At 39.6% G+C, this 72,089-nt stretch overlaps 3 protein-coding genes across 3 annotated transcripts; all 3 read right to left on the minus strand.

Annotated features, from left to right (window-relative positions):
- Nucleotides 1-412: 412 nt before the first annotated feature.
- On the minus strand, nt 413-28,246 carry ptgir (prostaglandin I2 receptor). The gene is made up of 3 exons (XM_008299507.1): nt 28,012-28,246; nt 26,824-27,844; nt 413-3,061 (listed from the first exon to the last, which is right to left on the minus strand). The coding sequence occupies exons 2-3, from the start codon at nt 27,655-27,657 to the stop codon at nt 2,768-2,770; spliced, it is 1,128 nt and encodes a 375-aa protein (XP_008297729.1). The 5' UTR covers nt 27,658-27,844; nt 28,012-28,246; the 3' UTR covers nt 413-2,767.
- Nucleotides 28,247-39,794: 11,548 nt separating this feature from the next.
- calm3a (calmodulin 3a (phosphorylase kinase, delta)) lies at nt 39,795-46,967 on the minus strand. The gene is made up of 6 exons (XM_008299508.1): nt 46,765-46,967; nt 43,578-43,608; nt 42,910-43,053; nt 42,371-42,477; nt 41,781-41,916; nt 39,795-41,559 (listed from the first exon to the last, which is right to left on the minus strand). The coding sequence occupies exons 1-6, from the start codon at nt 46,765-46,767 to the stop codon at nt 41,531-41,533; spliced, it is 450 nt and encodes a 149-aa protein (XP_008297730.1). The 5' UTR covers nt 46,768-46,967; the 3' UTR covers nt 39,795-41,530.
- Nucleotides 46,968-61,852: 14,885 nt separating this feature from the next.
- LOC103370450 (potassium channel subfamily K member 13-like) lies at nt 61,853-71,455 on the minus strand. The gene is made up of 2 exons (XM_008299509.1): nt 71,170-71,455; nt 61,853-62,823 (listed from the first exon to the last, which is right to left on the minus strand). The coding sequence occupies exons 1-2, from the start codon at nt 71,453-71,455 to the stop codon at nt 61,976-61,978; spliced, it is 1,134 nt and encodes a 377-aa protein (XP_008297731.1). The 3' UTR covers nt 61,853-61,975.
- Nucleotides 71,456-72,089: the final 634 nt, after the last annotated feature.

The following is a 72,089-nucleotide window of genomic DNA, read 5'->3' on the forward strand; positions in this document are numbered from 1 at the left end:
ACAGTAAAGTCTCATGCTGTGTTTTCTCCATATTGGCAAACCTATTAATAAAAGCTCAGTGTTGCTGTTGTGTTAAACTTTTCTTTCTGACAACCTTCCACCTGAAATTAATAAAATATATAATCTAGTTGCTATATATCATAACTACACATAAATCTCTCCTAACTGTTTCAGAAAATAGATGCTCAAAGTAAACGGAACATCTAATGTTAAATCAGTCATCAAGGGTTGTAACAACAGAAAAACTACTGATCAGCTAAACTTTAACATTTGTTTTTTCCCCATTTATCTTGACACTTTCCACTTCATCTCCTGTAACCAGACAGTGAATGTGCTCAGATCTCCCAGGAGATGAAGAAAATCTGCAAAATACCTTTTTTCCTTTCATGCACAGATGCAAGTTGCGAGACAGTTTCTTTTGTTAATATTTTATTTCACATGAACAAAATGTGTACCATAGAATGAATACTTTTTTAAAAATCTAAAAATGTATTCTTTCATTCATTTTAATGGACGTACAGCTCATCCTCACAAAGAACAAAATGTGCAGGTGGTAACGTGTTCGACTTACGTCGAGTCATGCATGACCGAGCATAAGCAAGTGGTGAATGTGCATCACAGCCAATAAGATGAACTCATCATCACCACATCTTTTACCCCTAAATTTTGCAATCTGTTGCACAAACCATACCAACACAAGAATTCACAACATTACAGCACAGTGAAATGGCATACATATAGGCTACATTTAAATGCATTTACAATCACAACAACAAAAGAGTAAGTCTCACAGTGCATGTAGCAGCAAAAGAGATTTTTCAAAGCAAGAGGCTCTTAAAAGAACATTCACAATCATAGTAGGTAGTCCTAGAAATCTGTGAGAACAAAGAGATGAGGTGGAAAACCAACGTTCATGCAATGCAATGACTGTACAGGCTGCACTGCTACAGCAAAAAAGCCTAATTTAAAAACAAAGTCGCCTTTTAATGCAAATATCAGACCAAACTGATCTGGTTTCTTCATAGAAGATTAGAAATCAGGTTTAACTTCCTATTACTCCTTTAACATTCACCTAAATTACTACTTCTTTTTTTACTTTGCTTTGATCATTTTTCAACAGGTTGTTCCTGTTTTTATTTTTTGTTTTTTTTTTAACTGAGCACAAAAAAACATATAGACAACATTCTAATCTACCAATGCATATATTCCATTTTCACATTCATGTAGCTCTGCTTTGTGCTGTCAGTGGGGAGTAAAAGGGTTATGAAGTCTGTCAGGGAGCACACACGCCTTATTTGGCCTGATTTTTATAAAAGACTAACCAGCACTGTGTGTCACACAATCTGCAACCCTGAGAGAAAACTAGTCTAAGTTCAAGGTTTGTGTTTTAGAAAACTACTTTTTGAGTCATAGTGGTTTCACTCTAGATGGCAATGAAATTCTCTACAAACATTCATGCTCTCCAGAACATGAACCCAACTGGCTCTTGCAGATTTCCTGACCTTGTCCTTGGTGGTTGACATTTTTGGTCTGAAATCTGCAGTGAGGAACTTTTGTCTCCCACTTCTGGCAGTATGTCTCTGCATCACCATCAAAGGATTTCTTACATCGAGCATCAGAAACTGTTTTAGATGGTTATTGGTTGTTTTTTTTCCCCCCCACTGTACGCTGCACCGTACTCCTAGCTGCCGTAGCCTACTCCACCTCTGTCGCTACAGTTGCAGCCCTCTTCAGTTCTGACCAATCATTGCTGGTTGACATAAAACGCATCCATACCGGTGCACCAATGTGGGATTGTTGCTCAGACACCAGATTTAAAACTGTAGTACACTGCAAAATACAGAAATACTTCCCTTATATTGTTAATGAGGATTATGTGAACTCCTTTGAAAGCAGCTAGCCTTAATTTACATGCTAAAGTCCTGCACTCTAACGCCAACTGAAATGCTTTGACAGCTATCAGATGGATCGGATTGCCGTGAAATGTGGCCGTGATCTATGGTGCCATTTGGTTAAACACTAACAACTTTGCTGACCCCTTGACTTTTCACTTAACACCATCGTAATGTTTCATCCAACCTCGGTTCATGACCACATGTTCGTTAAAGTAAGTACATTCCCGTCCACCTCTGCTGTACTTTGTGTTTAGTGCTAAGTAGCCAATGGGGAGCATTGTTAATACTGTAGCTGTTAAACATCACCACTCTAGCATTATCACAGTGAGCACACTGCGTGAGCATGTCATCAATTCCAGCGATGACAAAAAAATAAACTGTGCGTCTTCATGTCGAGCTGCATCTCGTGCCTTAGATACCGTTCATGTGGAGAATGCATTAACAGTGTGTCTAAAGAAAATGCTGACTGATAGAGAGAAAAAAGGATAGCACACATTCATGAATATTATTTCTACATATAGAATAACCCAAGTGCATATAACGTAATTGTACAGTATATTATCCATGGACATGATATGGTTTGAAGTCACAGTGCTGTTTGTTTAATGGTGCAGCCTTTCTTGCAGCGTGGAAACAGCTTCCATGAGTCAGTGGAACATTAAGATCTAGTGCAATCATTTTTTCCAAAGTTTGTTGATAGGGGAACTGCAACGGCCATGTATAGAAGAGTTCCACGGGGCAGGTGCTTTGTTTGTCTTTGTGCCTTAAAATGATGAGTGCAGGACTCGTGTATTCACATGTCGGATTCATATCACAGGTTTGTCTCTCAGTTTCCAACCCTTCATCCAGCACAGCACAAAGGTTACTCTGGGTCATAGTGGCAGACTGGAGTACATGTTGTTTTGTGGATTTACAGTCACATCTGGAGGGTTGCGCTGTATGACATTGTCAAGGGGTAAAGACAGAGCGCAGTGCGCCGCCGTCGTCTTCACGGCTCCTTTGCTGAAGCGGCAGCTCAGCAGAGAGTACAGGTGGCGAAACACGGACTTGCGGCAGATGATGAAGACCCAGGGATCCACGATGGGGTTGAGGGCGTAGAAGCGGAAAGCCGTCAGGTTCTCCGTGTCCCCGCAAAACGGATGAATGGCGTTGATGAAGCCTGCAATCTGTAGAAAGAGAAGGTTGAAGTTAGATAGATGGATACAGCGTTTGCTCTTCCCAGGTTACAGATGTAAAGCCTGGAACAATCTTTGACTAGAGTGGTTTTCAATATGTTTACTGTCCCAAATCAAATAACCACAACAAAAACCAGCAGGGTTGTCGGTTCCTAATGTTGCAGCTACTTTCTGGAACTAAAGTGTTTCACTTCGACTTGTCCTGAGGACGTTTAATGAGCATGAGCATTTTTTTTTTATCTGCAAAGCCCTGTTTCATTTTCAGTCAATGGCAGCATACAGCTTCATCTGTACCCACAGAACAGGTTTGAACATCCTTCCTCTCTCCGTATCACCCGTCCTCAGCATGAACTCATCTAGAACAATGGCACTAACAGTGTAACTACCCAGCTGCTTTCTATAAAAAACCCAGTTTTTCCACCTTTCTTGCTCTCATTAAAATCCTTTGTGTTCTCACCTTATCCTAGATTTTGCTCGAGTATTTGAGTAGGGAAGTAATAATGATTGTTTTGTTTTGAGAGGAATGTTGTTTGGACGCTGTCTTTGACCTATCTGATACCAGCCATTTTGGTGATTTTTTTTTTCATAAGATCAGGATTTACTTTGGAAACGTAATTAGTGTTGTGGCATTTAAGAGTGGTTTGTCATTTCATAGACTAAATAAAGAACTGATTAATAAGCAATGTTCCCAAGTTAAGTTTTGGTTACATGAGATTAAACACCATCTGCTGGATGAAGCCAAATCAAAGTTGCATGAGAGCGAATACAATGGAGCTGTCGGCACTTTCTTGTTAAAGCGATCAAAGTGCAGAGAGATGAGAACAGGGCTGCACTGCTCAGTATCATTCTCAACTGAGGCTGCAGTTCATCTTGTTTTGTTCGGTTTCACCAAATGTCAACACGTGTCTCCGATAAAGCACATTCGGTGTGAGCACTTCAAGTTTCAGTGACCTAAATATAGAACCACACAATGTTGCATGAAAAAAAACACCACTTTTTCTTGCATTAACCTTTAAGGTATGACAGACTGCAGACAGGCGGATCGGAGAGCAGCAGCTGGCTGCTTATTCGTCCCGGGCAGAGAGAGAAGTGGCAGCTGGTCCGCTAAGCTTCTTCGTCACCTTGCTCCCCATCTCTATCAACAATTCTCCATTTCCTCCATGTAATATCCAACAAACAGTGGCCTAATTAATGACTTGTGCTGATTGAGTGCTTTTGTACATTGGTGTAAATGTTTCCCTGTTGCTAGGGTCTGGACTGAAACTAATGAGCTCAAGACAAATGTGAAAGGGACCAGAGGGAGCAAGTCCAGAGCCAGGCTAAATCAGACTACCAGAGGGAGCAGACACAGGTCAAGATTGTGTTGTCTACATGCTCATCAACTGGCTAAACTCACACGGATATGATTGTTCACATATTGATCAACAGATACACCCACGGAAGGTCGGGCGGACGGAGAGGAAGAAGCTGGTAGTATGCAAACCCCAGAACAGCAGCAATTATCTGGTGGTTTTATCTTAGAACATGTTGAGCTCAGTGGCACAATAACGAGAGAGTCATCATCTCTGAAGCGTTTACAAAGAAAACAATGTCCAGATGTTCACGTCGTTTTAGGAAGTGATCACGTTATTTCAAGTTGTGTGAATTTTCTTGAATTGCACAACTGGTGTTGTCGGCATTACGACTGGATTCTCACTGAGTTTACGAGTTGAACACATGAAGGGTAAAGATGAAGTATTTATGGATTACATTTATACTCACAAAAACACACACAATGTACCCACGTCAGAGATGGTGTGTCCTCAGCTTCCTTTTCCTTTTTTCCACCTTAAGATTACAACCGCAATTACAAGACTGACCAAAAGCCACTTCCTTGCCACTTTTTGCCCAGCAGCTACTGTTCTCAACAGAAGAACTGACATTAAACTCAACCCATCTCGTGATAAAGTTATGTAACGTATACCTCCTACTCAGCTACTTGTAAATTCAGTACTAGGTTTGTGTTTTAAGTTCTTCCAAAGCTCTTCAAACTCGCAGTTAACCCAAAAAAAATTACAGTTTGCAGGATAAAAGAACACATTATCAACTAATCCTGTGTAAATGCAAGTATTACTGGATTAATGGGAAGAATAGCTTTAGACTTATGCAACCAATATTCATTTTGTAATTTGAGTTTGTGTTCTTTTGCTCATCATTACAAAACAGACTTTCATCAAGTAAGCTCATGTTCCTCTTACACCGGTTTAGAGTGGAAGACAGGCAACGGCAAGCTAATGTTAACTTGTCAGCTGGTTACTTTAACTGCAGCTTTAATCAGTTATTTGTACTGGGTGTTAATATTTGAGAAGAAGTCACCTCTGTGCAAGAAATCTGTCGCTGATTTTAAGTCAATGACATGGAAATTTAAGATGTAACTTAAAAACAAGTGTCTCAAATGAATGTTTTAAAAGCTTCAGTAAATAATCGTGACAGATGTCCGCAGAAGTATGAAAGTCAAAGCTCACAACACTCTTAACAGTCTTGGCTTTTGACCAGGAAACAGACCTTAGGCTTGCAACAATTTGTCATTTCAATGAATACGTTTAGAAAAATGAATCTTACTCCTACTGGCATAAAACACACTAACAAACACAGTGACAAATGTGCCTTTTGCTCAACGCAAAGTTGACACGCACTTAATTCATCACACACTGTTGCCAGAAACATTTCAAACAGACATGTATCATCGTACGCTCTGCCATCGCCCTCGCCATTGTTATCTCAGCCCCACATTACCACCCTCGTTGAGTTCCTGTGTGCCACCCTGCCTCTTATGGTCCTTTCGGCAGACCTTAAGCCCTGCAGATAGGGACACAAATCACAGGCTGTCCTCTCAGAGCACTGCAGGCTGTGGGGCCAAAACTGATGACATGTCAAGCTCTCCTTAAACAGGAGCATATTCATGTATCAGCCTGTGGTTAAAGAGCAGGCCAGAGACAGTGTACAGGATCGTTGTGGTTATTTAAGAGAACAGAGAATCATAAAAAGCTTTGCAGGCACATACCGTGACCACGCTTATAGACGTATTAATCAGCCCAAGTTCACACATGTGCAACATAAACAGATGCATACAGTACATTGTTGCATATACACAGACACATCCATCCGCGGCCCTCCAACCTGTGCTGCATCAAGGAGAACTGCATGGTTACCTTAGTCATTACAATTGTTTCACTTCTGATCAGTTACTTTATCTTGACACAGCAAAACGTCTTCAAGAATAAATCTCAAATCCATCCATCTATCCATTATCTATACCCCGCTTAATCCTCACTAGGGTCGCGGGGGGCTGGAGCCTATCCCAGCTGACTTAGGGTGAAGGCAGGGGACACCCTGGACAGGTCACCAGTCTATCACAGGGCTACACTTAGAGACAGACAACCAAGCACACTCACATTCACACCTATGGACAATTTAGAATCACCAATTAACCTCAACATGTTTTTGGAAAACCCACGCTGCACGGGGAGAACATGCAAACTCCACGCAGAAAGATCCCGGGCGACCTTCTAGCTGTGAGGCAACAGTGCTTACCAACTGCACCACCTTGCAGCTAAATCTCAAATCATTTTAAAATTGTTATTGAATTTGCAGATTACATTCTTGAGTTACTGATTTGTTGTTTTGCCTGTAACATAACAGGAAACAGTGAGAAATGCCCATCTCATTGCATTAAAGCTACAGCTGTTACTATCAATTTGCTTAATACTGCATAAGAGAAAGCAAACTTTCACCGCTGGGAAGCTCGAATCAGGAAATGTTTGGGAATTGTTTACTTACAGGAGTAATCTGTTATCGAATTAGTGGCAGATTACATTTCCGCAGACAAATGGATGAATTAGCTCCTTGTTTCAGGCCAACATTATTTCACTTCGATGTTCGGATGTCTGAGAATCTTAATTTACCTGAACCCAGTTCGTCTGGTGTAAATGAGCGCCTCCTGTCAGAGACACATAAGATGCTATTTGGGGCTGATGGCTGCTGCATCATTCAGGAAACAGACCACGTAATGGATGTCTACACTCTACAACCCATTATTTTCCATCTCGAGGTCCTGGTGGACTCTTCCTAAGTCTCGCTTCCTGATCCTGTTTCACTTTGGGATCATTACACAGGGATCAGCAGAGCAGAGATTACTGGCCACTCAGAGAAGCCTGTTTACAGCAGTGAGAGTGAAATGCAGCAGTGCTCCAAGGCTCTCTGAAGGAGTTTCACATTTTAGGGAAGAAGAGTAAGAACAGAAGATCAATACCAATCTCATGTGGGTTTCTTAAAACAGCTAAACACTTCTTGTCCACTTGGAGAAACAAGCTGCTATTACAACGCTGACATCAGCCACAACACTACAACCACCAACAGGTGAAGAGAATCACATTGATCATCTCATCACAAAGCCATGGTCCGCTGGGGAAGCTTGGATTCGTGTGGATGCTGCTTTGACACGAACCACCCACGTAAGCATTGGTGCAAACCAAGCACACCATCATTGCAACAGCACTCGCCAATGTTAGCAACATTCACTTTCCACATTACAAAACAGGAACACGAAAAAGAGCCAAAAGCATTGATCTGGCCTCCAAGTTCTCCACATCCCAATCCAATCAAACTTCTGTGGAAAATGCTCAATCCATAAAGGCGCCAGACACCACAGGAAACTCCCCGTTGATTCATCGACTGGTCAGAGCTGTTTTGGCAGCACGAGGAGGAGCTACACAGTGCTGTGGCTGATGGGTGTGGCATTACCTGCCACGCTAACATGGATAACTGAAGCTGTTTAGAATGATGTTTTTGTCCACGTGATAAATGATAAAACACCAGTGTTCACTATTTTAGCTCCATGGACTCCTAAATGAACTCCTGAGATGCTAAATGCTCCACTATGTTCACCAGTTGCCAACATTGCCTTTGTAAGTTTGCAAATCATTTGATGCTGGGTCGTTGTACAGTCAGTCTTTCAGCAGAAAAAAACAGCAGCTCACTACACTAATGTTGTGGGCTATAAAACTAAGGAGAAAGGAAACTGTAAAATGGGAACATTCTACGTAGGTTTGTTAGAACTAGTAGCGCCATTCACACTGCACACACTCACATAAAAACACTGCTGCAGCAAAGACGTGTTTAGCTGGGCTTAGTATTAATATAGGTTTGCCACACTTTTAAATTTTAGGTAACTGTTCTTGAAAAAATCTATCCTTTCAACCCAGTATATCTGCACAGAGCTGCCGGCTGTAGCTTCTGTTGCCAGATTTTCTTGGCACGACACTGACTTACATTCACTTCCTCGAGGCCTGCCCTGATCACAGTCAGCATTTGTCTCACCCAAATCCTAAACCTCAGCTTAGCCTAACTGCAAACCAAGTTTTCACCCTAAAATGCAACTATTTACACAGTGAGGGCTCGTTTTTGACCCCAAACATGCGGCGGGTAACCACAATGTGATTACGTAATTAGATTTATACCCCCACAACATGAGAAAATAAACAAACGCTTTAATCGCTTCAGGCTGATTCATTCACTAAATTTCTCTGTTAAGTGATACAGTGCAGTCTGACCGCTCAGTTCATTAAGATGCCTTCAGGGTCACAATTACACAGCCTTACAAGCAATAGTGAGTCTTTTGGGTATGTTTTTGCTGCTTCTCATCTAAATTGAGGCATTACAACAGAATTAACACACCCATACTCCATTTACTTAATATAAAACTTTGGACTGATGTCAATGTTCTCACGTCACTCTTGGGAAAAATTGTATCAAAAGTGTGTGAAACCAACTAGTTCTTCTGTTTCTAATGAGATGATATTGGCACTTTAAATGTTTAGATTCTTATGCATCAACCATCAGGGAGGCGTCTGATTGGTCCCAAACTCATCCTGCAGAATGACAATAAAATTAAATATGCAGCCAGAGTTGGAAAAAAACCTACTATGTGTAAATTGACACATAGAAACTATTTACACGTGTTTGTAATATTTCTAGGTGTCTTTCCTATGTTTCAGTGGCTTAAATGTTTGCACTTGACTTCACAGGAACAGTTTACACCTTGATAACATTGTCTACATCACCCCTCTTTCAACTTCACACCTCTCACAGGCATCCTGTTTTTCTGCTGAATCTTTAGAATTTGTGCAACTTTGCATCCTGAATTTCTTGTAACTCAAACAAAAGGTGAGAAAAATGTTCAACACAAATTCAAAAGTCTCCGCACACAAACACATGCTGTATGTGTCTAATATTTTGTTCCCGCAGCTATAAAGCTGTAAAGTGCATTGATCCAGGATTCACAGAATACTAGAGTTGCACTGCAGAATGAAGCTTTAATCCAGATTCAAAGAATCAGATTTATATTCTTCACCTCACCAGGCTGTCTGACGGTGCTGACCTCTGCCCCAGACTGACTTCCTGAAGTGGCCTGATTTTCTGTGGGCGGTGAGTCATACATGTAATGCAAAGGTGATGCGGTGTGCCTTCAATTTTTGAGGGGAATTTCACTGCTCCGCAGTCTGCATGTAGGAAGTTACGTAGGAGGTGGTGTATGACATTTGAGATACAGGAAAACAAACTGAAAAGATGAATGAGTGGGTGTTTTCAGGCATTCACATGAATCTCCTGCATGTAATCAGTTTAATCATTAGAGTAATTTCCCCTCATGTTGCATTTAGCGGCTTTATTCACATAAAACACATCTCCTTCTTACCTTCCTGAGATCATTGTTAAGCTGCTAATTTCGCACCATAAAAATTTAAACGGCTTCCTGTTTCTGGAGCAAGACAGAAGTGTAATAAGTGGCAGCAGAAGCAGAAAAGTCAGTCTATGTCTGTCTTCAGACGAGTTTTATCAGGGGAATTACAATGTCTGAAAGTCCATTAGTCAGTTTCCTCTTTAAGATATGCCCAAGGCTGCAGTGAGTTACCTGGAGCCATTAGACATTTTTTCAGCATTGTACAGAACAGACTTCAGTGAGGAAACTAATTCACACAATAATTGTTGTTCTGACCACAGGGCAAGGCAATAAAAACATTTTACGTTAGTCAAACACAGCTGCCTTCTGCTATAAACTGTGTAAGCTGTCCTACGCATCGTACTCTTGTGTAAATTTTTTTTTTTTTTAAATCACATATTAAATATAAGTTGGATCCTATACAGAATCTATATTTTTTTTTTTCTCATGAGTAGTGTAAGTTAAAGAATTTAGGGCAAGCTAAATGTGTTAACGTGAGCTCTTCAGTGGGGAACCTATCGCGTACAGGATGAGAAGCTGTAGGAGTTGCTGTTTGCTTAATAAGAAAGAAACTGCTGACTAAAAAAAATGCACAGTGGCAATAGCAAAGAGGAAGTGGAAGCAACTGTAAGTGTGACAACCCAACTTTGAAGGTGGGAAGTGCAGACTGCGAGGCGAGCTGATATGTGCTAATATATGAAAAAAAACAAAACAACAAGTCGACTATGGGCACATTGCAAAACCCTGTAGCTGTTGCAACAGACTGAGGCTCTACAGACGTTCGCTGCAGTTCCTCTTCATCGGAGAAGAAGCTGCTTTGTCCCTGTTGTTTGGTGGTGAATTGTTCACAAGGTCACATGTACAGTTTCTCATCAGCTGCCGGTTATCTTTTCAAATATCTTAGCCGAAAGGTTTGATTTTGATCTTTGTACTCTGTGAAAAATTGAACGTGACACATTGAAGTTAAGTGTGGTTATTGAAGACTTACACTTGTGTTTAATGTCACTTTAAGAGCCAATTCAGATCAATTTTTTTGAATTCTTGGTTGGCTGCAACACATATTCTTTCACAGAGAGCCATCTGGATGTCGGCCACATGCCTCTTTTCCTATGTGCAAACTTCATCGTCTCATTTGACAGCAGCAGAGCATTGGACGTTACAAACTGCATCTTTTATTTTTTTTGGCAATGAACAACATCCGCTGGAGAATATCCAGTTGTTCTTAAAACATGGGTCGTATTTTTGTAGCTTTTATCCATAAGTCCAGGCAGTTATCAAAACAACTTCTGCGGATATGATCGAATTTAACACAATGTTGTTGGATGGAAACACGAGGGGGCTGCACATAAATACTTACTTTAAAGGAGCTATATGTAAGTATTTTAGTTGAAAGCATTCAAAAAACAACTAAAACTGTCAATGGAATGTGAAGAACTACGACAGTTTTGACAATATGCCAAAAACGCTGATGTATTGTGTTGCAGTAATATCATACGGACCAGCCAGCCCCAGTCATTCACATCTCACGATACGATACCTCAAGAGGTGATCGCTGTCGCCTCCAGTCTGCCCTCAGTTAAACAACAAAGGATGAAGAAGCTGCTAACAAACTGACCTTGGTTGAACACTTCAAAAGAAATCTTTAGTGCAATGACAACACAAACTGCAGCAAAAACATCTCAAACTCCATCAACATACAGTTTTGTTGTTCTGTTTTCTTGCCACTAATAATGACAAACACAATATACTGGACTGAGGGCCGATTGGATGCTAACCATCTGAACTGCAAAACTCACGGGTGGCTTTGAAAGGCATGTTTTCCTTCCAAATCACGAAGGTTGCACCATCTATCAGCCAGAAAACACAACAAAAAGAATTGTCAGGTTTTCAAATTTCCAAAGAAGCCATGCGTGATGTGTGGGTCTGTTGGGAAATGTATTCTAATCAAAGCTTAGAATTGTGATATTTCATCAAAATCACTTTGCACAATTCTGTGCTCTTCAACACAATTGAGAGATTATGATTGAACAACAGGCAGAGAAGACAGAAGACAAGAGTGGAAACAAAATAAAAATGCAAGTAGTAGAAATTCTATGTGGAGTCATTTCCTCACAATTTTAGTAGCCCATGTGGACACTTGGAAAAATGTCGTACATGGTGAGAACAGTTTTTAATCTGTTTTATTATTTTTGTAAAATAACTCTTCAATTCAACTTTCATTTTACATTTCTTATGATTCATGGCATTATCATTCTTTCATACGGCACAAAAAACATTTTTGAGCTCCCTCTACATCTATCTGGGGTTGTGCTGTTTCCACAGAGGTGCAAGACTTTAAACTGCAGCAAGAACTGAGCCCACAGTGAGTAAAACTGTGACATGAACAAAAAAACATGCACAAAAACTGCTTTGTAAACTAACGTGCTTACTTACAGCTCTTTTAACTCTGTATTCCTCTTAACCAAAGCTCTGGCAGCGTGTAAAAATCCCACACGCAGGCTTTCAACTCGAGAGAAGTGGTTTGGATAATGTGGTCAAAGTGGCAATTCAACCATATCGGATGACCTTTCTAATCATCTTGTGTTGCTTGGCATTCTGGAATTTGTTCTCGTGATTTAAAGCAATTACAATTTACCAGAAACGAAGCTGCTGAGTGTTGTTCATAATGTGCAGTAATGATGACCCAAAACTTGTCTTCCAGTCACTGTTCCAGTCATAGAAAATCCCAGAACTCGGATGTGTGTTTTGTGTCCTTGGAGGTAAATCTGTCACTTTTTGGGCTAAAATGTCATAATTTCATGTAATTACAATGATGAAGTAATCCTCTAGAGTGTCTAAATGACTGGAAATGAATCAGATATTTTGTTTGTTACCAAAAGCAAAGAAACCAAACTCCCATACGCCAATGAATTCTGTTTTGTTGCTGAAAACTGAATAAAACATAAGATTATATTACAGCAAAACACATTGTTAAATATAATTAACTGAATTTGTACAGTGTTTTTTTTAAGTAGTTAAAGATCCAAAGCACCAGTAAAATAAAAACTGAGGTCATGACCCCAGTGGGACACTTTTATTACGGTTCTACCTGCTGATTACTTTACGCTCTGACTAGCACCTCTAAAGCTGCATTATTATCCTAATAAAGTCTGCTCAAATTACATCTGCTCCTCTATATCGCAAGACGCACACCACTCCAAGCTGCCTGGGTGTGAAATTTTATCACCTCAGCAAGCAATAAATTAGACCTGTATTTAAAGACGTTATGGTCGACTGAGGGCATTTGGAATTAACGATACAGTTCTTTACACACAGCAACGGCAGGAAAAGATAACAGCAACGAAATACTGTAAAACCATCATTCAAATTCTGACAATTAAACAGAATGTGTCCAGGTGCATAAAGTTATTCTGTTGTTGAGCACATTCAGCATCAGTATGTTTGGAACTAGCTTAAAACTGAATATATAACCATTAATAAATGAGCTTCTGGTTAAATTAAGTAGCTGTAATAAGTTTCTCATTAAGCCAAATTAATTCTGTTAGTTGTTCACCTACTTTCCATTAAAAAAACAAAATATTTCAGACACTTTTCTTTTACATTAAAGGCAAGGCAGCTGAATAGATACGACACCGTGACTGACAAGAATTACACGTCTTGCGATGTCCAATTACAGGCCTTTAGTTTTTACCATACTGACAAAGTCAACAAATCAGAGACAAATTAAAAAATCATGTGGTTTGTACATGTTTTTCATTTTGGGATTTAAAAAACAAACTTGCATGCTACACTTCATTACACTAATATAAAAGCTCTGCAGCATATTTTCAACAATATCACAAAACTGTTTTTGGTTCGGCTGCAGGGTGGTGCAGTTGGTAGCACTGTTGCCTCGCAGCAAGAAGGTTGCCGGTTCGCGTCCCGGTGGGGGCACCGGAATCTTTCTGCGTGGAGTTTGCATGTTCTCCCCGTGCAGCGTGGGTTCTCTCTGGGTTCTCTGGCTTCCTCCCACAAGGTCCAAAAACATGTTGAGGTTAATTGGTGATTCTAAATTGTCCGTAGGTGTGAATGTGAGTGTGCTTGGTTGTCTGTCTCTAAGTGTAGCCCTGTGATAGACTGGTGATCTGCCGGGTGTCCCCTGCCTTCACCCTAAGTCGGCTGGGATAGACTCCAGCCCCCCCGCGACCCTAATGAGGATTAAGCGGTGTATAGATGATGGATGGATGTTTTTGGTTAAACTACAGTACAATCACATCCTCCTGCAGCTGGAGGAGCAAAGCCAACTTTGTTTCACTCCAAGGGTTTAAATATACAACAAAATTAATATATTTCTACTTTCATTGTGTGGTTTTGCATAATTTGTGTCCTCTTTTTGCTTCTAACGTAAACTAAGAAAACCCACGCGGCCGTTGTAACAAATGAATGCTGATACACAATCAGCTCTGCCTGCATGTTCGTTTGGTTGTTTCATTATCTCAGCTTGTTGTTTCATGTCAGAACTGTTGCCGTCCACCATTAATCCCGCCATCGTCCAACTGTGAGTTTTTCTTATTGGGCTGCTGGAACCACACATCTGTGCGTCAGACCGTCTGAAGAAATCTCTCAATCAGTGGACAACAACCAGGATGGATGCCTGAATTAGGGCAGTCATCACAAACACACACAATGGTTGACACCTAAAATAGACTCTAAAGCTTTCTGATGCAACTCTGAAAACTGGTTGTTTCAGAGATTAACCAAACGGCATATATATGTAACAATTACATAACGATAATTAATGAGATTTAGAGGCATTGTTGCCTTTAGAGGGAGCCAGGAAAGCTGGTTCTCCCTGTTTCCAGTCTTTAGTCTAAACTGACAGGACTTTATATTTAGCACACACGCAAGTGGCACCAATGTAATCATCAGCTCTAACGCAAAAAAGAAACACTGTTTCTTTAAATCTTTAGTATATCAGGAGTCAATTCAGTCTCCGTATTTTACATTAACAACTATTTTTTCCATTTTATTTTCTTCATCCACAGATAAAATGTCCGGTTACAAGATTAAAAGGTTCCAATGTTTACAAATTAAATTGCTTTCTTCCTTACAGAAAACGCAGTCTGTCTTCCTGGAAACTGATTGTTTTTCATTATTACAAAGTGTGCACTTGCTTTCATCAGGATCAACTGGCCTGTTTATCCAAATAAACATCTCTCCACTGGGCCTGCTTTGTTCCAAATTCCACAACAGAGTGCAAGTACCTAAAATTGTAAAAGGGACCTAAAATAAAGGAACATTTGTTATTATCCATGGATGTATTTTTAGGATGGTATGGGACTCTCTGGGAGCAGAGAAGAAGAGTGTAGGAGGAGAAATTTCTTCCCATTACATATTTTCAGGTTTGCTACGCTAGTAAACATTATCTAGGGTTCACATGGCCCCTAAAATCCCAAACCACAAAATCTGCTCTGATGCCTGGTTGCAATTATCTTGTTGCATTTCTTGAGTCCCTGTTGTCTACATACTCTGGCTCAGACGCTCTTTGAAGGCACTTTGAAGCAGAAAAAAAATAAACTTTTTGGAGAGAACCGCAAAGAGGATTCAACGCCGCCTCTTCCCAAAATTTGAAAGAAAAAAAAAAAGAAGATATAACTGGGTGTTTTCTGTTGTTTTAATATGCTGCAATAATTCATTACTGACTCATAAAGGTCAGCCATTTGTCACACTGTCAGCGGTTTGATTAATCTGACTGTGATAGAAAGATGAACACCACGCCAGGGCACAACACCAGGCGACTGCTCAGCTAATATGTTTTTAAAAAGCCAGTGAATCACAACCGATCCGATGCTAGCTGGAGTCCACAACCAGCATGGGAATATTTATGACTGGACTGAGATAACATCCTTACTTCCTCGATGATTTTGTTTCCTCTAAATTATTTAATTTGGGAATTCTTATTTGATTACTCTTTCCATCTTTTGACGTATCACAGATTAGCACGCATTCGTCTCGTGCAATCTTAACGACGGCTGCGGTTTCTTGGGTACGGCGAGTGTTTTGTCACATCGTGTTTTTATTGAACCAGGGTGTCAACTGTTTCCCCTTTTCACATGTCTCTCAGCACATCAGGACAGATGATCACCACGTCCGGCTTTATGGTTTGTTTGATGTGAGGGTGTTGTATTTCACCATCTCAGCTAAGTGTTATTAGGTCGTATATCACCTGACGCTGCCGGCGAGGTAGAGGAGGAAACAAGAATCCTATTCAAATAATTAATTAAAGGACAGGTCGGTTGGTAGGTGGTTCAAATCCGACTCACAGCTGGCAAAATACTCGCGTTCTTTAAAGCTGTGATGTTAATGATCATTTATTAAACCTTTTTCAAACAAGATTGGACTTTTTCATTAACATTATGTGAAACATCTAAGGGTGTCTTGGCTGTTTTTAAAATGACCAACATCGCTGGCAAGACATAGGCCAGCTGTGCCTGATTTAAACGATTTCCACATTGGAAGTCATGCCTTTTATTGGCAGCTTCAAGCCAAAAAATTGCCTGCACGCTACATGCAAATGGCAAACATTTATCCAAACTGATTCACTCTGTTCCACCTCTCCTCCACCCGGGTGTCCTCTAGGGGCGTTCTGTAAAACGTCTTGAGACCATTTTGATGCCATTGATGCTCATAAAATTTTATTAAAAATCTGGTGAACATAACAGAGTGTTTACCAGCTAAAGAACCAGATATTTCCCTCAGGAACTGGTAAATCCTGGTAACAGGAGAGCGACTATTCCACTTACTTTCACCAGATGGACAAAAACACTAAGTCAAGTGAACAATAGTGTTGCTATCTAACATTTTTGTCAACAGTGTTATCAGCTTCACGACTATGATCCAGGAACTACAGTATTATCAGGGGGAAAAGTGGTGAATGTCAGTCGATAAGCTTCTTTATTACGCAGCTATTTTAAATGTTTGGAAACACAACAGGACTCGATAAGTGGATTTGAAAGGATTTGTGTTTGATAAATGAATATGAAATACTTTTGCATGTGGAAAAAGTCAGTTTTACAAATGACAAAACAACTTCAAATATTTAAAAATCTTTCTTTCTCAAAGCAAACAAAGCTCCTAGATGTTAGTATGGTGCACTTCTGGACTCTGTTTCAAAAGTATGTGCTTCAAGTGCACGTGCATAGAGAATGATACTAGTTTAGTTCCTGTTTTTGAAATTATAAATAGATTTTTTCAATCGTAGAGTTTTCAAAAAAAAAGAAGTGATTACTCCGTCCGCCCACATATCACCCATATAAGTTTATGCCTTGTCATGTGTCATGTCTATGGAAAGCGTCGCCGGGGGGAGGGAGGTCTGGGACGACCTGCTCCGCCTACTGCCCCCGCGACCCGACCCCGGATAAGCGGAAGAGAATGGATGGATGGATGGATGGATGGATGTGTCATGTAACCTCCTGACAATTTAAACTGACTCCATCAGGGGTCCCAGCCCTAAAGTTGAGAAACTCTACGCTTTGGGTGTGGAGCACAGTTCATGCAACGCAGCGTGAACAGTGAAGCTGCTGACAAATGTGGCAAGACAACCAGAAAGACAGATATGAAATGCACTAAATATGTGTTGGATGCAGTAAAAAGCTGTATGAGAAAGATTTGCTGATATTTTTTTTTACATGTCTTAGCAGCAAATATGACTGTTTCAACTACCCTCCTCAACCTTCCGTCTTTCCTTAATTTTAAATTGATCGCACCAAATCTCTTCCAGAAATCTCCTCGACTGTTTTCACACTGTTTGTATGAAGAGATTCTGTGACATTGAGGCAGTTTTTGGTATTTTGTGCACATCAGAATCTTTACTTTTTGCAAACAAGGTCTTTTTAAAAAAATCTGTACTGACAACAATCATCAACCACAAAGCGCTCCTGCAGTTCTAGCTCTGGTCACGTCGGTGTAAAAACTCCCTTTGAATGATAACGTCACACAGCTGAAGAAGGAACATAAGCTATAAGAGAAAATCTTAGAGTACATCAGAAAAAAATGCAAAACTTTTAAAAACAATACTGTAAAATAACACCATTTGAAGGAAGACGACCTGTATGTATGTCCACGAAACAACAGCTGCTGACAGCCAGCCACTGGCTTTACTTAGAGCATGAGTAACTAAACAAATGAGTCTGGAGGCAGCTATTGATTGGAGAAGACAGATTTATTCTGGGCTGATGGCTTTTCATCTCCTGAAGAAGCAAGCTAGGCCCACAACTAATACGATTTGCCAAGATCAATACAATTTTATTATTGGATCAATGCAATAAACTTGTAAGACGTCGGTCATAAAACTGTTGGACAAGTTGATTATAGAGGGAAAAGTAAGCTCTCCTGTCAAAAACGAACAAAAAGGCACAAATCAGCTCATTGAATTCACAACGAACAAGTTTTATGAATCCACATTTCGAGTGGAATTAGGTAAAGTCTCTCTCTGTTTGTTAATTAAATCCCTAAAACGTCATCTCCGTGTTTCAAACGTATGTATTTTTTCCATGAAAACAATCCCTCCCTGCCCTAAAACGTCTCCGATGTGTCACTATGCTGTTGTTTCCTCTGTTCTATGGAGTCCTGCCTCACATCTTCTTGCTTGCTGACGTAAAATAAAGCAGTTTTCACTTGCAAATGTGCAGATTCTTGGTTGGAAATTTTGCCTCAATGATCCAGATGTGTTGACAGTTGTTCAAATCTATGAGACCATCTTGCACACAGCTCGTGGCAGTCTGGCTCTGAACAGACATCTATTGTTTTCACTGTGTTTTTTACGTTTTATTTGGTCTCTATATTTTGTCCTTCCTGGCGTTACCACCAAAGTGATGTTTTCAATATTGACCAACAAAAATTTATGTGGCAATCCATCTTTCTGGAAGTCGGCTGAGATCATTCAAGGGGCAGACAATAGCAACATATGATTTAGGAAATGACTAAAAAGGGCTAAATTCACTGTTTTCACTTCCATATATGACTTAACCAATTACTCACGGGGTTGCTCACAGTGACAAACCCACAGAGACTTATCACCAGTTGACTTTTTACGCCCCTGTACTGTTTAAAGTCATGTCACAGACTCGTTTCATTTGCAGACAGCTGTTTTCAGTAAATAAATGCTCTAAAAACTGAATGTGAGCGACATGCTCAGCACAAAACAGCAGACGGAAACCGTTAGCATCTAGCTGGTGAACATAGTCGAGCATTTAACAGCTGAAGAACAAGATCTTTAGCTGAGGAGATGGTGGAGAGTATTAAAAATGATTATAACGCCATAAATCATAGAAAACAAAATACAAATGTTACATTTATTAGATGATTTGCAAAAATAAAAACAAACAAACAGATGATGAGCTCAAGAACCATCAGAAAGTTGGAAGTCCAACGATTCTTCCTTCTTCTAGAGTTTACAGCTATGAAACTCTTTTGCCTTTCAAACCCGCTGGCAGGTTTTGGGGTTCAGAAGGTTAAAAGATGTAAAAGATAGAGAATGTTTATTGGGTTCCCAGAAACACAGCTTCCAAAGAATGCTATTGCTAATTCATACGTGCTCGACGTATAAACAAGCAACTGTGTTACATCAACAAACGGTATTAAAATCAGTTGAACAGAACAGATCTGGATCTAACTGAGATTTAACCTTCATGCCAACTACAGTCAATGAGGTGCACAACTGGAATATTAACTCAAATGTTTTTCACTTGAATAACTAAAACCCCACATTGGAACAATAACCTCTGCTGCTCTGTTTTCTGTCTCCCATCTGCTCTCCACATCAGTCTTTACCCTCTTTTTGTCCTTCTGTTTCTAAGCCATTTGGAAATCCCTTCTGCAGCTGCTCACCTCTTGTTGTGCTTTGACTGGAGCCTGAGGCCATGTTCTCCAGCATCCACATTAAAGGGTTCAATATCTACACCTTATTACCTCGAGGATCTTCACCGATATCATTTGTTGTCCACTTTCTCCTGTGGGGCTCAAACTGAGTGAAAACGTGAGGAAAACCAGGTTAACAGAGTTAGAAACCCTGCAGGCTTCTGATGCTGTAATAGGAGTCCATGTGTGCGCGTACATGGACGTGTTTGTGTGTTCAGGAGTAAGCCTTCATGCACCAAGGCAGGGATTCCTCACTGTTCCTTTCACAAAGCCAGCTACTGATTGCAGAGCATCATGTTTCCTTGTGGAAACCTCGATGAAGCTTACAATGAGGTTAAAATGCCACAGTTTGGGACACAAAGCTGAGCTCCTTTCTTTTGTGTAACTGTACCGTTCAGGTCTTGGTAGCATTGCATAATCTGTAATTCATTTACAATTAAAAAACAAAACAAAGCATCTGTTCTTTGTTTGAAAAACCAACAACAGACAAATTGAAACTACAAAAGTCCTAGCGAGCAGATTTTAGTTTTTTGTCAGTTCCTTTTTTTGCTTGTTTTTTGCTTGGAAACAAACAAACAAAGAAAAACTGAAAGGAAGCGATCTTTTTTCTTTTTTAAATTCAATTCTAAACCAACAGGAAACAAGGAAATAATTTCCAAACAAGAAAAGAGAACGCCAAACCCAACAAACTCTCCACTTGTGGTTTTCGCAAATCCCTTCTGTCTGAACGTCTAAATAAATAAAGACCAACATATACAAGTACTTTGTCTATCTATCTCCTCAATGAAGAAAGGAATTTGTGAAAGCCAAGTTGGAGTTTTATTTTACTTGGAAACAAAAAACAAAGACACCACATGATTTCGTTTTTTGTCTTAAAAGGTTTTTAAAAAGCCACGTGACTTCCATTTTTGGTTTCTTCTGACATGTGAAACTGTTTTTCTGTTTTTAGTTTTCGAACTAAGTTAATTGTTTTTCATTTTTTTTGCATTGTAAACGGATGACCCAGTGATTCCCAGACCTATTTCTGTGGCGTGTTCACGTCACAACACACTCATGCAAAAGTCATGGTATTCTAATCTGATGTCATAAAGGTTGCTTTCCATACAGGGAAATCAAGGAGGCCTCAAGGTAGAAGGAGACGAGTTTTAAGGAGTGATCACACTCCTGGAGGAGCCTTGAGTAAGAAAACACAGGTGTTTCCTCCATGGAGGGTTTCAGCCGTCAGCAGCACCACTTTTATGCAACGTCTTTATTAACTGGCCGGCTGGTCGTGTGCTGGGACAGTAAACAGAACAGCCAGGCTGTGGTGGAAACATCTACACGGTCATAAAACCACATCATTTTCAGCACGCAAACGTCTTGATTCCTAATCTTTTTTGTCTTTATTTGTAATTTTTCTGATTCAATATGACTCATCTAGAAAGAAATGTACAACATTAAGCAACACAGCTGCAGTTTTGTTCTTCGTCAGCCTGAACCTCAAGGGAACATCAGATATGACCTGAACCGTGACCTTTTGCAAAACACTGAAACATTTTATTTTGAATAATTAAACTTACTGTTAATGTCCTCCCTCACATCTGTTTGTTTGTTTTTTTAAAAGTAATACGTCTTTTATCAGTTATATTTTGTAACGCCCGATGTGCTGTTTCTTGTGCTGCAGTCAACAGGTGCAAAGTGTCTGTTTTTACTGTTCCTTTAAAATGACAGTGGAGGCGGCAAAGATGACCCATTTATTGATAACAACTTCTCTATCCTTGCATGTCTCTAATAATCACTGGGAAGAGCTTGAAATTCAAGGACTCGAGTGAGGGAAGCGAGGAGCCTCACTGGTCAAATAAAAGCACCAACATTTCTACATTTTGTTGTAAATCTCTTCTAAATTTAGTGGAATTAGCTCTTCCTCTACAACAAATTTTTTGCTTTTTTGTTTCTGTTAATCATCCTAAGCATCTGAAATTGTTAAGCTAGAGGAGGGGACCTGAAATATTGAACTCAAGATGACGAAAAGCCGACGTCATCACGTCATCTCAACTTGAATTTTAAATCAGCTAACACACAAAAAAATGAGTTGAAGTTACACACAATATGAAGTTGATGCAATTCTCAACATTATTACATCAAACTAGTTTATCAAAGAAATATTTGCAACTAAAAAGGTTTACCTGAATCAGTAACTCTGATGTTTAAATCTTGCAACTATATGCATTTAGTTAAGTGGTGGGGATGTATTAAATTACTCTGCAGAGTGGATGCCAAGCATTACAGGAATATCAGCTTTGAGTTTTCCTGGTTACATGTAGATTTATGGAGTTTCCCCACGTCATCTACACTGACACACTGAATCTGGATCCAGCTCGACGTGCTGAGTGTCAGTGAGACGCTATCATCCAGTCATCCTGCATATTTTCTGTGGCATTTGGGCCTTGACTGGGCCTGTCGAGGGACTTACGAGCTCCTGGATGCTTTGGAACTAAAGTAATGACGATTTAGTCGTATGCTTTCTGGTTAAAGCCCTGCAGGAGAACCAACACACATTTCTCTAAACCTTCCTTAACTCTCATGAACAGGTGATGAGTCTGTTTTTGCATCTTTAAAAATCAGAACCCTCTGTTTCACATACTTTTTTAAACACATCACTCCATGTGCTTTTTTTTTTTTTTTTTTTTGTGTTGTTCTTTTGCCCAGTCTGTCAGAAACTCAGATTTATGAAGCTCTATTACCGTAAATGTGTCAAAGCAGCCTGCTGCTGCTTATCTTCTTCCCGACAGTCATCCCTTCTTACCCAGAGTTACTGGAAGGGAATTGGTATGTACACTTTTTTATTACAAAGAAAAGAACATCCTGGGATTTTTGTACTTATTGTACAAATAGAATGTTTGTAGTTTATCTTTATTTGGTAGGCAAAGTGGACAGCAAGAAGGATTGGGTGTAAAAGGGTCAACATGCAACAAAGTTTACAAGGTTTGTTTAAAAGGCATTGATGCATTTATTCCAGAGCAACCTTGATCCACTTCGAGTTTCTTTTTAAAACGAAAATCTAAATTTCCTTTTAAAACTCTAAAAACTCTGTATATTGGATGTAGACATCTGAATCCAATTTTCAAATCTGACTTTGACACAACAAAGTACGTCTGAGTGCACTGGGTCCTCATTCTCCAGAGTTTTCAACCACCCTCAGCACCGTTTTAAGAGCAGGTTTCAGTTTTGCAGTTTTTTCCTGTGCGTGCTCACAGAGCTGCAAAGCACGATGCGATGTTATGCATAGTCACGAGCCTGCAGAAGACTGATAGCATGCAAACGTGGAAGTAAACAACAAAGCCTCATAAGGTGTTTTATGAGGAAGGAGATGCTTTCAACACGTTAGACTAGCCATGTGTTTTGGTGAGAAACACTGAATGTAAACAACTTTGTTTACAAAAAACTCCTTAGGGTAGCAGTAGTTTGTTTTGTTTTTTTCTTTTTTTTTCATTTTCAACTTCCCAACCTCAAGTCAACCATTTTGCATTTAACTTTCCTTTCATGAGTACAGGGTCGACTGCATTGACTGAAGACTTGGTGTAAAACCTCATTACAGCCGCTACCATGATGCATACAATACTTTCAATGCAGCGAGGTGGAGATTGAGTTAATGGATCTTTGTTGCACTTCCTGTGATCCAACCTCACCCACACAAGTCAATACTGGTCTGCTGACTAAGAGACAGATATAGCATCTACGCTAATGGAAACCTTCTATGATTAAGTCAAACCATTTAAGATCAAATGTGGCCATACTGCTGCTCCGGATTAAAGCTGCTGCAAAAATAACCTGCACTATGTTTATCATGATCCATTTATCAATGGGATAATGTAGGAAACCTAAAACCAGGCTTACCCAACGATAGTGATATGAGTGCAGCAGCTTATTGATCCAGGTATTGATGAGGAACATGTGCCTCCCCAGAGGGGGGGTGCTGATGATGACCTGCTCCCCCACAGGACACAGCTTTAATCTTACAAACTGAAGACCACAAGACAAAGAAGAGTGACAAAAGGCCTGTTTCAGAGGGAAACCCAGTAATGATTATCCCCTTTAATGCTAAACTCCCATCTTTTATTACCAGAGGCTGTGGTGACATCTTGGAATTGCCTGATTTATCCACCACCCAAATGGATAGTTCTCAGACCAGAACCTAAACCCACATAATTTACAGTCAAAGAAACACTCGCTTGTTTGGGTGTAATTTGGTTGATTTGCAAAACTGCAAAAATCAAATATATTTTAATCAATCTGATTTTTTAGTGACAGGAGTTTGAACATTGTCATATTTATCAAATCACTATTATTTATGCAACACATTTGAGCCAAAATTCTTTCCAGTAGGGAAATAAGATTTGTTCAAATATTAAGATTACAACACTGCAGTGTTATTTATGGTGTGGATTTAACTGAGTAATTAGATTACCCTGACTGAGTTCAAATAAAAGTTGAGACCCTATCGGATACGGAAAATATATGCACGGAAGTGTCATTTTAGTGTTAAATTGGGGCTGTAACCGTTGAAGCATGGGTTTCTGTAGCTGTATTATGAAATATTTAACAATCAGTGACTATATATTCCAAAGGGCAACAGATATCTAAAAACAGTCTAACCCAGAACAAGCCAACACAGACAGTGCTTCAACTTGCATCAATCAAATCAACGTTTTTTTTTCCCTCACACAACAGCAGAGAGGATAACATTCATCACATCAGTGTCAAATACTTAATGGCACCTTATCTTTTTCACCAACTGCAAGTGCACAGTATGAACTGTAGTTTTAAATCAATGCCAGGTGATATATGGCATCTAAGAGCAGGGCTGTGCTGTGTCAAGCTGGAGAGGCTGAGGTAACAGTGAACAGGTCAAACATTCACCGCTAATGACTTACTCCTGAAAATGACAACAGCTCACGGCACACACTTCTTCCAAAAATGACTTTGCTCTTCTGAGAAATTTCCACACATGCGATCGTCTTCTACCACCTCAGCAACAACACAACATGTGAACTTAGATTTTCTTAAAAAATCTTTAGGATCTTGCAGGATTGAAGAAAGAACTACATCTTAGAAATGTCCTGCCTCATTTGTTTTCATCCAGAAAGCCACTTAGCAAATACAAGATCGGGAAACTTGATGAAAAATAAAAACAAAGACTCAAGACATTTTTCATACTTGTGAGCCAAAGAAAATGACTAAATTGATGTTTTCAGATTCTACAAATATTCATTTTCTCTGCCAAATTTGCGTTAAAAAGGACAGCAGTCATTTTTCAGTGCCTGCTGTACGTTTCAACCACATCCACCAACACGCTGATGACGGCAAGCTGAGCCCACCTTTCAGAGACAAATGTCACTCCCCAAAGAATATCAGGTAACGTGAAAGTGCCGCAAGAAAATGAAGACTAACCGGAAACACAAGTTTTGTTTTGGCACATTGCTGTCATGTGACTACAAGAAACAATGACAAAATGCAGCTTACAGACTTTGTACACGAAAAAACTTGCAAGCATTTGATTAATTTAACATAATTTTAACAGCAAGAAAATGTAGTTTTTTCTTTTGGCCAACATCTGCTGTGCTTCAGGCAAACCAGCTGGTGTGAATCATGATTCCGCGTCTGTCTGAGAAATCTGCTTCAAGGTGCTCACACACTTCACCACGTCCGTCTCTGTTCATTTGGTTTCAACCACAAGGATGTATGTAGGCATGAGCGGACAAGCACAGACACAGATGCACTTGTCTGCTGAGATGACACAGGAATCTTTACAAATTATTCAGAATGATGCACAACAGGGAACTGTCTTGTAACTCTAGGCTGATTACATAAACTAAGAATGCTGGCGGGTAAATCTGATACGAGGTTAGATAAAAATCTTTTCAAAACAAAGAAAAGCATTAACTACATAAAACAACCATTTTCTACTTACTTTACATGGGTTTTGCAATGATTCCTGCACGTTTTCTAACTTAGTTCTGAAACTGAAACATAAACTAGTTCCAGTGCAGTGCAACTACAACACACATACGTTTGCATGTGGTGAAGTTGGGGTTTCCTGAAGTCTTAGTCAGAGTGTTGACGAGTACATGTCGTCATCGCTGTTCATTCCACTCTCAGCCACAGCTCAGGGCGAATACAATCACATGCGCTGTAAGTTAGTCAAAGTATCAACCCAAGCATTTCCAGAAACCTTTCAGATGCCGACACATGGCGAACAGCGAGAACATGAACAAACACTTTTTACTGCTTCCTGTAAACTCCTCGATCATCAGACCACCGCTGTTAAAGAAGGCCAACATAAATATGCCGAAGCAAGAGTGCCTTAATTATATAACTCGCGTTCATCATGTCCTCTAGCTGCTTTTTATTCACCAAACTTGACAATCCTCGGGCCAAGATTTAGGGGCGCACACTGGAGGCTGCTTAACCTCCTGTCAGAAGAGCTTTGCCCTCTGGGGAAGGCAGGGCCGGACCAGTCAGCCAGGGTTGTCAGGTTTGGCACACTGCTCTCGAATAAGAACAGATATAGAGCTAAGTAGACAAATCCACAAGACAAACACACAGGCAGTGACAGAATGCCATGTGAGGCGAAGGCCGCACTCTCAGACACACCTTTTGTATTTTTGCAGCCAGGAGAGCAAAGTGTAACCGTTAGGGAGACTCCAACAGGGAACACAAACACATACCACAGCAACAAAAACATCAACGGCTGCCTTGCCTGCTGAGCGTACCCAATGATTACAGAATGAGGGGAAGGAATTAATTTTATTAGTGTAGACACAAACTCTCTAAAATAAACCTATATCTGGAAAATCTACCTTCTGCAGACAGCAGGCAAATATACATCCACTCAAGGACCCTTTTCTGTCCCTCTCAGTTCAAACCTTCTTTAACCACTTTTTAATTTCACTGGAGAGTTCTAGTTCATGATTCAACACCTCAAAAATGACACATCAGGGTGTCACAACTTTTCCTCTTTTTCAGTTAAATTCACTCAAAGGTACTGGCATAGCATGAGTCAGTCCTAAAACAAATGGGTGTGGAAAGTGTAAAAAGAAAAAGACAGATGTGAACTCACAGTCAGCGGCACAGAGCAGACCACAAAGATGACAGTGATGAGCGCCAGCAGCACCAGATGATCCATCTCCTCTTCGCCCTGTCCGAACCAGGCCAGACTCATTCTCCTCTTTCTCCCCGTCGACACGACGGAGCCACGTCGCATCATCTGGCTCCGGTGCATCCTGCACAGGCTGACAATCACTGATCCGTTGCACACAAACACTGCAAAGATGAGCAGTGCCATGAGGGAAGAGTAGGACAGAGAGAAGGCCAGCACCAAGCTGGCCTGGTCGTCTCCTGTCGCATCCATGTCAATGAAGCACCAAGTCCCGGGGCAGTACTGTCTGAATTTGCCATAACCACTATATGGCAGGAGGCAGAAAGCTAAAGAAAATAAGTAAATGAAGAAAAGAGTGAATTTGGCAAAGCTGCGGCGGATGTGCACAGAGTAGAAGTAAGGGTGGCTGATGGCCAGGCAGCGTTCCACAGCCATGGCACACAGGATGAGCGTGGGCGCCAGGCCGAAGAAACTCATGGCAAAGCCAAAGAGGTTGCACAGTTCTTCATTGCCCAGATCGATCATGGACAAGTTGCGGGCGTAGCAGATGAACACAGGCGGGCTGAGGAGGCAGGTGCCCAGCAGGTCAGTGAGGGCCAGGCCGGTCACCAGGACACAGAACACAGACGACCTGGACCGGTGCTCCTTCCGGTGAACCCCGAGGATGAAGAGAGCCAAGAGGTTTCCCACCACACCGCCCAAAAACATGATGATACTCGGCGCTGGCTTGCCATCCCGATCCACGGTGCAGGTGGTGTTGTGACACGAGTCGTTTGAAACAAAGCTATTGTTCATGTTTGTCTGACTGAGAAGAAATGCTCAAAGTGGAATTAGTAAGGAGCTCCCAGTCAACAAGAGGAAAATCTGTCCTCTTGATACCATCATTTGGCAACACAGAAGGCAGGGATGTGTGATGAGACCCATAGTGGTTTAAAACATGACTCCTGTCCCTCCTGTGGCTCTGATTCTCTGTGAACTCTATCTGTGGAACAACAACAAAACAAACCAAGATTACCTTTCCTAATCACAGAAACATAAACCTAATTCCATCAGTTTATATGAAGGTGTTCCCTGCTACTTCTTTTCATATTGTCCTATCACATGAAAATCTGCTCTTATCTTGATTTCTAGCGACTAATAATTACTCACCTTCACCTGGATCTGCCAGAAATCAGCAACACCTGGAGCGACTGGGACTGTTTACACAAGTTCTTCTTGTCCTTGTTCTTCTGGGTTTTTTTTCTCCTCACGGATTCCTTATTAAACATGAACGCTGTCTGGGCTGATACGGAGTTTAAAACTGCCGCTGCCGGTAACAGACAAACACTGAAGTCACAGACGGAGAGAAACACTGCTCCACTCCGATCCTCCTCCTTTAACTTTCTCTCTCTGTGCGTCTCTCTGTGCACCTCCCAGTTTGTTTCAGATCGATGTATAGTCCCTCCCACTACACTGGTGACTCAGAGGAACAAGACATGAACACATTTACACCTAAAGTCACTTCTTCTGCATTTCAACCACATATAAAAATCTATAGTCATTTTTTTCTTCCTTGTGCCGACATATTTTATACATTTATGAAGAGAAATATATATTTTAAAAGAGTTATAATGAATACATGGCTATATCTTAGCCCATAATCAGATTTTTATTTTTTTGTTCCTTTCAGACTGAACTGTTATCTGGAAAAAAAAAAAAAAAAAGCAGACACCAGCAGATTGAAATCATTATTTTTCAAGGCCCCACTTGTACCTCTCACACACTCTTTGGTTATTATTACATTGGCTTGTTCCCCATGTGTGTTCAGAAAAAAATGCAACCCAATTAGTCTTATTCTAAGTATTTATTTTGGCCGTGTTTCTCCTTGGGTTTAAAAAGGTGTTTTGAAAAGCCTTAATCTCAGCTTGCTTACATTTCATGCAGCCTTTGGTGCAACTCGGCTGAGAAAAGGGAAGAACCGACACATGATAGCTACGAAAGCAGCTTCTTCTCTGTGGTTTTTGTCCCTCTTGTCCCACTGGTTTGTTCCTCATTCATGTTGCGTTTGTGCAGTCTTTGGGGAAATACCAGCGTGGAGAGAAAGAGGTGAATCCCATTTTTCTCACTGTGTGAACCCTGAATGTGATGTTCGATTAGACTTCTTTAGTGAACACTGTGGTGCATGGGCAGATTGTTCAATTCACACTGTCAAGGAAAAATAATTTAGGATTAATGCAATAACCCTCTGAACTGCAAGCTTAAGTCTTGGCACCTTTATGGAAACAGCACATCTAGAAATAAAGAGAACTCAAGTATGTTTATTGTGCAGAATAACAAACGTGTAATGCTATATATCATAAAAGGAAAATATTAAAGGTGCAAGTTTTGTATTGTTTAATTTATACAAATTGAAGAGGAAAAATCGAATCAACATTATTTCAAGTAACCACAGGTCATACGAACACTGGGGGGAAAAAATACAGCCTTAACTAATTTTGCTTCCATTTCCCCTAAATTGTAAACACAGCCTGCAGTTCAGCCTGGCTCACCTGGGAACATATGTCCCTGAATTTTGCCACATAACTGTTGGTCACACCTGGGTCACTAAAGGCTCTACATTTGCAACAAGAAGTACAGCATGTGTTGTCTTTTTAGAGAATCTTGTTGTAGCAAATTATTTATCTTTATTACATTTTTAAATGAGACATCTAAAATAAAGTAATTTTGATGAAAAATAATGATTTTAAGCTTAAATTTGGTCAGTTTTCCCAATGGACTGTCAAAAACAAGTAGTTTGAAACCCATCTGAAATTTAAAAATTGGACAATTCTTTCTGATTTTACAGTTTCTTGCTTTGATAAATGGTGTCATATTGGCAATGGTTTATTAACCCTTGGCCTCTCAGAGGGTTAATAATAGGAAGGTTTGCATTGCCTTTTTGTTATACAATCACCATTATTAAATAGAACCAATCTACGGGAAATTGCTGTGATTATAAGTTGGTTGAATAATGTAAAACACACACTGTGAACCCACTGCCATTTCCCCAGACAGGATCTAATAATGATGAAGTTCCTGAGGAGCCTTTATCGTGCTCCTTAATGATTTCTTTTCGTGACACCTACAACAAGAAACAAACCACCAATGAGATCATGACAACCATGATTACAAACTGCTGCATAGTAATTACATTTCATTGCTCAGATTCCACTCAGAGTAATTCTACTCCCTGCTGCTTCCTGTTGCTGTTTCTGTAACTGACAGGACGTGGTGATCACAGCGTAGTGCCGTTGTTCAATTCTGGATGGAGTAATGGAGATCAAGTTTCTTGTTGTTTCATAAATGAAACCATTCATGCACAGTTACACAGCTCGGTAGTGGGTGGCTGTTTGCTTGTGCAACTCACTGTGGTATTGTTCAACAAAGAAATGCACATATTTGTCTTTAATCCTCTTCTCAGTTTCGCCCCATGTCTCCAGCCCTCAATCCCTCCCTGACAAACAAAGTTCTAATTTACTTGTAACTACCACAAAGCACCTTAAGCTGTGGATGGCACACGGGGTGTTTACAGCTGCGCTGCCCATAAAACAAACCAGGCTGGCACTTTTAAATAAACAGCAGACATAGAAGCTCAAAACAAATGCTGATGTACTTGCACACATTCCCCAAACCAGCAGCCTGAGACATCGAGATCATAACATTTAGTAAATTTACACAAGCTGGTATTATGATACAGAGGCAGTTACAGTAGTTACAGCTAAGCTTCGATTTACTGTAAAAGCTACTGATGTTTGGTTATAGGAATCCATTTTTAATTAATGAGGTGATACATCTTTTGTACTGACTGTATATATAAATGGAAGAGCCCCTCATGTCGCGCACAGGTTTGCTGAGCTGCGTTTTTTAACCTCAGTGTGGTGATCATCACCGTCATGGCACTGCCTCGAACTGCGAGGGACCAAGCTGGAAACGATGAGGAGTCACAGGTGGATTTGGATTTTATCTTCCGAAAATTAGAATATTCTGTCTACAGAAATAAACACTAAAGTTCTGGGGTAATAACAGAGGTCAAATGAACAGAACCCCATCTATGCTATGATGTCAAAGTAGCTTAACAGATCATCTGCACTGTCAGACTAAACATGACTGATCAGCCAATCTGCACACAATAGAGGTAGCACAAAACACAATCATCTGACCTAACTAAAAAGGAAACAAAACAGCACAGTTAGGCTTCTCATCAAAATAGCATAGTATTTAAAAAATCAGTAAATACCTGACTTAAGGCAATGGAAAACACAATATGTTTCAATGAATTAATCCCTCCCTGTTGAGATGGCTGCTTGGCACGGCCTCATGGCAGTTTGAGTATTTAGGACTTCTGCCTCCTAATCTTTTGACCAAACCCAGCCAGATCACCCTGGCTGCAGAAGTATTCACCCCCCCTAACATCAGTAAAACAAAACAAGAATGAGTACAACTTAAGATAATTTAACATAATATTGATATACCAAAGTTAACTAAATGTGAACACTGCAAATAGAACAAATGTACTTTTGATAAATGCTAAATAAACCATGAGTGTGTTGTTTGAAATGAAGGATAATGTGTCGTCATGTATGCGGTAATGTGTTTGTCTGTCCTATGATGCCACCCATTCAAAGCAGCCTTAAATCATCAGAACTTTAAGCATTAATACAATTTAAATGGGTGAGTTGTTGGAATCCCCATCGCCTGTCGGGATTAGTTTAATTCAGTTTAAGTAAAATAGATACACAAAATATTGGATGATAGATTGTAAATGATAGCGAGACTGATGACTGGATGGTTTGACAGTTGGATGGAAACATATTTGAAGTTTTGGATGATGGATGGGATGACAAAAGGATGAATAGTTTGTTCATCTGATTAGCATTATTCTTTTTCTCTTTGCTTACTAGACACAGTAATGACCCAATATAAAAGTAAACTCAGGAATTGATTGAACAGGAGTTGAAGTGGCCTCATTATAAATTAACTTACCAGACTTTGTATTTGATCTGGTAAGCATAACTTCTTCCTCTTTTGACTCAGTATCACAGAAAGTGGGCTTCCAGCCACTTGCTGACAGTAAAGTCCTCTTCCCACTGGTATGAACATGACCAATGAATATCACTTGAGAGTTCTGGTGAAGGAATTCACTTACGTAGATGGTTCATTCTCAGAAAGAGATGTGGTATCAGTAAATACTTCAAAGCCATCATTTACTCAAGGGTGGCGATATTTGGCCGCCTTGACCAGATTTCCGAAATATGAGGAGTTCAGGGACTTGGCTGTGTTTGTCTGCTCTCTCATTCCTTATTGGAAGCAGAATGTTAGCGGTGGCAGGGAAGCAAATATAAAAAGTAAAGGGTCAAACCGAATCTGTAGAGATTTCAAAAAGCCACCACAGTTCAGATCTGAATAAGAAAAGGGTCCCATTTGACGTATGCATGTATGTACGTATGTGTGTTTGCTGTCATGATTTAGAAATGACTCCCACACTGTACATACCATCACAAGCCAATGGGGGGGGGGGTCCAGCACTTCCTATTTTGTTCCCGTATTTTCGCAAACTGATACGTATCAAGTGTCGAAAATCATGGAAATGTTAAAAATCACCAAATTCTTGTTATTGCCCAGCACATAGTTTCAGCCTTGCATGTCATGAAATCCCGGAACGCGTGACTTTTTTTTGCATTCCAAGTCTTCAACTCATCCTTTGTGTTTTTACATTCAGAAGACTAGTGGGAAACAAAACAGACCTTAAGATTTATTATGTTAATGGTGTTCAATGAGCCAGAGCTGATGCTGATTATAAGGACTCGAGCTGGAAATGGTGAAGAAGAGGCTGCTGATGGAGACGACAGACAAATAAAAAATTGTTTTGAGTGTATTTGAGCACACCTTATCTGTGCCATTTATAGCTGCGACAGCATGTTTATCTAAAGACTGACAAGTCACAGTATAAATTTGTATTCGTCATGCTCACTTAATAGCTACATCCACAGCGGTATAAGCAGTGTACACAACTTGATATCTCTAGTTCGGCACATCAGTGACCTCTTCAGCAAACCTGCCTTGAATAAAGCACTAAATAAGAATTCCATCAAAATTCAAGAGTTTGATAAAGTCAAGAGTCAAATATATAGAATTCTGAAAAACATTTTGCATGCATTAAGTACATATGGTAGAGTGGAAAATTACACAGAAGCGCACAGGACTTTCTCAGTCCTGTAGACAATACACAGGCACCTATTACATACAAATAATGAGCCAGGCCTGTGTTAGCTTACCTTGTTTGATGTAATCCAAACCATAATGGAATTTAAAAATGTTCATTCTGCCAACAGAGGTTGCTTTTTCAGGAGCTTCACGTTCTGCAGCCTCTGTATAAACAGACCTCAGCTGGCACTGAGTGAAATAAATGACGCCAAACTGAGTCAACAAAGTACACAATGAGGAGCAAACTTTGAGGTTTTTCTCTCTTTAGTGCACACACTGAATGAAATTTAACGTAAATACATTAAAACGTATTAAAAAATCATAGAGGTGTGAGAACCTTATTAGCCATGTTACTGATTCCATCACTTTTCATACGTACAGGCTACTGTCATCATGAGTGCAACTGAGTGGAGACTTCCCAAAAGTGTTTCCTTGTAAAGCCATTAGTGAAATTTATCATGCTAAAAAAGGGCACACAAAAGACGTTACATTCTTGGAAAATAATTAAGATGGGTGGAATGAGGCCAGGAAGCAATAACGATGACAGGTCCGGCATGTCAGTGTGGTCAACTGGTTTGTTTGAAGCACACGGAGGCCATACAATAAGCTCTCAGGCATAAATATTTCATATCTTAGATGATTTCCAGATAAATCCAAACTGTTTTTCCCCGGACTCTTTCACAGAAACACATGGGCACCGTGTTCGACAGAAGTGAAAGATCAAGCACACCTTTCTCTTCCAAACAGAAACAAGAAAAGTATACTTAGATTGCGGTTTCCCTCTATAGTCGTAGTTTTGAAAGCATTACCTTTTTACTTCTCTTTCCATTCTCTGTGGCTGTATCTTACCAGTAACAGTTAGCAATGTTCAAAAACGAGTTCAGGAACTGTTCAGGGACACTGTCCTAGTCTCAGCTCTCAGCTACCTCAAGCCGACATGTTTGGATAAAAACCTTTGTGACAGTATCTTGTTGACACTAACACAAAATAATACACTCCAAATACTTCAGAGCCACAACATTAAAAGCACTGACACACATTATGTCAGGCTCTTCACATAGCAAGGTCAACATCTTACAATAAAATATTATGAAGAAAAACTCAAAGAATCTAATGAGTTCCTTTGGGAAGCACTTGGCAAAACTGAAGAGAAAAAAAGACTCCATTTTAACAGGAAGAAACCTCTCAGAACCAGGCTCAGGGAAGGAAACCATCTGCCTGGGCCAGCTGGGGTGAAGACAATAAATTAGACTACTCAAAAACAGACAACAAACAAGAGAACAGTACACACTGGACAGTCTGATGGGGCAGTTGACTGCAGACTCAGAGTCAGAACAATGTATAGAGAGAATACAGTACAAAGAGGGAGAAGATATTACGGCATTCCCCCAAGGTCAGTGGCCTTCCAACAGCAGGACAGTGCCCCCAATGATCCCATAAAAACTGTTGAGAAACATCCTGAAAGACATGACAAAGAGTCATCCCAAATTCCATTTCCAATCGAGCATCTGTGGGATGCACCTCTAGCGGTCCCATGATCATTGCATGACGGGACATAACTGTTTCAGGAGATCAGGGGACACGTTCACTTTATTAGACAGGTTTTATTATTGCAGCTAATCAGTGTAGTCGGAAATCCAAAAGGGTTCATGCAACATAATTGCACCAAACAACACCAGCCACGTCTTTAAATTAGAATCGATCCTGCACATTTAGCACTAATTGTCAGTAAACAGTTTGTTATGCGTCATCCTTGGAAACGGCGGCTCACAAAAGCTCCCTTGGTCTATTGAATCGATTATTTGGACGTTCACTTTACCTCGAGATCATTTTGTTCAATGTTTTTGCTATTGCCCTTGTCAATACTGGCTCAAAGGTTTGATTCAGTCACTCCAGACCAAAAAAGAAAATTCCGCAACTGTGAGATACGAAATGGTTGAAATCTCCAGAAAAAGTGAATCAGTGGGCCTAGAGTTGACATTGTCTTGTTTCCTCTAAAATATCTTTGGCTTTCCATGCACCCACAAAGCCTCTTAGTGATCTAGACGCTTATCTGTATCTGTTTTTTACCTTCTCCACATATAGTCTGCTGTTAAAGTATTTTTTTTGAAGCTGTACATCACAGCTCGATATATTCAAGAAAACAAGAGAGCGCCATTGTAGGTTGTCATTAGTAAAGGCTTCTGGTGGGAGACTCCAATCTGATTGATGTATTGATAGTATAGTCTAATAGAGTTAAGGCCTAGAGAGGATTTTCCCAGAAGCGTCCCACGTCTTTTATTGATTCAAGCACGTATTATTAAACCCACAATCACATTTCAAGTACCATCATCTTTTCATAAACATTGGCTATCGTTCCTATATTGTGATTTATCAACATTTGATTTTGTCAACCCAGAGTCATTTTAATCTTGAAAATTGATAGGAGAATATTATGTCTATTAGATTACTGTTCATTAAAGCTTCCAGTAAGCATTTGTCTTTGCGATAGTGACCTACAATCATAACAGAGCACGCCGGATCATGATATGCAAGAGAGTCAGAACTCACGCAATATATTACACGATATGACCACATTATAGTTATCAGACTCAGTCTCTAGTGAATGTATTACTCGGACATCTGGTGATACATGGAGTTAATGGTGGCTATTTTGCTTGTCCCTGAGAAATTACCACAAATGGCCCTGTGGTTGAGTGGATAAAACGGGTACCATGTAACTGCAGCATTTCCAGCCTGAGATCTATGTTGCATGTCACGCCCGTCTCTCTTCATTGCATCAACTGTCCACAAAAGACGGAAATTCTGCAAAAAATATCCGAAAACAACTAAAAAAGAAGCTTCAGTTATATTCTCACGGTGAATGTAATACCTCTTTGGAAAAATGCAAAGCAAAATAGAACGAATACAGCACAACCAGAAAGGAGCTGCAGTGAGTTATGAGTTGTGAGGTTATTTATCACAATGTGTTAATCAGCAGAGTTAGTGGGTACAGCTTCCACTGAAAATCCAGCTTTTGACCTTGTTGACATGTCATATGCTGTTTTGTTCCTTCATGTATTTGCACCTTAAAACCAAAGTGTTTAGCACACTTGAAAACATTGTTTCGGTCTTCTGAGGTTTCATAAGTACCAAATTTAAGGAACCAAACCTGTCAACTTTCAGGGTCGTTCTTTTAGTATTATTATTGTTTCTTTAGACTTCTGGTTCAAGCAACTGGTTGAATTTCTTCAATATTACAATTTAACACTGCGTAGTGTAGGGTAAGTTTTACAGAGCTGTAGGTGAGCTGGTGTGCTCCAGCTGCAGTGCGGTGCAGAGAGGTGGGTGAAGATCAAGGCAGGGACTTTACAGATCTAAGATAAGATAAAGATAGATAAGATGAGACAAACTTTTTATTCGTCACATACACAATTATACATAGTACAATGCGTAGTGAAATGTGCTTAGTACCTGCATCCAATTGCAAAAAAATACAATAAAATAAAATATAAAAAAATAACAAAAATAAAGTAAACTAAGATACCTAAAGTGTTCAAGACATATATATATATATATATAGATAAATAAAATCTAATCTAATCTAATCAAATAAAGCAAATAGAACATGCAACATGCGCTGTACAAGGTGCAAAATATTTAAAGGTGCCAGTGTGTAGTGCATTACAGTCTAGTTTAAGGCTCAGAGTTGAGCTAACAGATGGCCTGAGGGAAGAAACTCTTTCTCATTCTCTCAGTGACAGTCTTTAGGCAGCGATAGCGTCGGCCTCACAGCAGCAGATCTGCACATTCTAAAGGAAGCGGTGATGTAGAGTTAGCTAATTTAAGTCATGAAGAAATAGTGAAAAACAAAACAATATGTAACTCTAATACACAGTGATGAGTTTTTAGCAGTTTATTCAATTTCCTGAGATAGATTGATGTACTGTATATGGTGGTCTTGGCAAAAGGTTCCAGTCGTGGTTTCTGAACTGGAGTCATGAGGTGACTAACATGACGGAAAACCAGAATCCTGCTGCACAAACTTATGCATTGCTTCTTTTCCCCCCCAAAACTTATCTTAATCACTGCATTCAAAGTATTGACATTAAACAGTCCTTGGTAGAGCACAAAATACTTGTGGTAAGATTTATAGTAAGAAGACAGGAACGGGGAACTAATGTGGCAGAGGAAATTGTTTCAACAGTTCAGTTAAAAAAAATAAAAAAAAGTGACATATTTGGTTGATGATTGACATGTGGAGTCGGGGTCATTTATGGCACCAACAAGGCATATAGATACCTTAAAGACTGCATGTTTGCTTCTGCAGAACATTCCCACAACTGCTGGCCTGCTAACGTTCTCATTTCTTTTAACATCTGTTCAGAAACTGGTGCAAATCAGAACACGCCTTCCAAATCCCAGTTTTCACAGCCACAGCACTGATTGTTGGTGGATGTCCTGTGATTTTCAGGAGACAAGAAGCAGGACAACAAATTTTACAGGGCAAAGCAAATGCGTTCGGTCACATGCAAAGTGAGACGGGGTGTCACGAAGCAAAACAGCAGATGTGAGACGAGGACAAAGTGGGAAATTCTTCAAATGGGATTATATTGTGCAGCAAAACATATATTTAAAACAACACATATTCCCAAAATAGCTGCATTATTCAGGAGTCTGCTGTGCACATGCAGAGCAGTTTACATAACTCTCCACAACTCTCTCCCCCCTCCTCAACCCCTCAGGCATAATGAAAATAGAAAGGAGAACTCAGTGTTTCTCAAGCACAGGAGTGATTAGGTTACATTGCAAAGTGTACACAATTATTCAACAGTGGGTGTGGTGCAGCCGAGCAAACATATGAAGGACTTGCAGTTCATGCACACACACCTTTATTTCCTTTAAACTGATTACAGGTTAATATCTGGCTTTTAACGATTGACGGAAGAAGAGAAGCTGTGTTTAATTTTTAATAGGAAGCTTTATTAACAGTTTGTTAATTCATCTGGTTTCAGCTTCACAGTCTTATCCCCTTGCTGTCTGGGCCAAACTGTACAGAGTGTGCCGCTCTTGACCCAAATTAGAAGTTGCAAATTGAGGTAAATTTTGATGAAACACCACCACCTAGTGTTCACGTTCCAGTAAAATCCTATTCTTGTTATGCTTGAGGAGGCACTTTTTTTATAGTTTGCAGTCTATATGTTGTCCAGAACTTTACTAACTTACCCTTTTACTTATGTAATGTCAAACACTTTAGCTGTAAAGTACCATAAGTAGGTACCTCAGTGTTTTATGCCAGTGAGAAATATTGTACTGTTTTAGTCTATTGTCCGTGTATTTCACAGCTGCAGTTACTTTTATATTTCTGATTACGATATTATATAAAATCATATAATCAAAGTAAAAGAGCATGTTTTGAACTATGCAGCAGAAGTTAAATTAGCACTACATTCTATTACCAGTGAATTCCAAGAGCACCAATATTATAAATACAGCACTGCAACACATCAGTTCCTTTATTTAAATAAAAGCAGCAATATCACGAGCTAACTATATTAGATTGAAAATTGCAAGTCCCGTACAATTTCTTGAGTAAGAGCAAAAAAGGATTAGCAGCAAACTGTAGTGAATGCATCACAGCTCCTGTGATACACACACCAGCATATGATGTTATTAATATGTATTGTATGTATTATGTAATATATTAATATGTTATATATGTTATTGTTCTGTATCATGGCTGCTAAGGAATTATCATTTAACTCGTTTGTTCGCTAGTTGAGATGGAACCAGTTTCAACAGGTTTATATGTCTTTGGGTAGTTTCATCTGTAGTCATATTTTATAGTCACTTTTGGTTTTTCTGTTGTGATCTGGAAAGTTTTATTTGAATAAAAGTATCTGAAATGTAGAAGATGTTTAAAGCAGCACACGATCACATTAGGGTGTAACACACACTCTAAATACTTGAAGACACTTGCTTTTTACTGGAGACTAAGTAGATGTTTTGTCTTTCTGTAAAATAAATCTTATGGCTGAATGATTCAGCTTTAACTAATAAACAATCCCAACATACGTTTTATATTCAAAGTAAAGCTGATAAAGATATCCTTTGCCCTCTGTATTAATTATGTTGATTCTCACTGCAGTGAGTCTCTCCAGCTCTGCAGTTACACAACAAGAGCGGGATAATCACACCTGCCTGTGATGCTGCAGCTCTTCTTGTCCTGCTGAGTGTGCTCCTGTTTCCTAATTCATTCACCTTATCTACTTAACGGCACGATTAGCGTGAGGATACACATCCAACCGCGGCTACCTGGCCCACTTAAAGCCTCTTCCCATTGGCTCTGACTCTCGCCAGTCGACGAGACGGGAGGCGTTCCTTGTTTGCATTTAGAGTGTGTGAGCGAGAGGTCGTGACCCCTGCTGACCTGGATTACCACAGGCTCCAGTAGCAATCTCATGAGCCACTAAATATAGCCTGTGCCTGGGATAGTTTCTCCAGTGAAGGGCTAGGGTGACCTGCCCCGACCCAATCTGAGGCTGTCTGGATGAGATTAGTGCTCCTTTCTAGCACAGGGACACTACCAGGGGAAAGAATGTGGTGCAATATTAGAGAGAAATTAGTGGATAGCAGTCAACCTTCTGTTTCAGTGCGGCTTGAAACAAACAGAAACAGGCAGCGTGCAAGTAGAGACTCGTGTTAAATCGAACATGTCAAGGAAACGCACGTGAAGTAAAGCTCAGTCAATTTATTGATTTATGGAAAATATATCACATCTTTACATTTTTGAGATACCTTCAGAAGTTAATAGTCCATCAACCATTTACTCCCAAACATCTGACTCAAAAGTAACCAATTAAAACGCCTCAAACAGAGCAGTATTTTAGGTTTCACACTTGGAGGAAATCAGAAGATACCCCAGCTAACCTGCTTCTTAAATTTAGCCAACTTGTTCAAAAACCTAATGCTGGAACCACATCTAAAGCTGAAGTCTCTGCTACAAACCCACTTCATCCCCATCTGAAAGTCCCACTCTAATAGTCCAAATGGAACACATCACCCCCACCACAAGAAAGTATTTGTGAATATACAGTATATGTATTCTGTTCAGTAAAACAGCAAGCAGACTGAAGTTTGATCACCGGACTACAAATTGAAGATCAGACACCAACAAGGACGAGAAATGAGTGAAACCTATGATTTGTTATAGCAGCAGCAACAGTGACATTTGGTTTCTTTTTCTTCTTTTAGAACAAAACTTTTTTTTTTTTTTAAACATCCATATGGTTTATACCAAAGTGCAAATATGTTCAACTGCATGTATTTTTATATTATATTAAGTAGATTTATTATATTCTAATGAACTACAAGTCTTGCAAGAAGGTTGAGGCGTTTTTAGAGTATTATGGCACATTTCAAAACCAAAGAGAAAACATGTCACAGGTCATTTACTACAACAATAGGCAAATGCAAACTTTACGATACACTAATATATATGGATATATTTTGTGACCAAAGTTTGTCATCAATACATTAATATTTGAGAACACATTTATAAAGCGTTACATCAATATTGTATCATCAGGATATCTGTTTGCAGAACAAATGTATTAACTGCAGTCCTCAAGTGTGTTTTTCACAATAATCATCCTGAAGCAATTCAACACACTCCTGTCTCCAATCAGTGCTGCGGGCAATGTAAAGCCCACGACTCCAAACAAGACAAAATAACATCCCACAGGGGAGAAAAACCTCCAGCACTTTTCAGTCTCTCATTCTTGTCCGAACTCTTCAAGGTATAAAGAATGCTCATCTCCAGCCGAGCACCAATGAACACCCTACATCGCAACTATTTGCTCTTGCAATAATCAATAGTGACACAAATTTTACAGATATATAGCTATATATTTATGTATATACCTCCAGTGTGTACACAATCTGACCACTACCTCTGATAGGACCAGAGCCTCCTTGTTGTCACAAGAGACGGCCACAGAAAGGGTGCATGCAAGAAGAGTACTCAATTCAGTTATTTGGAGAATCACCACTGGTGCAAGAGAGTCAATTTTCGTTGTTGAAGACTATCAAGAAAGAATTAAATAGCCAACTTCTCTATACGAACTGTAGCAAGATTTCCTATCCCTCTGCCTTTTCAGAGTTGCTCTTTCCTCTAAATTAATCAGGAGCTGGGTGACTCAGCAGAATCTTGGTCTGAAGTACGGGGGCTTCGGCCCTCTTAAAGCTTGGTCCATTAACTTCTCTAGGGATTATTCTGTTGGTGTTTGCTAAACAGATACCTTAGAAGTAGTTGGATGTACTGAAGCACAAATTGCAAAATTCTACAGGTAAGTAATAATTTTTTGGGGGAAGTTGATCATTTGATTAATTGTTCCTTTTTTTTTGGTTCTTAAAGACAGTGATTTTAGGAGGACAAGCAACGCTGAGAGAAATTTCAGTCTTCTCTTCACTTGGCAGTCATCATCTGGACAAACTCTGTAACAAAAGAACAGAAAACAACACTTAACTGACAGATACAACAATGGACAGACATTGTTTCTGACAGTCCTGCTATCAGATGAACATAATACAGGCGGACAGTCAAAACAAGTCAAACAATTGAACAAATGCAGCACTTTTTTTTTTGTTTTTTTAATTCAGCAAACTTAAGAGCTCTGTTTGGTTGGCTCAAAGCTTATAAACAAACAGTATCTCACCCTCGTAGTTGACCTGACCATCACCATCAATGTCAGCTTCACGGATCATCTCGTCCACCTCCTCATCCGTGAGCTTCTCACCTAAGTTGGTCATGACGTGCCGTAGCTCGGCTGCACTGATGTAGCCGTTACCATCCTACAGATGGCAGAACAACAACTACCGTTACTGTGTTTGTTTTACACAAGAGCTATAATTCGAATACCACCATGTCTTTACGATAAATTTCCAGCTAGGTCAGTATTACTTGATGAACTGGCTATTACAGGACCAGAAACACGAGTTTGCAGTTCTATTTACCTGTGGAGTCTCAAACCTGATTTTTCAGGACTTCCCTAGCTTCAACTGTACTGTGCTAAATGCTCCACATTTGTATTAAAAAAAATGAAATTGTGTGACAGCTCAATATCATGCACAAACTTGTTCAGAAAAATATCTCTCTAAACATCCTGGAGCTTATTACAATAAAGGGTTTGAATATTTTGTCACAAAGATACATTGAATATACAATGTGATCTGTGGCTAATACAGAGTTTCTAGTTTTGCTGAGTGATATTAGTCAATGTTTTCAGTGTACTCAGTCCTACTGTACCTTGTCAAAGACTCTGAAGGCTTCTCTGATCTCCTCCTCACTGTCCGTATCTTTCATCTTCCTGGCCATCATGGTCAGGAACTCAGGGAAGTCAATTGTACCGTTACCTACACAGTCAAACAAACAGAAAAAAGTTAGTGAAATTGTGTTACTTTGGTCATCAAGTAACAGGAAAACAGAGTGTCGATCCAGGATGATGTAACATGGCATTACATTTTGTTTTTGGCCTTTGTGCCTTTATTCGACAGTGCAGTGAGAGAGAGGCAGGAAAGTAGGGGAGAAGAACGGGGGGAGAGGACGTGTGGGAAAGGGCCATGAGTGGGATTCGAATTCATGACCTCCACATCGGGACTGTAGCCCTGTACATGGGACGCCAGCTCAACCAGGTGAGCTATAACGGCACCCCTGGCATTACATTTTTATTACCAAGACAAATGTGGCTTTAAGTACAGCCTGTGCAGCGCAAACTCCAAAAAAATACACTTGCACTGACAATGCTACCGACAACAGGAACATCTAACATGAACATCAATCCTCACCATCAGCATCCACCTCATTGATCATGTCCTGTAGCTCAGCCTCAGTAGGGTTCTGTCCCAGAGAGCGCATCACAGTCCCAAGCTCCTTGGTAGTAATTGTACCATCACCATCCTTGTCAAACAGCGAGAATGCCTCCTTGAACTCTGCATATTTACAGAAATAGCGCTGTTATTTACTGGAAGCATGTGCTTCAATAAAAAATAATTCACTTTAAGTCTTTATGTAGTCTGAGGAAGAAAACATGGACACATCATGAGCATTAACATTTTTTTTGTCCATGACGAGTTCAATGCAAAGAGGGAACAAAAGAGGTAGGACAGTGACTGATGACCCAGTCAAAAGCATGTCCTGCATAAAGGCATGTATGTAAACTGTTGAATAATCTATAAAATACATGTGTGATTTACATGTGCATTTAAAACTTTGCAGATTTCCATTTTAAACACACAACAAGGGTCTGATTTACAACTCAGGAAGCCACGTGAATGGAATGAACTACTTATAGTAGAATATGTCCATAATCAGGACCAAACCTGAACCAACAGCATAGAATCCCAAAGACCTGTGGTTCATATAATCCATGTCACCTTGTTTTTTTTAAGTTTGGTGGTGAAATAAGGTGCTGCTAAAGCTAAACACACCAAACATGGTTAAGGTATGCACTCACCAGCAATCTGCTCCTCGGTCAGCTGATCAGCCTGTTGACAAAAGAACAAGACACTGATAAAACACCAACAGCCCATAATAAAAATTATCGGTTGAAGCCCTGCCAGTGAGAAATAATAACTGTTAAATTGTAGAATGCAATCAAGAAAGACTTAGTTCTCTAGGAAAGTTTACTTAACAGTATGATCGGGCAAACATAAAATAATATACATGTGTATAAATTCCACAGAGGGCAACAACAAATGATTTACTGTCGTTGTTGATGTAAACAGGGTGAAGGTGATGCAAGTCTAAGTGGATATGGAACATAATAAAGTCCAATAATTAACAAAGATCATGCTATAAACAATAAAATCAGACAAACTGCAAGGAAATTGATATAACTGTTTCCTCTACACTTGTTGAAAAGCAATGACCAGCAAGACATCTGTCCAAGATTAATTTTAGGTGGATGTGACAAGAAAACAGGCCTAAGGAGGAGCACCTGCAACAGGCTCCCCTTTGTACACAGACTAACCAGATCTGCCGATGCAAATCCACTCTTGACAAACTAATTCAAAACACACCATGATGTTATCTGGCAGCTGGACCCAGAGATCATCTACATTTGATCTAGCCAAAGACTATGTTAAGTGATGCAAAGCATAAATAAATGACTTTAATGCTAGTTGACCTTACTGCCCACTGTTAGGTTGGTACAAATTAATTGCTGGCTCTAAAATTCTGTTAAATGTGGAGGAAGGTCATAGATGAGGATACTCTCGCTTGCACAGGGTGGAGCTACATATTTATTTAGTTTATCAGTACAAGTTTCTGTACAAAGAAAAGTACTTATTATTACATCTGTGTGGCAACGTTATCTATACCTAATGGCCTTAGGTAGGTTTTTTGCCATTTTTACTGGTAAAAACTAACAAAAACCTGAATTTACATTCATACACCCATTTATTTTCTCAACTTCTTCTGACACGTCATTCTGCTCTCCACGTGAGGTCTTACCAGGCCTGTCTAAGTCAGTCAACATGCCTACTTCAGGCTGAGAAAGTGTGATGAGGGACGGGTATAAATACTCCACAGCCCGAAATACACACGCCTGCTATAATTAGTGAGACACGAACAGGGTCGCCAATGTAGCACACTGAATATCACCGCAACTAACCACCTCTTTGCATCTTTTTTACTGAAAAGATGTTCGGCTCAGTTCTAAAATCGCAGACTAACCCCTGTGACAACTGTTGCTGGACAGTGCTCGCTGCTTTGTGTCTTTTTGCAGTCCTTGTAAGATTGTCAGATAACTGGGAAGCAAGTGCTGCATGCAATAAACTCTTCAAGTCTACAACAATTCTGCAATGATATTAGTTCAATGGCAAGGATAAGATGATAATGCTCTATTGTCATACAGCCTGATGACTCATTTATTCAAATTTAACAAAAGGTAGAAATTAAACTCATGTAGCTCTAGAGCTAAGTAAACAAAAATCTTGTATTCATTAAATCCACGTGCTCTTGCACCAACAGATAGAGTACAGATGAGTTTCTAACAGTCCTTTGCCTTTTTTCAAAACCAAAGAGATTAAAGCTAACATTTCTGTAGCTGGAGGTGGTGGTAATGCCATGTGTTCTTCGAGTCAATTTCAATGAGTCACCATGTTGGTTTGGAGAAGGGGGGGGGGGGGGAAGAAGAAGACAGACTGCAGGGTATCCACTGTCCACTGCCAACCAATTCAGTGGTGCTGAAGCAAGCAGTGTCTGGATCAGAGCAGAGCACAGTGCTGTGAGTGTTGGAGGATTTATACAGCTGCTGTAATAAGTGCAGCAAAACAGCATTGCTAGCTTCCATCTCATCAGCAAAGCAGAGATCATGCCATGTATCCTCTTCTTGACGAACAGAAAACTACAGTGGCTGCAGGGTTGCGTTTGGATCAGAGACTCAAATTGAATTTACAAATGATGTTTGAGCAGCATGCGACTGAATGGGGGCTATTGTAGCGCGTTCCAAGTTTCCTCACTTGGCAAAGACAATAACAGACCATGTGTCTGTTCTTTTGCAATGCAGAGAGGAACACCAGCGAAAGATAAAGGACGAGGCACAGAGGCAGGGATTCATTTGTCGTGCCATAATAGGGCTTTTTAAAATAGTTAGCTCCCATTTTGGAGGGTGCACTGCGGGTCCTACTGCACCAAGCATGGTTTGGTTCAATGCGGGGGGGTGGGGGGAAGGGAGGCACGAAAGGAGGGGTGGCAAAGAGGATCATTCAGCAGAAGCAGAATGCGGTTCAACGCTATGGCGCAATACGTAACGCAGGAGATGGTGTCATGGTGCTACTGCGAGACAAACAGTGCAAATACATGCTGCAACTCCTTGTTGAACTGCACACAATATAACAAACAATTGTTGCTGGAGGTGAGCAGCAGACTATTACCTGTGAGCTGTGTTCTTATGTAATCGCAATCGGCCGCGATTACAAGCTTCTTCTTTTTTAAAAAATTTTTTTTATTCGCTTGTTGCGCATGTCAAAGTACATTCAAAAACCACCCTGCTGATGTGCCAACAAGAGGTGCTGCTGCAGCGGGCTCGTGTGGCTTCACAAAATGGTAGTTAGCAAAGACAGTTAGCCGGAGTTCTGATGTCTTTCTTGTAAGATTAACGAGATGGGTTTCACATTCACACTGGACGGTCTATTTTTACACAGCACCCCCTTCAACACCACCAACACCACCACGCCCACTCTCGACTCAAAAGCTAACGACAAAAAAAAAAAAAAATGCTGGAAACCTTTATCCAGGCACGGAGGTTTAAATCACTCTATTTACATACGCTCAGCAAATCAGCCAAATGACTAATACTACATTAGAGCAGGAGCTAGATCTGTCCTATTTCATAATGAGGCGTGAATGCTGAGCAGTTGAAACACTGATAGATTCAAATTTTACGACAAAATGATTGCAAAATAACACCATATGCGAGTCCGCCGCAGGATTTTCTGCAGATTTTAATATTAGTAAGCTAATTTTAGCTCGTTGTAAGTCGGCTTCTTGGATGGCTAGCGAATTATATGCTTTAATGCTTGTGAGTGGATGCAATAACGTTTACTTGGTGGCTGTAAATTCTCCCATTGCACAGTAATCGATGCTACCTAGCTAACCCTAGCTAGCAATGCTACACACGTTAGCTTGCTTATACTCACCATTGTCTCGTTGACTTTGTAAGCTCCGCGAAGATGAGAAAATGCTTTAGTTAAGGCGTTGTATTCAACTTAATTAGCCAACAGATACGCTAATACGCCAAATAAACGATGCTGGACTCTGCTAAAATAAATGTTTCGGGAAATCTGTGCAGACTGTATCCTGCTGTTGCAGTGGAGTTGCCCGGAAACCTCAATCCAGCGACGCCTGCGTGCTTTGGCTCAGTTGTATCCGTCCGCCGGTGTCAGGCACATCTTTGGCCCCACTCAATGCAACACCAAAATACAGACCGCTACAGATACAAAGATATTTCATGTGCAACAACTACACACTGTTTATCAATGAAATGTAATTTGATACGGTAACTGGAGCTAAACCACAATTGTTGTTGCTCTATGTGAAGGGAACGCGGAAAGATACCACCCCCACCACTACCCCTACTCCAGAGCAGAAGTTATGGAAAATGAGCGATGTCAAAATGAGCATGTTTGAAACAGAGTGAATGTTCTAAAACATATTCATGTTAGAAGCATTAAAGTTTAAGATTATATATACATAGAATACCTGCCATAAAGACGAGAAAACAAATTCATTTTTTTTTTAAAGAAATCTTAAAAAAAAAAAAAAAATGTTAAAAACAACACATTTTTATTGTTATTTATTTGGCAAACAACAGACTGAAACAACTTAATAGGCCCTTTTCACACATAACCAAAAAAACTTTAACTATATTTTGTATGGCCTCCTTTGGCCTTGATAACAACTTGCCTTCTTGCTGACGTTGTTTTTATTTACGTTTCAACAGTCTCTTTTGTTATTGAGTTCCAAATAGTTTCTAGCTGTTCCCACAGATGAAACTTTTGTGTGATCAATCTTTGAATGTCTTACATTCCAAATTTGTTCAATAGGATTCAAATCCAAACTTTGACTTGGCCAGTCCATCAGTTCCAGTACTCCAGATTCCTTTTTCTTGGTTAACAGTCTCTGCACAGCTTTGAAGTGTGCTTGGAGTCATTGTCGTGTTGTTATACGAACCCACGACCAATCATATTCAATCCAGAAGGGGTTCCATGATGCACTAAGATGTTGTGGTAGACATTCTTGTTCATGAAACCATTGATTTTCACTAATGTGCCCATCCAGAAATGGAACTCAATACCACTTGGATTCTCCACCGTGTTTCACTGTGGGTGCAATGCACTCAGGCATCAAACTGTTCTCCAGCTTTTCTGTGGACATAAACACAACGATGCTGACCAAAGAGTCCAAACTTGGACTCGTCCATCCAGAGTACCTTCTTCCAGTCATCAACAGTGGAGTGTTTGTCGTCCCTTGCAAATCTGAGGCATTTCTCGACGTTCACAGGTCTCAATAATACCTTCTTAGCAATTATTCTTCCCTTTAAGCCTTGTTCCATCAGTCGTCTGCTGATGGTCATTCTGGAGACTTTCTCAGTCTCTGATCTAGAAGCATTCATCTCTCCCTGAAGATCAGCATTTCAAACTGAATTCACCGTTTTATATCCAAATTTGAACCGGCTCAATTCAATTTCAAATTAATCAAGCATAACATTCAACCATTGAAACAAAATTTTCTGTTCAGGAATGCAAGTAAATAACTACAATTTGACATCTTAATCAAGAAATAATGTGCGTTTTTTTTTTCCCCCCAGATTTTTATGTAAAACAGTAAGCTGTGCATCGAAAGTAAACGTTGAGCACAGAATAGCCACTTTTAGACATGCGTTGCTTTCCATAGCAACTGAACGGATCAGCTTCATGTCTGAATAAACACCCTGCCCACTTTTTAATACAAGTTGCAACAGCAACCTTCAGGCCCTTTCAGACGTACACTTCTTTATGTTAAAGTCACAACAGCACAAGGTCGGACCGAGCAACATTTCTGTACCACTTGTAAAACGGCACAAGTCTGAACTGCATGTAGTCACAATGATGGACAGGCACATGTAATGGTACTTTGAATTGTGTGAAGCGATGTGGAAAAGGCTTTTCCAATGTTCAGCTGCAATATTGGTTTAAAGCATCACAAAGAGCAGAGCATACCTGTCTCATTCAATTTGCTCTAAAAAATATCATCTTTGTGGCCACAAACTGTAATATCTATGATAATAAAATTCTATTGTGATAAAAAAACAGGCACTAACAGCTTAGATTGATGATACTTACCAATAATTCATGTATTCTGTTTTATTTTGCTTGTATGTTTTTTAAGAGAACGTTAACAGGTGCCAACGTTTAGTATGTTGCTCCCAGCTGTTTGTTGGAGTCTTTTGTCCGAGTTTGTTAAATACATGCAGCCTCAAACAGCATCAGGTAGAAATCATAGCAATTATTAGAAGCACAGGCTGGTTGCTGGGTTTTTGCATGGCCTCATTTGGCTATCGCATAGTTGCCATTGGGAAACTGAATATGTGTCATATCATGTTACACATAAAATAATTTTAAAAAAAGTTTTAAGATGCATAGATTTTGTATACACACCTAGCTCTAAACAATTTCCAGCAAGATATTTTATTTGAAAATAGTCAAAATGTCTATAAGTTTTTTCTTAGTTGTTTGTTTGTCTATGTGTTTAACTGGGAAGCAGAATACCACAAACCACAATTTATCTGAAAACAGTGCACTCAGTGTCTAACAGTGGAGATACTGTGTAGGTAGAGATGGATAACAAACTAAAGAAACCTTTGTGAGCAGCGTTTTGGTGGCCTTAACGGTTCACCTTCATCCTGATAAGACACCTGATATGATAATCTGACAAGAGTGGTCTCTTCCAGAATGACAAAGGCACCGTTTACAGGATACAAGGGATCACTGTATGGTGCGATGAGGTGGCCTTTGCAGCCACCAGATTTCATCATGGTTTTTATTTTCTAGTTTTGTTTTGGTAAGAGCCTATAGGATCAACCAGCCATAACCATCTTTAAAACAGAGAAAGAGCAAGTTATTATCTATTTATCTTGTCATCAGTTATCATCTCCAGACGAGAACATTCACAATGGATAATGGAGCTACAGTTTAGCCAAGTGTGTTCCTCACATCCTCAGTCACTATCAGGCCTACGAAGGACCAAATGGCTGCCAGAAACACTCTGACCAACGTTTGACCCTGTAGGACCCCTTCTAGCTGTGAGTCAGAATCTTGATAACAACATCAGAAGGTTTTAACTCCCATCAGCAATGCCACGAGTAACACCGGAATTATCCCAAGACAAGGAAAGACAATTATTCTATTGTCTGGGACCCAACCATTCTTTTTGTGTGCTCATTTAAAGGAACTGCTGAACACTGATTTTAGTAACCTCGTTATGATCAGTCAATACCATGCTCTCCGCCTAAATCCTTTATTGTACCCTTATGTGTCAAACCAGAAGTTTAACCATGTCTGATGTCATATATGTGGTTGGTCTTGTTTTGATCATCTATCTACCAAAACTACATAATGATGCAGAACCATTTTAGACTATTTTGAAATTATATAACCCATCAGGAAATATCCTGAAGGTGTAACTGTGTCAGGGATATCTGGACACCAAAATTCCCCGACGGACGTTGTGCCAGACCCCCTCTTGAGTTAATGTCATGCTAAAGTCTTTTTTAAAAGGCCATACCCGAAAGCACTGCTTTGAGTACTCCTTCTTAGAGTCCTCCTTCCTATGAGTCCTCCTTTCTAGAGTCCTTCCCAAAGAGTTCGACTTAAGTCATTCCTAAATTCTTCAAGACCGACTCTGAGGCGCCACTCTGTCCACCACTATTCCGATCCTTAGTCTTGTCCTGGCTCCACCTGACTTGGTCTTGGGTCAACTAACATCAAGCTCAGTCCCCTGCTATGGTCAGCTGACACAAAGATTGTTCCAGAGTCTGAGTTGCTTGATGTCTCTTCTGAATCCTGGGTCAGTGTTGTTTGTCACAGACACTACTCCTGAGCAATCGCCTTGGACCCTCAGCCTGATAGGCATCTGTCTGCCCTGCCTCCTGAGACCTATATCAGCTGGCTGACTGCTCTAGTTTCCAGCTTTCTGCTTTTCCTACAATCTGCCCTGATCAGTGGTACCATTGTTCATGCACTTCCAGCCTACTCCATCTGCTTACTTCCCTTCTAAGTGGTCTCACCTCCATGACCTTCAGGTCGTCATCCTGAGCGGCCTTGCAAGAATTTCCTGCCTTCAGACTGTCCGCCTGTTCATCCTGCTTGTCTGATACTCTGCCTGAAAAAAAACTATTTTCAGGTTTGCTATTCTTGCTCACCTGCCAGAGTTCCTGCTTGTGTTTCCTGTGTCCTTTCTGATCCTCACATTTTTTGGATTCAATTTTCCTTGTTTTTGTTTCCTTCATTTTTAGACTTACCCTGAGTCTATTTCTGAACCTTCTAGTTGTCTTCTGTTTCAGTTTTGCCTTCCTGACAGGTTTTGTTATTCACCATATGTTAGTTTAATTAAAGTCATCCTTTGTTTAATCAGTTTGCCTGTTGAAATTATGAATGTATTTCAAAAAAGTTCTCAGCCTCACAAGGGGCGACAGATTATTTGCTAAAAGCACAAAACACCTTTGTCATTCACTTTACAATTTCACATAAATTACATTGAAATATTAGTTTTCAAATATACATAACAGGAGGTGAAGTTTAGCTTCCAGCTGTTTCTAGGAGTCTTTTCTTCAAGTCTACCAAATACCTGCAGAATGTATGCATGTGGAACAACAGGCTAACTTTGTAAATTACTAATAAATAGTTCCTGAAACAGAGACAGGATTAGATCAGGATGTCACACTGTGTACTTTTCTTCACTTGAGACAGATGAGCTGTCACACAGTTTATAAGCAGCTGTTAAATCATTTGTTTTATAGTGGCCATCGTCAGGTTGAGTCCTGAGCGCCATCACAGCTGTCAGTATATATCTATTTCACTGTTGCCAAAGTAGATGTTGGATTATTATCACACGTACACATTTTTCAGTGTTTAGTAAATAAATAAACTAACTATTGGTTATTTGGATGGTTTCAAAAGCTTACTACTGGTTCAGAGTTTTGTTTATTAGAACATTTTTATGTATCATACATCACTTCATGTACCGTCCAGTCTTGCATATCTGACAAACTTTGAAGGCGCATCATGGCCGTCTCTGTCAGTGTCTTGGGTATGTCTGACTGAAGCCATGAGGAACATTAATGTTAAAGTGACCTTAGTCTGAATAACAGAGTACTGTCACTTTAAATAAATTGATGAAGCCAGTAATGTTACATATTCTGTGTTTGAGAAAGGATTAAGATGTTTCATGAGTGTTGGTTTTCCTTTCTTTTGTCACTCGTCTGTAGCTTGGAAGCCAATTGTAGTCCAATATGGGACTTATACAGAAGTAATGTGGATACTTGAAAACAGAAAAAGATATTTTCAGTGAACTAGGAGACATGCATTTAGAAGAGAGACTTTTGAAATAATAATATCTGTTGTGTGCCAATAGTACATGTTTTGTGTCTCCATTCCAGCTTTAATTACTGTGAGGAATGGAAGACAATGCTAACTGCAAATTAGCATCAGAGAAAGACACTGAAATGCGTTCTGAGAATTTCCTTTCTACAAATAAATGAAACATGAATCCTTTGAGGAAAGCTGACTATTTTGCATTGTTTTCTTTTACCACCTTAAGCACAGCATTGGATTTCTATTTCACTTGTCTGGTTGTTGTAGCACTTGCCATGATGTGTTTCAAAAAACATTATATTGTGATGTGTGTCGAAGTATTTGCAATGTCTCGTACAAAAAGTCTATATATGGGAACATTCAGGACAAAAAAGTCTCATATGTTGTTAAATTTCAACATGAACGCAACATGGAGGAAGCTTGTAACTTTGTACATATAATAACTGTATATAGACCCCTATGCACACCAGTTAGCATGGTCCTATGCATGAATCCGCATCACCATCTTGTCATATCAAAATAGCAAAAACAACTAAAACCTTGGTTTGCCACACATTAGATTCTACTGATGTTAGATGTCATAAACATGGGTGAAATGTTGACCTAATATCATTTTAGTATGAAATAAGAATGCATCAGTCTACTAATATTGTTTGACAATTTTGTACTTTTTTTTCCATTTTCAAGGGCCAAATAATTGAAAATTTTGCCTCTCAAACATTTGGATCTGCTCGAAACAATTTGTCTGTGTCCTCACCAAATGTCATGCCTGTGAGAGGTAGATTTCTGGAGATACTGAATCCTTAAAATGGCTTCCCAGTTGTTTTTTTGAGAATGAAATCGCAAAAAAATTATCAAGAAAACATCTGAAATTCTCAAAATCTATCCAACATCGTTTTTACAGAACTTAGTCTGGGGTCCCTAATGACAACTGAGCAAACGCAACACAAAATCTAAGATGATGCAGCAATATATTTCCTGAATTCTGTCAAAACTGAAAACTACAGTGTGTATGTGGACTACACATCAATGTTTTTATTCATGTGATTTACAAACACTCCAGCAGAGGGAAGCATTACTCTTGTATCAAGCCGGTATTTAGCGCTGCATCAAAAATGAGTTAGAAAATGTTGAGGGACATTAACAAAAGGATCCATCAATCCATTATCAAAACACCGTTTAATCCTCACTAGGGTCGCGGGGGGCTGGAGCCTATCCCAGCTGACTCAATGCGAAAGCAGGGGACACCCTGGACAGGTCACCAGTCTATCACAGAGCTACACTTAGAGACAGACAACCAAGCACACTCACATTTACACTTACGGACAATTTAGAATCACCAATTAACCTCAACATGTTTTTGGACTGTGTGGGAGGAAGCTTGAGAAACCGGACAAGCCAAAACACAGTCAGTACAGGTGTACACTACAGGTAGATTTACCCAGGACATCACAGACACACTGACAAACACTAACATCTTGTAATGTAGCCTAATTATAGGCTTGATGAAGGTTTATCTTTCCTAACTGCTGGCTGGCTTGTTATTGTAGTAAGCAGGGATTTGGTTGTTTCCTTGTTTCTTGGGCCACAATGACCTCCTGAGAGATGACATCATTCTTCCTACCGGAATACTCACTGCAATTTTAGCTATAATTGAAGATGGGTGTTTGTGATTATAGAGCCTACTAGATTTAAAGGACGTTTGCATTTGGAGTCCAATAAGTCTAACCAGGCAAATCTTCACAATGCATATATTCAGACTGATAGCCCTGTCAATAATATTGTTTTATAAATAAACTAAACTGAAAAAATTCTACAAAAGGAAAATCTTGAGGTAACTCTGCCATTCCTATCTTGTGGCATATCTACGAGTAGATCTGCAGTCTGGCCTCTGACTAAACTCTCTAGCCCTAACAAGAGCTTCAAAGTTTGAGGCTCTGCTAAAGCCTTACTAATATATGATAGTAATTATAATCTGGATGATTGTCTGAAGTGAAACATGCCTTAAACCAAATGTTTTTCTTGCCAGTAAACAAAGCATCCTCATCAGAGTATAAATGCCCACATTGCTCAGACTATGAAACAAACCAATGAGGCTAGTTTCAATTTGACCTCCAAACCGGATATTATTCAAGAATTTGGAGAGTTCATGTCAGACTTACTCAATTTGAAAATATTAGAATTACAGGTGGTTTCGGTATTTCAGACTTATAAATAAAAAGCATTCTTATGAAAAAAAAAAAAAAAAAATCTGGAACAGTTGTTCTGAGTTCTCCTCTTTCATTTGTGATACCACAATTCAAATTCAGTGGTTAGGATATAAGTCCAGTTTCATGAGTATGTTCCCAAAACTGGGTGAGCTGTTGGTTTTGTGATGTGGCACACTTACTAGCTGCGGTTTGGATATGCTAACACTCAACAACCAGCGCTATTCAGTTCTGGTCTGACTGCATCTGGATAGCTTACAAAGGCGGCTGGCCACCTAGTGATGATTTCTAATGAACCATCACTCATAAGAACCTAAGTGCTGGCCACAGCGTTGTCCTGGTTTGGGGCACACCCACCCTAAATCCTATGCCTAAATTATTTTCTGTATTGTTGAGCGTGTCTGCAAACCCTCATGATTTTACTGAGGAGCAATGTGGACCGAAACCTTACATCAACATAGATAATTGTTACTTTGTGTGAAATTCTTGGTTGTGGTTTGGACGGCTACTGCACACCCTCTTGCCCGGAGCCTGGAAACAGTGGGAGCACAGACGCAGAGACGGGGTGGAGTCCTCAGTTCAGGCTGAATATGAAAGGCTACATTGTTAACATGACCTTAAGAAAATGTAGAAGCCTGCATGACTCACAAAGTGGATCAGAAAGGACAGTGAAGGGGAAAAAAATGATAAGGAAAATAATGGGAGGAGAAGGAGGGTGTGAATGATTTAAAAAAAAAAAAAAAAAAAGAGAGAAATCATACAGCGTATCAGCAAAGTCAAAAAATACAAGCAAGCCAGTTCATTCATATTGCATTTTATCATACACGGAGGTTCTCGGAAGTGCTTGACAAGCAAAAGTAAAACAGAAAAAAAATAAAATATGTGTGAGCTGATTCCAGCAGCATAATGACTAAATGCTATTTCTGCTTGTCTGCTCTAAACTCTGGACACCACTGTCTGACCACTGACTTCAGATCTTAGAGACCTACCAGGCTTGCATTCAGCAAACATTTCTGTGATTCATTTTGGTCCTGTATTTTGGACCATTAAGTGACTTGTGGACAGTAAATAAATTACTTTGATAAACCAGTTTATTCCCATTAACTGGAATTGCTGCGTACATGTAAGGTTGGCTACAGGCAATATTGTTCTAATTAAGGATGTTTTAATGCTTCTAGTTAATTTGGGTTTAACCTTGATCTGAAAAGGCAAAAAAACAAAAAAAAAAAGCTTTTGACCTGATTGAACACACATGCCCAGAGCATTTGGGTTCAGCTGAGGTGTTGTTGCCCAGATCTAGGACCTGTATAGAAACGGGGAGAGTGTAATGAAGTTGAGTACAGCACAGCGCTTGCGGAGAGTTGGACAAAGCACAATAGCGTTTTCAAACCTTTCATTGTAACCACATGACATCATCCTTTCAAGTGGGAAGATTCCAGTTTGTTGTTAGAAGTAAGTGTTAACACAAGTATTGCCTGAGGCTGTAGGTGCATGAAAACTCTCTTACGAACACTGACAGGCCCAGAGAGGAGAAAGTATTTAACCCAACTTCATGACCCAGCTTCCCAGATGAACTTCGACTCCTGCAGGCATGTGATCTTGCCCAATACCAACAGCTATAAACCATAATTGCGTAATGCAAACCACTGGAATTAATATGTTTTGAAGAACCAATGCGCCTGAGTTTTTCCCGTTGATAAAACTATGCGCTGATTTTAGAAGAGTTCTGGATGTGTGTGTTTGAAATGGAAAACTGTTGTTCCCAGTGATAGCTAAGACTGTAAACTGACCCACATCAACAGTAAGGTTTAGATGTCACTGAGGTCTCACCTGGATTTGGTTTCTAAGGTGAAGCCTCAGTCAAGAGCACTATACAAACTACCAGTAACCAAAATGTTTGTAGAATGTTCCTTGCTGTCCTGCCTGTAAATGGTTTGGTTTGTATTTTTGTGTGTATATGCATGAATGCTGGCCTTTCTGTCCGAAGTGAGAAACAGTCTTTTGCTGTGTCCTAGACTGTTGGACTCCTCCATTCCCGTCTTTACAGAGACTCTTCAGTTGGTTCCGTTGAGATTTCTCCAAACATAGCTTTATCCTGGACTGTGAAAGCTCAAGCAAGCAGGAAGGAAAACTATTTTAAACTTTCTGCTGGACCAACATGCAGCGGGACAGAAATGCCCAGTAAACCTTCATTTTGTAAACGTTCCACTTACTTAGCCACAAACATTTACATTGCGTTTTTCTTTTTCCATTAAACATGTGACTGATTTGGCTGAGTTTTGTTCCTTCGGTGCATTCTTCATAGTGGTCCAGAGGTCATGTAGTAACCTCAGGAATGTCTAGACACCCCCTCTTATCAGTCTTCAGAAGTTTACATTCTACAGTTTCATTATCTCATTAGCCCATGTTGTCATTTCCCTGTCACTTTTCTGTACACACATTTATTATACACCTCCATCCTGGGAGATGGAATTCTAATTGGTTATACTTCCTGAGACTTTTGCCATGTTTTATCCATAAAAGGTTGTTTTTGAAAGGCTGTCATTAAAGACATCTGAAAGCCATGCTCAGGTTATTGTCAGAGCTTACATGGTCTTGTCTTAAACTGCTTAGAATGGCATTTTGTTCCAAATTAAAAGAACTCTGAAAACTTATCAGTTTTTTCATGCTGATTTATTTGAGCAAGGCAATCAGCTGTTCAGTTATGTCAGTTTAACTCGTTTTACTGAACCAGCAAACACTCAAGGAACAAATACATTTTCTAGCCATTTTTAAACTAGAACAACTTTGCAGAATTAAGTAATTTCAGCAACATTTTAAGTAATCTTTACCAGTCGACAACATAAGGTTTTTAAAATTGTTTTAAGGTGAGATCAAATGAGATTTGATAGTGTGGAGATAGTACTTGTCTTCTCACTCACCCCAAGAAAAACACAAAAATATCTGATCAGATTATTCTAAACTATTCTGCAATGTCATTGAAGGTGATTGTTTCCATGTGCCCAGTTGCGTATGAATGTGCTGCTAGATTAGAAACAAGATGCAGGTTTGGTGCGTGGGTATCTGTGGTTAATAGAAACAGCAGTTATGAGAACTCTTGCGTACAGAGACCATGTCACAATGCACTGAATGGAACCAGACAAACCACAAATCCGATACACTCACAAGATTAAAATGGGTGTCAGCATTTATCAGTGATAATCTACTGTCTCTCAGCTTCCCTCGAAGCATTACTTTTTGAATGAGTAAGATGATTAGAAATTGACTTCCGTTCCAGTATCGTGGGAAATGCTATTAATTGTGGTTTTTATCAAGTAAAATAGTTAAACTTCCTCCACAAAAAGTTACACAAGCGGGCTCCCTGCAGTTATTGAGTAATCATTTTCCAAGGTTGGAAAATTCATGAAAAATTGGACATTTTAGCTTCTAATATCATTTTTTGCTCCAATTATCTCAGACAGTAATAAGGCCTTACACTTCAAACTTGACCCTTATATAGACAATCCCAAAAATGTTCCATATGTGGAATATTAAGTGGATAGGAGTGCTGGTTGTGAAGAAAAAATTATTTCAAAAAAAGTCATAATTTCAAAAAACTCTCCTATTGAAACAAGCACACAAGGGGACCTAATTCTTCGCATACAACATTTCGGATTACATTTTATAAATAAAAATGAATAACAAATTGTTCCAAATAAGTTCCAAACATTCTTTAATTATTAAATTCAGACTCTTGGGTCCATTGTAGAAAAATATAAACAAAGTTCATAAGCAACATAATAAACAATACCAAAGATCTGGAAATATCTCGAGCTACCTTGCCCTCTGTACAAAATATTACTGATGAAATAGTCTCAATGGGCATTATTTTAGATATCAATGATAAAAAGTATTTATCAAGACAACAGCTCAAACTGCGTATTTCACTGTCCACAATATAAGACTGACAAAATAGTTTCAATGTGAATGATTTCAAAAATCACTGACAAAAAAATGCATCCAGACAATAAATCATAAATATTTCCAATTTAGTATCATATCAAATATTAATTACACATGTTACAGCTAATTTTCAGGGGGGTGCTACAGTTTATTTACTTACTCACAATGTCAATCGGTCAGTCAAAAACTAAATAATAATAATAATAATGATAAACTTTATGTATATAGCACTTTTCAAAACAGGATTACAAAGTGTTTTATAGATTTAAAGAGAAGTGCAAGGAAAACAACAAATAAGGACATTAAAAGAAGTAAAAAACAATATAAAAAAATATATGAACACATGAGAAGAATAAAACTCAGTAAAAGCAGACAGTTAAAAGACAATAAAGGAAGGAACAAAACAGTCAGAAGATAAAATGTACTGCCCTTGATATTGCCATCAAACGGAGTAAAAGTACACTCATAAAACAACTCCTGTAAAAGCACATCTGTAAAAATGTGTTTTTAAAAGAGCTTTAAAAGAGGATAAAGTGCTTGTAGATCTGATCTCCTCAGGGAGACTGTTCCAGAGGGTGGGGGCTCTTACAGGAAAGGCCCGGTCACCTTTGGTCCTCAGCCTCGACTGTGGGACGGTGAGCAGAGCCTTGGCTCAGGGCCACAGGCTACGACCGGGCACATATGGGGTGAGGAGATCAGAAATGTATTGAGGTGCAAGTCCAGAGTGTGCTTTGTAAGTTAAAAATAAAATCTTAAAATCTATTCTAAAATTAATTGGAAGCCAATTAAGGGAAGCTAAAATAAGAGTAATGTGATCTCTGTTTTTGGATTTGGTGAGGAGTCGGGCTGCTGCGTTCTGGACCAGCTGTAGTTTGTGTGTTAACTCTGCTGGTTAAGAACAGTGTACAGAGATTTACAGTAGTCTAGACGAGATGAGATAAAAGCATGAATAACAATTTCTAAATTATGTCTGGATAAAACGGACCTCACCTCAGAGAGTCTCCTAAGCTGCATTAAACAAGACTGCACCACTGAGTTGACATGCTGGTTCAGGTTAAACTTTTCATCAAAGATGACCCCAAGATTTTTACATTTTGCAGCTATATTACAGGATAATGAACCTAAGTGTGTTGCTGCTGTGGCTGATCCAGGATCAGTAATAATTACTTCGGTTTTGTCTAAGTTTAACTGGAGGAAATTTTGAGCCATCCAGCATTTAAGGTCCTGGATGCAGCTGTTCAGAGATTGTAACTGATTAAAATCATTGGGGTTAAAAGACAGGTACAGTTGTGTATCATCCGCATATGAGTGAAAACTCAGGTTGTGATTGCGGATGATATGTCCCAGGGGTAACATGTAAAGGGACATATCCAATTTATATTTTCTTACTGTGCCAATTTCTGTATATCTAAACTGAATAATCATCATCACTGTCTCCACTATCATCAGGAATGTCCTCTTGGCTAGCTGCTCTGGAATCATTCTGACAGTTCTTGCACCCACATAACTCTGTACAGTTCAGGTTTGTAGATTCACAGGAACACCGTTTTGTAGCACATTCTCTTGTTTTAAACTTACAGCTAATAAGCTTCAGCACCTCTCTAGGAGCAGGATCATTAATCATCCAGTTGACGGAGAGTTGATTCTCGTGGATACCATGGCCTTCTGGTGATGGTGCACATTATATCAAATACTCAAAGCAAAATGATCCTGCCGTAACTGAAGCTTTGTAGAACAGAATTGTTCACCAGTGATGCCCTTTTTATTTCCCTTTTTCAACTGAATAGTGAAAGGGCAACTACTGTAGGCCTATCAATCATTATTACGACAACATTTTGAATTAAATATTTTTTCCTATGGCATAAGGAATGTTGACACCAAAAGATTGTCTTGTGTGATTTGTTAAAATTGCATTGATTGCAACTCTAATTGAAGTATACTACTATTAACTATAGAATCAGCAAATATTATAATAGATGGATGTTTGGAATCTTAGAAACTTAGTTATTTTGAAAAATGTAAACAGCCTGCCCTACATCCATCCAAGAGGGAAAGAGGACTTATTAACAATGAATTTTATTCCATTTTTATGTAGAAACTGAGAAACCAATATTTGACTAGCTAAAAATTTGAATAGCCCTGCCCTGTCACTCAAGTGAGTCATTCAGTACCAGCAGTTTTGCAGGTGATTTGCTTTCTAGAGCTGTTTCTGCTGACTCTAGGAGCAAAACCCACCAAATGTTATTGTGTTTTAATGTCACCTGTTGTGCTTCAGTGTAACGTGAACTCAGCTGGCGTTTACATCCGTTTGTTTCTCTCCTGCTCTCTGTGCTCACATGAACTACATTTTAATACAGTGCAATTCCCAATGAAGCTGTTCTCATCATATTTTATTTCTGTTGTCAGAAAACAGAATAAATATGAAAAACTCACTGAAACACGCTGATTGAATCCATTGATTTTATAGCCACATCACTGTCTGACAATGTAACCATACATGAGTTCCAAACAATAGCTTTGCTGTAAATTTGGCGATATTTAAAAGTAAAATGTCGGCTTAGAGAGTAAATTAGAGGCGACAGAAAGTCCTGAGGCCCATACAATGGAGCAGGTTTATTAATTACTGTCATGCAGGACAAGATTGTGTAACAACATTACAGATATAGTCCATTTACAAATACAAAATCGTCATTCAAACCAATAAAGAAGTTTACTGCAAATCTTGTAAAGTCAAAAAGTATATTGAAAAACAAAGTCAATTAGAACAATGAAACTGCTTTAAAATTGCAGCTCTAAAAACCTAAGAGACTGTCTTTGCACTGAGCTGTGCTAAACTGAAGACTGGACAATTGACTATGTAGGCGATGTCGTATTATGTGTTGAACTGTTATCTGGAACATAACTTGCTCTGGAGCAGGTAAGGACTTTAGCATAAGTTACCATAACAATGCATCTCAGTAAGAAGTGAACCAACATCGTGAAAACCGAGAGTTAAAGTTACCTCACTATTCCCAAATCCTGCCTCATAGTACAGGCCCCTGATGTCACACACACTCATTCACATCTGAGTTGGCTTCTGGTCAATCAGCTGTTTTTGTGCCCCTTTTCAATTACAGACGCGGAGAGAGTCTTCTTTCTGAAATGAGCGTGGACAGCAGCAGCTATAGACACTGCAACAATTCATTATAAACAGAGTAAAACACCATCCTTGCAATTTCATGAGCTCAAAAATTAAACACATTCTGGGAACATGTCAGACTTTACTAATTTGTTTTAAAAAAAAAAAAGGTGCACAGTGTTGGGTAGCCGTGGTTCTGTCACCAGTTTGTTTTGCAATAGATTTTTTTGTTTGTTTGTTTTATTATATTTATTTGTTTGTCTTTGGTTTTATTTTACTGCCATGAATATGTTCCTGTAACATTTGCCATCGACCTTCCTTGGAATGACATAAGTTCCATGCATTTTTCTTTAAAAATAGGCTGTTGAAATTAACACAAAGCAAAGTATATCGCATCTTGCTGCTTAGTTACCGAAATATAGAACACACCCCAAGATTCCAACATTGAATAGCGAGAATTAAAGATAGCTTCATCTGTTAGACACTGTTGACAGCATTTTTTATAAATGTATTAATTTGGCCAATTAGGCAGTGGATTCGCCCAGACCACATTTCTTTCGTGTGAACAACGATTCTGTTTTTGATCTTGTGAATCTCCTTTGTCTTTTTTTACCTGATATATAGTTTCCACTTTAGTTTCACGGCAAAGGCATTTACCAATAGCACTGGGACCACAGGAGCACCATAGCATAATGTGGCCTGTTTGCATTTGCGGTCTATACACAGTGTCATCTTTATAAGAACTTATTGGTGACTCAGAGTCAGAGAAACATAGTTGGAACACTGGTCCGAATTGCAGCCTATTGTGTCGGATGCCATTATACATCCAGTCCAGTGTCCTCAGGATCCAGTTCAGGCCCTGTTTGATGATCACGGAGATGGCATTAAATAGAGAGTATGTGCAGCACACTCCTAATAGCATCAGGAGGCAGTTGGCAACCTGGTACCCCCGCGTGTCCTCGTGGTGCTCTCTCTGACTACTTACAAAGTCCCCAAAGCCCACTGTGCTGAAGGCTACAAAGCAGAAATAGAGGGACTCCAAGTAAGTCCACCCCTCCATGGCTGAATAGAAGAAAGCAGTGCCACATGCAAAGAGCAAAACAGTGAAAAAAAGGATGAGTGTGACTTGGTAAACAGATGGTTTCCATTCTTCATTTCTGTTACCTTCACTGGTTTTGTCCTCCAGTCCACTGTGTCTGCTTGGCCTCGCGTGGAACCAGAATATCAGGACACTGAGTAACGTTATGATTCTCTCCAGGAAGAGATTGAGAAAGAGGACTGTAGCCGAGCAGCCCAGCAACCCATAGAAAACAAGCAGCGCCTTTCCCGTTGTGGTGGATGGTGCTGTCACTCCGAATCCTGTGAGAAACACATCAGGAATTAGGTCTCGTCTGTTGTTGCAGACACTGTCGTAACATTACTGTCAGCGCAAAGGGTTTTATTGTTACTGTGACATTTGTTGTAGTGTCAAAATCATTTTTATGCTTTTTTAGATAAGTGGCAAATTTAACTATTGATAAAACTAAATTCAATTTTAAGTTCTAAAGTGAGAAGAAATAGAAAACCATAAAAAGTTTATGTTGATGAAATATGCCATTGTACTGTTACTGCAATCCATTATAGTCGAGATTCATAAAGCCTAGAAATAACTAAGAAGAAAGAAAGAAAGAAAGAAAGAAAGAAAGAAAGAAAGAAAGAAAGAAAGAAAGAAAGAAAGAAAGAAGAGGGGAAAAAATGCCTGATTTATACGACTCACACATTGCTGAAAAAAAACCCTCAGTATGTTGTCATCAATTGCAAAACCAATGAATAATCCAGACAAATACCATCCAGATGTTTTAGCTTATTTCCCTTCATATTTACGTCTGTATTTTCTGGTCCATAATAATGCACGTGGTTTAAATGGTAAATGGTCTGCACTTATATCGCGCTTTTCTACCTTAGTGGTATTCAAAGCGCTTTACAATATGTTTCTCGTTCACCCATTCACACACACATTCATACACCAGTGGTGACAGAGCTGTCATTCAAGGTGCCTGCCTGCCATTGGGAGCAACTTCGGGTTCAATGTCTTGCCCAAGGACACTTTACCTGTGGAGGGGCAGGGGATCAAACCACCAACCTTGTAATTAGAGGTCAACCGCTCTACCAACTGCCACTCGGTTTAGTCTGTGTGCCAAAACAAACTAAGCCTTAGCTCGTGTTTTATTGAGGAAATGAATGAAGATTGTGTCTATGTTTTCAGCTGTGTGTCACTGCTTCCACCGACTCTTCCTGAACTAATGACCTTTCTGTCAGCAGCCCTCTCTCTGAAGAATCTTTCTTCCCCTTTATTTGTTAATGACCGGATTGGACTAAAACTCTGCAAGTACTCTCCTGGGAAACGGAAATGCTTCCTAACCTTTGTCCTTGTGACATTTAAGCAGCTGTTCTACATGTTCTGTCATCTAAAAAATATTTAACACAAAATGTGATAAGGGCGCTGGCTTAGCTGGCAGTCCCGACAGTTCCTGTCTCCCCCAGTTATTGTCTTTATGTTTCTTGGACGGATGTAACTGTGAATGGAATTTCTCTGTAAGGGATTAATAAAGTATTATTATTATTATTATTATTATTATTATTATTATTATTATTATTATTATTATTATTAATAATAATAAATGTTGTAAAAGTCATTTTGAATCCTGGCTATTGAGGAAGATTTGTTATTAGACTATTTGTTACATTTCATTCTGAAGACTGTCACCGTTGGGGGCAGCAGGCAATCTGTTGTTCACACTTTAGTTCACTTCTTTCATTTTAGTCATTCGACAGTGATACTATTTTTGTTAAACCAGTCTCCTCCTTTCCTGTTTTACACATGCTTCCCCATCCTCTGTGATCTTCCTGTGATTTCACCCACTCTCCTCTCTGAAACTTTGACGTTCTCAGGAAGTGAATTGAAGCAGAGATTTCCAGATGCTTCTATGGTCAGACTAATCCTTCTTTAAATGTCAGATTAACGTCATAGCCCATGTTGGCAGTTCACTGGATTCATCATGTACAGTTGAAACCAGAAGTTTACATACACTGTATAAAAAGACACAACATTTTTTTTTCTCACTATCTGACACTAAATGTGGCTAAATTTTTCCTGTTTTAGGTCAGTTTGGATTGCCAAAATTATTTATATTCGCTAAATGCCAGAATAATGAGAGAGAGAGAATTTATTAAAGAATTTTTAATGACTTTCTTCAAAGTCAGAAGTTTATATACTTTTCCTTAGTACTTGGTAGCATTGCTACAAGCTTCTCACACTAGTTTGGTTTAGATTTGACCCATTCCTCCTGACAGAACTAGTGTCACTGAGTGTACAAAAGACTATTATTTGCTTTATTTTGTTTAATGTTTAATGATGTTTCATTTATAATGCAAGTTGTGTAGTTTGAGTATAACTGTAGTATAGCAGTTTCGTTTGGGCGGAAGTGACGTCATCACTACGGCCAAGAAGTTAACCAGCAGGAACGTTGCTATCAGTCCGAAGAACAGTTCCCTACATGTTACCTACATGTGTGCGTTAATGACAAAAAAACACACGCACACACAAACCCAAACTTCTGTCCATTGTAAAGATTGAGTGGAATACATCTCATTGAAGTTAAAGCCTCGTCTCATCTTTCCTTGCCAATCACCTCCACCTGCCCGCACTAACACGGTTTAAGAAACATCCTGGCCTCAGGTAGTGTTCTGGTCGACACTCCTAGCCCCTCAGTTCTTCCCCACACTGAGTCAGGTTTGTTGGCCGCCTTGCTCCAAACACATTTTCAGCTCTGGCGCAGAACCTGTCTCCTTCCTTAGAAGTATGATGGCAGGACATTCCATGCTGTTTATACGCCCATTGTTTGAAGAGATAAATGTCAAACCTTCAGTCATCTGGAAATTGTATCCAAGGATGAACCAGTCGTGTGGAGGTCCACAGTTCTCTTCCTGATATCTTGGCTGATTTCTTTAGATTTTCCCATGTTGTCACAAAAGGAGGCAGTGTGTTTGAGCTGTGCCTTAAAATACATCCACGGGTTTTCCCTTCAGTTAACTCAAATTTTGTCAGTTAACTTATCAAAAGCTTTCAAAGCCATGACATCATCATCTGGGCTTTCCCAAATAGTTTGAAGGCATAGCAATCTTAGTGTATGTAAACTTCTGACTTTGAAGAAAGTAATGCAAAACTATCTACAAAATTCTCACTCTCATTATTCTGGCATTCAGCGAATAGAAATAATTTTGTTAATCCTAACTGACCTATATCAGGAAAAGTTTAGTCTGATTTAATGTCAAACAGTCAGAAAAAAAAAAAGTTGTGTGTCTACTTACACAGTGCATGTAAACCTCTGGTTTCAACTGTACATACTCAGGTTTTGCAGGTCACACCGTATCTGTAGTTTCTCCTACATTCATAGGTAATAAGTTGTTATAAATACCTGAAATGACCTGAACATTTCCACTGTCACATCCGTGGTGACAGGCCACTGCCGTGCTGCAATAGTCACACTTTTAGCCGATGTAGAACTGTGGATCTTTATTTCAGAATAAAGTAGCCTACCTAAATGTTTTCTATGACATTTTACAGAGAGAATCATCGTGATCAGTGGATGAATCCTACTGTCTTTTTCTCCAGGTCCTACTAAGGATAAATTGTAGACTGTAGACTCTTTGGTGATCAGCATGTTAGCAGAACAGCATCAGCAGCAGTGTTCCTCCTACACAGGAGTTGTTTGGCAGTTTGAGCAGTGCAATCCATTATGTGGCCAGTGTAGTCAGATGGTTTCAATTAATAGGAGTAGATTTGCTTATTTATGAGACAGACAGTTGAAAAGTGTCTTGATTAAACTAAAACAACAGTGTTCAATTGTTATGACCCTGTGGGTCATCTCATGTTTTTGTGTTTTGCTGCTTGTTTTCTCTCCTCAGTGTGTGTGTGCGTGTGTGGTTTATGAATGAATGGATTAGGAGCAGGTGGTGACTCTGGATCGGCTGTCTCGCCTGCTGCCTCGCCTGATTCCAGCCACGCAATTGGTCAGAGGGCGGGCCCATCCACTATTTGAACAACCCGCCAGCTGCACTCGTTCTCCTCACCTCCAGCCTCGCCACCTCAGAGAAAGCTGATTCACAGTTGTATCACCTTACAGTAACTACATTACTTCTAATCTGAACAGATATTTGTTCTTATGTAAAGTTAAAAACTAAGAGTTGACATTTTGATGGTTCTGTCTGGGTGATCTGGTTTCCTCCCACAGTCCAAAGTCACACATTGTAACTTAACTCGAAACAGCACCAGCAGCACTGACATTAAAACCATGTGAAGGCAAAACTCAAAACTCAGCACGCTAACTAAGACCAAAAGGAGAGCACACATTACTCCAATTTTAATGTCTCTGCACTGGCTACCTGTCTCTTATTGGTTTATAAAGTTCTTTATGGCCTGGGTCCTTCTGGGAGTGATAATGTTTTTAAATGCAAACTCAAGGCTGACATTTTTAGTCATATATATATATTTTTTTATTGATTGCAATTGATTATATACATTTTTAATGTCACAATTTTTTAGAAACAATTATCTTGATTGTTTTTTCTATTTATTTATGTAGCTACATATTTAATCTGTATGTCGTTTATTACTTTTTAAAAATTTTCTAGTTCTGTTTTTATGAATTTTGACTTCAATTTTCCTTTTATATATGTACATATAGATCTATATCTATCTATATATCTATATTATCACATATTTAGTCCTTCATTTATAACATGAAGTTTTTTGTGAAGGGTGTTGTGTGTATTGTTTTATTGCATTTTCATGCCTTTCATCTGTAAATAACGTTTTGTTACATTTCATTTGTATTAAGTGCTATGTAAACAGGAGGATATCAGTGTTGCACACTTTAGACAAATTCTCTGCTAGTTCTTTTGGATATAAGTCAGGAAACATACTTGGCCAGGCCATAGTTTTAACTTTTTTCTTCTTTTAGAAGCTATTTTGTGATTTCGGCAGTGTGTTTTGGGTCGTTATTACGCTGAAACATTCTTCCTCTGTGGACTTGTTTGTGGACTTCAGTTCTGCTTTTAATACACTTCTTCCAAGCAGACTGTTGTTCAAACTGCGCAGTCTGGGCATCGGCGAGCACACGAGCAGATGGATCAGAGACTATGTGCACACCCAACATGCTGGATCTCATCTGAATCAAACAAGTTGTAATTGTCAGTTTTTTGTTTTTGTTTTTCTTTCCATGCATTTTAACAAAGCCTTATCCACTGTCTTTCAGACTGTCTAAGTTGTCACAGAAACTGATTTCCACTGACTGGCTTGTTCTCAACCTCCTGATTACAGGTATAACTGTGTTTCAACTGATTTATAGTTGGTGACTGGTCTTCCTGTATCCCTTTCCCTCTTTGTGAAGTCAGAAAGGTTAGATTTAAATTTGGTTAAGGACAGTATGCTTTAAGGAAGGAAGGAAGGAAAGGAAGGCATCTGATGATGAAATGGGAGCCATCAAATGCATCATGATTCATGTGAACTGTGAATGTTCAGTCTTGAGAAACAAAAACATGTAAGAGTTATGTTCCGCTTTATGGATCCCAAGTGTGTCATTACCTCATTAAATGACAGATTGCAGTCAGTAAATAGAGAAACTGCTTGGTAAAAGGAAATTGATCTGGGCTGATTGCTGTCTGTTCCTCAGTGTCCACAGTGGCACAGAGTTTCTAAAAATAGAGCAGAGAACAGGAGGGCAGCTGTAAATTGATTCTCAGAGATAAAGCTAGTTTAACCTTTATCTTGTTTGTTCGCTATAGGTTCAGGTAAAATATTGACTTCCCTCTGAATCTCACTAAATCAATATGGCTTCACATATCTAATTAGGTTCGTATATTTAGTTAACTTGTGTGTGGTATGAATAATGAGTAACACGTGGCTTCCCATGTCAGCTTTGTGCTTGGGGTATGCCTTGTGAAAACGATTGTACTTCAGAAATTTCATTTCAACTTCAAAAAATGTACCCATCATGTTTATCTGTGGGCTGCAAGGTGGCTTCGTGGTTAGCACCGTCGCCTCACAGCCAGGAGATCTCCAGTTTGCGTCCCAGTTAGGACACCCAGGATCTTTCTGCGTGGAGTTCTCTGCAGGTTCTCCCCGTGCGGCGTGGGTTCTATCTGGTTCTCTCTCTCAGCTTCCTTCCACAAGTCCAAAAACATGTTGAGGTTAATTGGTGATTCTAAATTGTCCGTAGGTGTGAATGTGAGTGTGCTTGGTTGTCTGTCTCTAAGTGTGGCCCTGTGATGGACTGGTGACCTGTCCAGGGTGTCCCCTGCCTTCACCCTGAGTTGGCTGGGATAGACTCCAGCCCCCCTAGTGAGGATTAAGCGGTGTATAGATAATGGATGGATGGATATTTATTTGTAAATATATACAGTTGAAGCCAGAAGTTTACATACTGACATAAAGACATAAAGCCTTTTTTTCCTCACTGTCTGACATTAAATCAGTCTAAACTTTTCCTGTTTTAGGTCAGTTAGGATTACCAAAATTATTTATATTGGCTAAACACCAGAATAATGAGAGAGAACATTTTTTAGATTGTTTTGTATTACTGTCTTCAAAGTTGCTTACATAGACTAAGATTACTACGCCTTCAAACTATTTGGGAAAGCCCAGATGTTGAGGTCATGGCTTTAAAAGCTTTTGATAAGTTGATTGACGACATTTGAGTTAACTGAAGGGGAAACCCGTGGATGTATTTTAAGGCACAGCTCAAACACACTCCCTCCTTTTTGTGACAACATGGAAAATCTAAAGAAATCAGCCAAGATATCAGGAAGATAGCTGTGGACCTTCATCCCTGGGTACAATTTCCAGATGCTTGAAGGTTCCACATCTACCACCAAATTGGTTACACAGTGGCTTCAGAACAACAATTTGTGGCCAGAGTTGCAAAGGCGTGTGGAGCAAGGTAGCCAACAAACCTGACTCAGTTACACCAGTTCTGTCAGGAGGAACGGGCCAAAACTCCAGCAAACTATTGTGAAAAGCCTGTGGAAGGAAACTCAAAACATTTGACCCGAGTCATACAGTTTAAAGGGGGTGGAGTCTATCCCAGCTGACTCAGAGCAAAGGCAGGGGACACCCTAGACAGGTCGCCAGTCTATCACAGGGCTACATAGAGAGACAACCAAGCACAGTCACATTCACACCTATGCGGACAGTTTAGAGTCGCCAATTAACCTCAGCATGTTTTTGGACTGTGGGAGGAAGCCGGAGAACCCGGAGAGAACCCACGCTGCATGGGGAGAACATGCAAACTCTGTAAAAAAAATCTTATCTCATCTTATCGTATTCAGTCAGTCAGCCATGTCTAATTCTCCCCTGAAGGTTTTTTGGTCCATTAAACCTCCTGGGGATTTAGCGGTGTACAGCTGCATACTCTAGGCACACCTGCACTGTGCATCACAATTGTTTCAGTTTCTTTGGTATGTTTTATCTAAAACACAATGCAGCCAGACATTCATCCATACTCATGTCTGAGTTTGGATTGAAGAGACATGGTAATTGCTGAACCCTCTTTTCCATACATCCTTTTTTGCTGTGGGTTTGTCATGCTCTCACTATGCCGTGTTTCACTGTTAACAAAGCATATAACAGAAGAAAACATAGAATATGTTTGCAGACATGGTGGCATGAAATATTGTCCTTCCAATGTCTCCTACCGCTTGCTGTTGCTTCACTTTTTGACCTTTAATCTTCCACAAAAATGAGCAAACCAATATAAGTATTCTCAAGTATTCAACTATCTTCGTCAAGAAGAGTTCAAATGCAGATTTTATGTGTTGAACATGACTGGCTGCACATGAAATGGACCTTGGAACCATTCTGATGACATAACAGCGCTAATTATCAACCCTGGAAATCAAGTGAGGAGAGGAAGCATAATAATTTTCCATTTTTGGAGAGCATCTGGAGGTGGCTGAGTAACAGGAAGGTCAACACTAAGGGTTTCATTCTCATCAGGGGAGGATGTCTCATCATCAAAGTTGTCCTTGACATTGTCCTGTTCCTGTGAGCAGTCGACACCACAAAACACTGTGAATTCACAGTGAAGGCAGTAAAATTGTGACCAGCAAGTATCAGATTGTGTGTCTCATGGGTTTCTTCCACTTTGCACACAAAAGCAGTTTCTACATTGAGCAGTTGTTAGTGTTGGCATCCTGTGCGAAGGCCTTCTTTGTAAAAATATGTTTTGCACAGCAAGCCAATGTAGCTATTACACATTTTGCTGTGAAAATGCTGCGAAGGCTTTTGCATGTTTGCACCTTCCCTGTGATGGATGATATGGGAACTGTCTATAAATGTCCCTGAATCCAAATTACCCCCAATGAACACTGCCATTTATGAATAAAATGTATGCAGGACACCAAACATGTCACCACAACAGTTTTATGTTTGTTCAGTTGAAAAAAGTCATCATTTATTTAAAGTTGCTAAACATTGCATGGCATCAGATCGGCCCTAAAGATAATAAGAGGGTCAAGTATGAAAGTTAAATAACTGAAAGAAATATCAAATCTAAAATACTGAAAGTGTACCCTGCTTTAAGTTTTACCGTCATGTATTTCTGGTTTGTAGAATTACTAGCAGATTACTGTAACAGCATTCTAAGTTGATTTTTCCTCCGGACTTACCAATGGTAGAGACTACAGTTCCCACAAAGTAGAAAGCACCTGGGAGGTCCCACTGGGCCCTGCCTTGTTCTGTCCGAATGCCTGCGGTCCTGGCCTCCTCAAAATGACGCAACAGAGATTTTAGGTCCTCACAAGTAACGTTGTGCTCATGACTAAAGCTCCTTAGCCTCCTTTCCCAGAGCTGGTGGGCCTGCAGCTCTGCTGGCCTCTCCAAAAATGAAAATACGGCAGCACCAGCCAGCATGTAAAAAGCAATGAGCACTCCGAGCAGACAGAAACGAGCCATTTCCCTGCTGGGGACCAGGGATGAGAAGCAGCACAAGGACTCTTTCTTCATAGCCATTAGTGAGGGCTGCAGACAGAGTTGCTTCTTTGTACTAAGCAGCAGCAATAAGAGAAAAGATTTCTGCCGTTTTCTGATACCATCAGTATACAGGTGACACAGGAAATACAGTTTTTAGTCCAGTTAGCTTTCCTCTCTGTCGTCTAGTTCATCATGCAACTCCATATTAGTCAACGCAAGTCTTAAATTATTACTACTTACAAAACAATCATTTCTCCGGCTGAACCTGCGTTAGTAACCTTTGCTTCTGCGTCTGCAGGTGGCTTTAGTGGTGCCTTTAATGATCTGTCTGTGGTTACAGCTTATCACCAGCTCAATAATCCATCTTCACTCTGCTTTTATGAGTCACAAACAAATGCTTCTGTTCTCCTGCAGTCTTTTTGGTCAACATGAGCACACCAACATAAAACAGACTATACTATATGTTTGCCTACTGCCATTGCTTCCTGTGCAAACGTTCCACTTGACTAGACTTTTTTTTTTTTCTTTTTTATTCTGTTTCTGTGTTTGGAAATGTGAACCTCAACTTACAAAAAACTAGAGTTGGCCTTTACAAAAGTGCTCCTATCGAAACACT

This window comes from Stegastes partitus, unplaced genomic scaffold (genome assembly GCF_000690725.1).
Source record: "Stegastes partitus isolate 25-593 unplaced genomic scaffold, Stegastes_partitus-1.0.2 Scaffold1427, whole genome shotgun sequence".
Lineage (NCBI taxonomy): Eukaryota > Metazoa > Chordata > Actinopteri > Pomacentridae > Stegastes > Stegastes partitus.

Excerpts from the sequence above, each read along its gene's own strand:
- LOC103370450 (XM_008299509.1), bottom strand. The coding sequence starts at position 71,455 with ATGGCTCGTTTCTGTCTGCTCGGAGTGCTCATTGCTTTTTACATGCTG. Across the intron at positions 62,824-71,169 it reads AACTGTAGTCTCTACCATTG|GATTCGGAGTGACAGCACCA; the intron begins GTAAGTCCGGAG and ends TGTTTCTCACAG.
- ptgir (XM_008299507.1), bottom strand. The coding sequence starts at position 27,657 with ATGAACAATAGCTTTGTTTCAAACGACTCGTGTCACAACACCACCTGC. Across the intron at positions 3,062-26,823 it reads TCTGCTCTGTGCCGCTGACT|ATTGCAGGCTTCATCAACGC; the intron begins GTGAGTTCACAT and ends CTCTTTCTACAG.
- calm3a (XM_008299508.1), bottom strand. Across the intron at positions 43,054-43,577 it reads GACCGAGGAGCAGATTGCTG|AGTTCAAGGAGGCATTCTCG; the intron begins GTGAGTGCATAC and ends GTAAATATGCAG. Across the intron at positions 41,917-42,370 it reads CCTTCAGAGTCTTTGACAAG|GATGGTAACGGCTACATCAG; the intron begins GTACAGTAGGAC and ends TGCCATCTGTAG.